We start from the raw sequence: 72089 nt of genomic DNA on the forward strand, positions 1-72089 counted from the left end.
GTAGCGGTTAGGAACATGGCTAGTACTTGTTGTTGCAAATCTGGGAGTGCACCTTTTGACTACATGGGAATAAGAATTGGGAGCAACATGAATCGAATATCGAATCGGAACTTTCTATTTGAAATCTTTAAAGCAGGGTTATCAAGATGGAAAGCTTCTTACCTCTCGTTGGGAGGCCGTGTGACACTTATAAAGGCTGTTATGGAGAGCATCCCTACCTATTATCTTTCGTTGTTCAAGGCTCCCGTTAAGGTAATTGACGGTTTAGAAGGAATCATAAGGAAGTTTCTATGGTGCGGGGCGTCTGAATCCAAGAAAATACATTGGGTGGCTTGGGATACGGTTACTTTACCGGTCTCGAAGGGTGGTCTAGGGCTGTGCAAAGTGGCAGATTGTAATATTGCGCTCCTATCGAAGTGGTTATGGAGATATCGAACAGAAAGAACGGGTTTATGGAGGAGAGTGATTGTGGCTTTACATGAGACTAAAAAGTGTTGGTCAACTCTCCCAATCAATAAGGCACTGAGCGGGGTGTGGAGCTCCATTGTCAAGACACTTAGTAAGACTAAGGCATCGGGAATTGTTTTAGAGAATCTGTTGAAAGGGGAAGTAGGTGATGGTAAAGTTCTTCGTTTTTGGCTGGACCCATGGATCGACAAGGAACCCCTTAAACAGGTTTATCCAATTCTCTTTAGTAAGGATGATAACAAAAAATATTTGGTTGCAGATAAATATAATCAAAATACAAGATGTTTTGAGGTTTTTCGGGATGATGGGTGTGTTTTGGAAAGGAACGAGGCTAATAAAGAGTTACAAAAGCTCAGGAAAGCCCTTGGAGATGTCTTTCTTAAGGATCAAAAAGATAGATGGGTCTGGAACGGGGAAAAGGATTCTGAGTTCAAGTGTGAAGGCGATTAAAGGTGTCATCAGAAGTGAACAGAATAACAACATCATTTTTGTGTTTAAATGGTCCAAATGGGTAGGGAAAAAATGCAATATATTCATGTGGAGAGTTGGTTTGGATCGACTCCCCACACGGTTGGCTCTTAAGATAAGGAACTGCAACATGGGCTCGCTGATGTGCGGGCTATGTAATGATGAAGAAGAGACTGCGGAACACTTATTCTGCTCCTGTTGGGTGGCATTGGAAGTGTGGCATCAGGTTGGGGTATGGTGCAAATCTACACCTTTGTTCATGTTTGAGGTTAAAGACCTTTTTAAGCTACATAATGTGGCTGGATTCTGCAAGGAGAAAAGGATGGTTTTCAAAGGAAATGTGTTCGTGACCTGTTGGATTTTATGGAAGACTAGAAACGACAACGTGTTCAACAATGGCAAGACAAGCACCGAGAAGATCGTACAGGACATCAAAGCTATTAGTTTTTTATGGTATAGAATTAGAAAGAAAAAGGATGTGATTACATGGGATAAATGGTGTAGTTTCGATACGATGTAAATAAATATATGTTTCTGTGACCTACTCACCGATTTGGTGGGTGGTCTTTGTTGAATAAAAGTCAATTTTTCAAAAAAAAAAAGATATATCTATATATATTTTTTATGCATGCATCAAAAACTATATTATATTAATATTTTAGCCACATCATAAGCCACATATGCAGAAATATATATGTAAGCATGTCATACAATTAATTTATCTAATGAAAAATCAAGTGGTAACCGGCTACCTATTCAGTCGGTCATCTATTACATCACATAGCCTAAAATGCAAAAGTACATACATCACATAGCCTAAAATGCAAAAGTACATACATTACATAGCCAGTCTAATATGTCACTACATCACATAACCATTTGGTTATAGTTGGTTACACTTTGGTGCGACTATCCCTTTCTAGTATTCAATCAAAAGAAATACTTAGAGCAATCACAATGGACTAGTTCTCACTAGTCCTTATTGGAGGACGAGTGCACACCACTAGGTGTGACTCGTCCTTGGTTAGTTCCTGAGCCACTAGTCCCCCCCAAGGACGAATGAAACCTTCATTTTTTTTATTTTTTTTTATTTTTCTTTGGTTAGATAGAAGTGTAAAGTGAAATAAATGGTAGGTCCTAGACTAGTCTTGACATTGTGAGTGTTTTGAGGGATTAGTCCTTGGTTAGTCCTTGGGCTGATGTGGAGCTCATGTGGTACTGACAGGGACTAGTTCTTGGAGAATAAGTGTATACGACTGTGAATGCTCTTATCATCCTCTCATGATACCTACTACATCAAGTACATGCTCAACAACCCTTGTCATTCCTTTACACCGCTTCATGGCTTTGACCTAGGATTGTTGTGAAAATCCTGGTAACCCTGTCAAAACACACCAAGTACCACAAGACAATTATTAAATCAATATCCAACTACAAAAAAACATTCATAATCTAGTGAACTTTAGAAGAAAAATTAACACAAAAATTAATTTTTAAATAGGATGTTAAGACTGCCTTCTTAAATGGTTACTTGGATGAAGAAGTCTATATGGATCAACCTGAAGGTTTTATTGATCCAAAACATCCCAACAAAGTATGAAAGCTTCAAAAGGTCCATTTATGGACTAAAGCAAATATCAAGAAGTTGGAATAAGCGGTTTGATGAAGAAATCAAAAAGTTTGGTTTTGTTCAAAATCCCGATGAGCCATGTTTATATCGCAAAGCTAGTGGGAGTAATGTTACTTTCCTTGTCTTATATGTCGATGACATATTAATCATAGGAAAACACATTCTAATGTTGCAAGATGTTAAATCTCATCTTGGAAAGTGTTTTGCCATGAAAGATTTAGGAGAAGCAGCATTTATTCTTGGAATCAAGATCTACCGAGATAGATCAAAGCGGTTGTATAGTTTAAGTCAAAGTGCTTATATTGATAAGAATCTTGAAGCGTTTCAAGATAGAGAATTCTAAGTGTGGGTTTACACTCATGCAAGGACTTAACTTATCTAGCAAGAACAGTGCTTCTACACCTAATGAGGTGGAGCATATGCGGAAAAAACCCTTATGCTTTGGCTGTGGGATCTATTATGTATGCAATAAGATGCACTAGACCTGATATTGTGTTCGCGCAAAATATAGTTAGCCACTATCAGCAAAATCCTGTAAAGGATCATTGAATTGCTGTAAAGAATATTCTTAAGTACATGTGTGCTACTAAAGAATTATTCTTGGTGTATGTTAGAAATCCCGATCAAAAATTCAAATGGTAATAGAATTTGTGATGTTGGATTTCAGACTGATAAATATGATTCAAAATATCAGTCGAGATACGTCTTCATTATTTAAATGAAGGCACGGTGGAATGCTATGAGCTAAAAACCACAGTTACCATGTCTGCAACAGAATCTGAGTACATTGCCGCCTCAGAAGCCGCAATGGAAGCAGTCTGGATAAGGAAGTTCATTAGCGGGCTAAACGTGATCCCCTCAAATGACTTACCCACTGATTTGTACTGTGATAATACTGGTGCATTAATCATTGCCAACGAACCCGGAGTTCAGAAAGGTGCCAGACATTATGCTAGACGATATCACTATGTTCGTGAGCAGATCGAACTAGGGGAGATCAATTTACTCAAAGTTCACACAGATTTTAACTTAGCTGATCCTTTCACAAAAGCTTTGTCTAGGCCCAAGCTTGAAAGGCATGCCGGGGGCATAGGACTTAAATTAGCTAGTTATTTCATGTAAATCTGTTGTTCGGTATTTGGATAAGGGATGTTAAACAATTTATATTTTCTATAATGAAATAAAGTACTTGATATGTTTGATTTCATTCAATATTAAATTGTATCCTATATTTGCATGTTTAATCCTTGAATATTTTATTTAATATTTTTATATATTATTAAATATTCTGAATTGTCCATTGTCGATTAATTATATGGGAATATAATTAAACTAAGACAAATGTGAGTGCTTGGTTATATTCTTGGAATATGTAATGGATGGTTCCCACCAAACTCACATGATATCCATAGTTGATGCATATCGGACTACCCCACTAACGAATTATCACTTTATGGATCGTCGTCATTAAGTGAAATTCGTAAATGGTTACTTTTATTGATCCTTTGACTTGAGATACAAGTAGGTCAGCATGTATGAATCGCACTTACTAGATGTAGTTCTAACTCACCTGAATAAGGGGGTACATAAAGGGCTATTTTCAGAAAGCGTCGTGAAGTATGATGACTGACACGTGTAGTCAATATAGGATTTGTTCCTTCAATTTAAAAGTTGAAGCATGATACCATTGGCGCCCTCATTTGACTAATTAAGATGTTTGCATGGCCGTGCCCAAATAAATCCAGATGGTTCTCGATTATATTTGGTAATCATTAATTAGTTATTGAATGAGAAACATAATCGTTAAATTATGAAATGTCCTTGATCCATATTCATATTTAACAAAGGTATCTGAACAAAGGGATAATAAATATCTTAACCGTTTAAACTATACTTAAATGTTTTCGAGAGCATTGACGTGTTGCTAGACGCTAACCAATGTTATTACCTTCATTCATTACGAGCTCAAGTGGGAGTTGTTAAAATATGATCACGTAAAATGAACGTATGTCCGGAAACTATTTAAGCCTACGGGGTCACACCTCAACGTGAATGTAACTATGAATTAATTAATATATTAAATGTAATTTATTAATTAATTTGATCACGAAAAACTAACGGAGGTCTGTTAAAAGAGTTAAAAGTTAACGGTACTTAACTAACGGACTTAACGAAGAAGAGTTGGAATTAGGAAACAATTAGGAGGCCCTCTAGAATGTTCCTAGAGGGGCCGGTCGAACTAGGAGAAGGAAGGGGTTTCACAAACCCTAAACTTGGTCATCAAGTAAACCTAATCCCATAAATATTAGAGGCCTAAGTTAATTGTTTTCTACACACAATTTATTAGGTTTTCTAAAACCCTAAAAATCTTTTCTCTCTTCTCTCCTCTTTGGTTCGATCGACTACATCAAGAAAAAAAGGGTTTTGGGTTTTTGATTGGGTCGATATTTAGAGCTAGGAACAAAGGGTTGTTCGGTTCGTGATCAAGTACTAGCATACATACATTTCAACATTGTGTGTGCAATCGTAGAGAGGTTTAATTCAAACTTTATCATAAAGGTTTCTTGCTTTATTCTCTCCAATTTAAGGTACACGTTTTCTCTCTTAGTTAATTAATTAACTACATAGATTTTATATTCCGCTGCGTGCTTTGTGATTTGATTTGATAATAGTTATATAACCTAACAAATACGCCCATCATATATTTACTTAGATATATGGATTTCAGTTATCGTCAATTATCATATCAAGAATAATACATGATCAGTGACGGTCACACTAACGTGGTTCCAACAGTAAGCACTTAAATATGAAATCCCGGGCCTCTGCAGACGATGTTTCAGGAATAGAAGGACGTTCACCGCTGCCAATTCTGAATAATGCTTGCATCTATGAAAGCTAAAGGAGAGTCCATATTAGAGCAATTTGGACACGACTTCCGTTTCGATCAATTAGGACACGACTTTATCAAAAATTGTTTTTAGTTAATTAAATGTATATATATATTTTATAAAAATCACTATGGACATGACTTCCGGTTTTTATCAATTTGGAGAACTTAAGACCAAAAAAGTATATCGAAAATTAGTTGGTGTCAAATTAAACAAATTAGACCTTAGACCTTAAACCACCGACCTTCATTCTTTCCCTATATAAGGCAAAAATAAATACCCACGCAATTTTGAGTTTATTCCATCTCGTAATAGACTATCAATAACACAATTCTGGGTTTTTACTACATCATATTCGACTATTAACAATTTAACATCCGTACGTCACCATATAATATAATAATAATATATACATATATATGGATGTCTATATTGATCATTATTTAGTTCTAGGATTACCATCTGGTGAAAAAGGAACCAAGATTTCAGATAAAGACATAACAAAAGCATATAAAATAAAGGCTTTGGAATTACATCCAGACAAGAAACCTAATGACCCTAATGCCGTCATTAATTTTCAAAATCTACAAGCGTCTTACGAAATCCTAAAAGACGAAAGCTCTAGAAAGAAGTTCGATGCTGATCTTATTCGACGTGTTAAGTTACAACAATACACGTCGAATAAGTTTGATAAGAAAGAAGAGAGAAAGCCACAACAAGAACGTAAAAAGTCGGATAGTTATGATGTGCGTACGAGGTGGAATGACTTTAATGAGAAAGAGGGAGATGTATCTGAAAAACCAACGAGAAAACGAGCTTATGATGCTGAATATGAAGAATGGGCAAGGAAACGGGCTGCATATGAAGAAAGAAGAAGGAAAGAGAAGGCTGCTCTGAAAGCTTTTCATAGTATTATTAAATTCAAAGCCAAAAAAGAAGTTTATAGAAGTGTGGATAAGGAAAATGTGCTCGAGGTATTTTGGGCGAAAGGGGGTTTGGATTATTACAGTGAAAAAAGATTGAGGGGGACATTTACAAAGTTTGGTGAGGTAAAAGATGTTTTTATGAGTTCTGTTTTCCAAGGATCGGCTATTATCGTGATGGCTACGAAATATGGTGTTGCTGCTGCTGTCAAGGCAGGAAAGGCATGCGGAGATCCCTCAAATCCTTTGATAGTCAGGCCTCTTGGACAACCAGTTTAAGTATGTGAGGTTTGATATATGGTCTAAAGTGACTGAGCCCGTTGCTAGATTAGGCATGTATGCACTTTAATTTCTTTATTTTTGTGGTTAAGGATTAGTATGCTTAATTTCATTGTTGCTTTTGTAATCTCAATGGCATTATATCTTGATAATTGTACATAACTAGAATTAACTGAATATGTTCGAAGTATTTTTACTTTCTTTGCTTCTGTCTTGTTTTTGTGTGGATGATTTTTGTTATGTGAATGTTTTCTTTTGCTACTACGATATGGCCCGGCTTTTCTAATGCCAATGAAAACAGGGACACTGAAGAAGAGATGTAATTGTGTTCACTGAACCAACTGTAATCGAGATCACTACCAGAAAACAACAGGATCAGAACCTGAAAGCACACCATGACAGGCCCTGGGGGAATTTTATTTCACAACAATTGCAATTTTTGGTGCATCTCAAGTGTGTAGCAGGAGTTGCTACTGACCCATAGAAGGGAACACTTTCTGTGAACCATATGAACAACAGGATTAAAACTCTTTACATATCAAATAATGTAGCTCATGTACAACGACACAATACCAAAAAAACAACAACATGCTATCAAGGGTATGTTTCTTGTTTACCTTTGGCCAACTTACATCACTCTAAAAAATGAAGCTATTTACAGTTAGTTGCCGTCACAAGTCTTATTTCTGAGCACTACTGACTACAGCACTTACAAGAATACAATGAGAAAGAGTTGAACCAAAAATGATAAGCCAAAAATGTTAGAACAAAATGAGTTACCTTAATACCATTGTTTAGGGCTTAATGGAAATCACTAAGGGCGTCTGCCACTACACAGTGGAGAAACAGGGCTTAGGTTCATGCAGACCGGTGTCTTCACAAACGGGTGCTTCAATAATTTGGCAGCAGTAGGCCGATCATTTGGGTTAACTTGTAAGCACTTAAATATGAAATCCCGGGCCTCTGCAGACAATGTTTCAGGAATCATTGGACGTTCACCCCTGCCAATTCTGAATAATGCTTGCATCTATGAACGCGAAAAGAGAGTCAATATTAATCAACTTGTTTATCAAAATTAGTATATAATTTCAGTAAATTAAATACTGTATATATATTATAGAAATAGCACAAAACTTCAGTTTTTATTCATTTGGAGAATTTGACAGAAATAAACAGTAAATAATGAGTTGCACTTGACGCATACCCCTTCCAAGTGGGAGTATGGAACTCGACGTGTTAGCATCTCTAACACAGTGCAACCAAGGCTCCATATATCAGCTGCAGGTCCATAGCCCTTGTTCTTCCAGTTATTAACAACCTAGAGATGCATGACCATATCGTCTAAAGATATTCAACAACAATAACTAGAGCTACCTGTTTGATCCATTTTAGTTGTGAATTGGTTGTGGTTTATTTATAATAAAAGTTCAAATAAAAAGGTAAAGTAAACGGCAAAAGGGTTGTCCTACCGACAATTTGTTTTGGGCATACAACATCTACTATTTTTACATATATGTGTATTATGATTGTAATAATATTGTTTCTCTTAGAATAATTTACACATTAACTATTTACAAAAATGAAATTTATAAAAGAGGGAGAAAAATGTGTTGTGGACTTGTGGGTCAACCCAGTCAGACAGATCCTGTTTTGACCCGCACTAAAAACTGACTTATTTAAGTGAGAACCTTGTTGACCCGTTATTCGACCCACCCCATCTTCCCATTTCTACAATATGCATTAAGAAAATTGAAATAACCTCTGGTGCCATCCAATATGGAGTCCCCTTGCACGAGTTGATGTCATTCAATTTACTTGCCTGTAAGATGCACATGGGTTATTTTTTGGTAAGTCATAAAGGAAAGTCGCAAGATAGGTGAAAAGAAATCTATGCAAGTACCTTTGCCAGTCCAAAATCTGCAAGCTTCACAGACCCACTCACGTCGACTAATATGTTAGCGCATTTGATATCCCTGAGAGATGAATGAACGATTCTTAAGACAGTCAACAATACTACGATGAAATTAATAAAGTACCAAACTGGAAAATAAAAGAGAAAAAGAATAAGAGTTAGTTTAAGAAAAAAGAACAAGAGTAGAATAAAAAAAAATAACACATAAAACACTAAGTATGAAACATTACCTATGTACCACATTTCGCTCATGTAAGTAAGTCAAACCGCTCAAAATCTGCCTGGTGTATGTAGAAACCTGGGAATCCCTTAAGTGATACATATGATAGAGATTTGCAAGTGAACCTTTTGGTACAAGCTCAAGGAAGATGTATAGTTTGCCATCATCCTGAAACGTCATGTCATTTGTTACTATCAGCTTGCAGCGACATTAATTATGTATAAAAAGAAGGAAGCGCCTTGGTGGAGCAAAGATTTATACCTTATCTGTCCCAAGATACCGAACTATGTTATCATGTTGAAACTGACTTAATAGAAATATCTCCTGAAAAAATGTATATATGAATAGTACTAAGTTTATCACATAAGAGTACTAAATGAGTATGCATCGATGTATAAAACTGGAAGAAACTAAAACTTATGAAATCACCTGTTGAAGTTGAGAAATGCTCTGCTTTCCTTGGGTTCCTTGATCAAGCAAAGAAACCTCTTTCACGGCAAAGAAGAACCCATGTCTGCAAATGAACATATAAGTCCTTAACCGAAAGAAATGAAACAAATTAGGACTATGGTTAGCATGTCGCATCGTAGTTCCCACTTTAAAATTACATAATTTGGGTATTAGAGCAATGCTTAGGCTAGACAACTCTCCTCTAATTACGTAGTCAACTGTCATCATTAATATACTAACAGTCAAATTCTGTCTCTCCTATATATACAACTAAATATGGAAATTCTGCTAGAGCTATATGCTATGATAATACTGTAGTAAATTCAAAACAACACTTACTCATTAAAGCCTTCATAAACAGTACCAAACGAACCACTTCCAAGAAAATCACCCTTCTGCCAGTTTCTAAGACTACACCTAACTGTCCCATTAGGCGAAACAAAACACTCAATTCCCTTGTTTTCAATACATCCAACATTCTCCTCCTCCTCTTCATCATCATCATCATGTTTCACGACAATCTCAACTGCATTTTTACTAATCACCGGATCAAAACCCCGTCTCAAATCCCAACTCAAACCCCTCAATTCATCCACATTCATTTGTGGCATAACCCGACTAGGCCTAGCAAGTAAAGGCGGTCGATCCCCCTTAATTCTACTCTTACCCTCTAAACAACCATCTTTTAACAAACTATCGATCTCACTATTACTTTTTACTATGCTGACATTATCATTAATACTTTCAAAATCATTAACAAGAGATTCTTTACTAAACAATGAACTAGGTGAACATGTTTTATGTGCTTCCCAGTCAGCAGCTGATATAGCTAAATCTTCGGGTCCACAAAACCCGAGTGATCGGCAAATGAACTCAACTTCGCCATCATTTCCATCATTAATCCTGTAACTCATTGTATCTGATAATGATAAAATATCAACAGACTGATGGGCTGATTGAATATCAAACAATGATGAAGATGATAATGATGATGAAGATGATGATGATACAGAAGCATCATAATCAACATTTTTGAATGCATTTCTTCTTTCAAGTTTATGTTTTTGTTTTGTGTACATGTTTGCTATTCTTGTTTCTCTGAGTTGTTATGTTTGTAGTTCAATGTTGACTTTTTTTGTTTTGTTTATATTTATATTATATGAACATAAGTTATGGAACTATCCCTCAAGCTTAATTTAAAGGGTTATTAATACCCTTAGAGACAAGAAAAATGACACAAGACCCCTCTCAATGTACTGGGGAAATTCGTGAATAACGAACAGATAACCGGATATAAACAAACTCTGAAAGGCGTGTAATCACTTTCAGATTGAATCAATTTGGCGGTTCACCCAAACAATTCAATCGGATACAATTCAGAGAATTAAGAATTTTCTGTGTGTTGATATTTGAGAGAAGAACCGGGAAAAAGAAGAAGAGAATGATCAGAATTGATTACGGGATGTATTTATCCACATATTAACTGTCTAAACGATAGTTATTGGGGTTTCACGAATTGCTAATTTTGGTCCCTTAAGTTCCGAAAATTAAAATTTCGGAGGGATTTTTACCATAGCAATTTAATGGAAATAAAAAATTTCCAAGTTGACCTGGACCCCGCCAGGGGCTGCCACCCCTTGGACCCCGCTCCCAGGGGCGCTGCCCCCGGACCCCCGTACCTTAGCCCCTAAGGTCATAATAAATTCAAATAGGCATACACTCCGCACCACCAATCCTATATGATGTATTATTATGACGTTATTGATCAAACAAGTTAACCCAATTACACTAAAATATCCAACACAATGTGCGCATCAGTTAGAGTCATCTATCTGGGTATGGACAGGTAGTAAAGACACCACCTTCTCGGTTAGTAATGTCAAAGATTTTCTGAGAAAAAGGAACGATCAAGAAGAGAATCTCGTGTTTAAATGGTCAAGATGGGTGACGAGGAGGTGCAACATTTTTATGTGGAGGGTGTCATTGAATAGAGTACTGACTTTGGTTGCCTTGAGAACTAGGAACTGCAACTTTGGCAGTGTGGTTTGTAGTATGTGCCAAGAAGGTGAGGAAACACCATTGACCATATTTTATGCTCATGTGAAATCACCTTGAATATAGGGTACAAAGTTGGTATATGGTGCAAGGTTAACCCAATTTTTCTTTTTTCGGTTAAAGATTTATTCTCAATTGAAACACATATGGGGTTAGGAAAAAAAAGGGAAAAAGGTGTTTAAAGGTGTGGTCTTTGTAGCATGTTGGTGTATTTGGAAGGCTGAGGAATGAATTGATATTGGAAACAAGAATGTTGATGTGGAGAAGGTCATTCAAGAGATTAAGACTATGAGTTATTCATGGTACAAAAATCGATCGAGGCATTGCTTGATTAGTTGGCAAGATTGGATTCTCTTTAATATATAATTGTAATTATTAGTGTTTGTATACATGTCACTCCACGATTTGTGATAATTGGCGACTTGTGAATAAAAGTTACTTTAAAAAAAAAAAAAAAAAGTTAGGGTCATCTATCGCCCCAACGGTTGCCGCTCAAAACCAACGCCACAATTGGTTGTGTATCAGCTTGATCCTTCGGTTTAATGCCGACCTTGTGATAAGGCTAAGTGGTCTCGCATTTTAGTTTTTTTTTTTTTTTTACAATTATTCCTCTTATCTTTAAAAACCATAAGAGATATGTTTAGTTCTTTCTTGATAAGCCCGCACAATGCTCCTGCGATTGGAGGCGGTGGATATGGTGGTGACGGCGACAAGTGGTGTAGGTTATTGAGGTAAAGGTCATTGATGTAAAAAGGGTAGTATAGATTGATAGATATTGTAAATTATTTTACTAAAAGTATTTTTGTAAAACCATGTTTGTTAGGTGTTAGGTTTGTTGATACGGAGGCAATTTAGGTAGAAGACGTCGAGGATGGTAATTAGGGATATTTTCTTCTTAAATGTCGATACTACATACTTAATCGAGTTCTTTATTACTGTAGGATACAATTGAATCACTCCTTAGGGATATTTTCTTCTTAAATGTCGATACTACATAGTTAATCGAGTTCTTTATTAATGTAGGATACAATTGAATCACTCCTATAAATGGGGTTTTATAAATTTTGTCCTCATTTTATTTGTTACATTATTTCAATTATTAAAATGCAGTAATACATAAATAAATTTATTTTTATTAACTTAATAGTAAGATCAACTTGTATTCTATCGCATATTTGAACATATAGTTACTTAATTAATTGACATGTTGACGTGTATCGTCATCATCATGAGTTAACTTACATAAATACCGACTAATTAAAGGGGAAGAATGATATTGCTACAACAATATTTAGTCATCTACAACAACAACTATATACAGTTGTACATTATATAATATAATTTGTACTAATGTTGTAATTGTATAATATAATTTGTACTAATGTTGTAAACGACTAATAATTTTATTGTAAAAATATCACTACCCCTAATCAGAAAAATGAAATTTATAGTGAATTTTTTTAATATAATCTCATTATTTGAACCCTTAAACTTTTTTAGTTATCTGAACCTTAAACTTTTACCATTTCAACTAACTACAAAATGTCAAAAGTACAACTCTAAATGTTATTGGATGCACGCAATGATGACTTAAGGTTTTTAGAAATCTCAAACGAGATCAATTTTAGGGGTCTAATTCATTATCATATAAATTAAAACAAAAATAAAAATTTTAACAAAGTAGCTCGATATTTGTTATTAAACTATTAGTAATAAAAAAGCTGAAGATGTTGATCCAAAATCAAAGGATTGTTACTGCAATGCAAATTATATAATGGTATTTAGTCTAAAATCCAAACATTAGGTCTAATATATAAAATATTAAGATCTTAAAATTTTGGAAGCCTAAAACAATCGCTTAGTCTCTTAATACTGTTGAGCCACCTTTAAATGCACGAAAACCATTTTAAAGATTAGAAAGCATTACAAAAGTAAGCGTTTGGTTTTAATTTTTTCAATTTGATTTTTTTTCCCTTTCTCAAAGTTACAAAGTAAAGTCAACTTTTTGTTTTAAAGAAAAAATCTCAATTATCAATGGCATTGGTTTAATTGCAACAAAAATCAATAATAGAATATTATTTTTGAGGGTTTTCATATTGGGATAATGACCTGTGGATGTAGCGAACTATGACAAAATGTCTATGTTATGTATTGATCTAATCGAGGGTCTATGTTATGTAACGAACTTACCAAAACTGTCTAAGTGATGCATGTTACCGGGTAATCTACAGGTAGCCGGTTACCATTCATTTTTTTAAGGGATAATGACCTGTGGACGTAGTGAACTATGACAAAATATCTATGTTATGTATTGATTTAATCGGGGGTCTATGTTATGTAACGAACTTACCAAAACTGTCTAAGGGATGCATGTTACAGGCTAAAGCCGGTCATCAATTTTTTTCCCTTTATTTTTTAATCTTAATAATTAATTAATTTATTTAACATATATAATTAAGTATAAGTTATGGAAACATATATGTATATAAATTCTGTAATTATATAAAAACTATAAACACCATCATATCTTCTGGCCGCCACCTAACTCCCCTTTTTTCCGATCAACCCTAACACAATCATATACCAAAAAATCAAAGATCTCAAAAATTAAAATCACATTTGAAGATTACGATCCCTTATAAGGTCAAGAACCTGAAACCAATCATTACATATATTCTCAAACATATACACATTGACACACACAAATCTAAGGGTACATATATACAACCCACACAAACAAACAATGAGAGACTAGGGGACGTATTCTTACATGGCTTCTTGAAGCATAACTTAGACTTGAAATGAGAAATAATAACTAACTGCTAGATTTTAGTTAAAGCAACAAAACAACAAACTTAGAAGAACGCGTTACAAGCCTAAAGCTGAAAAGATCAAATCCCCCTTGACCTCGGAATTCATCATTTTTCTTTTCGGAATATTAATAAATAACTAAATGGAAACAAGAAAATATCAGTTCTCACATACTCGGGAGGAGTTGGAAACAATAAATTACATGCATCACTTACACAGTTTTGGTAAGTTCATTACATAACATAGACCCCCGATTAGATCAACACATAACATAGATATTTTGTCATAGTTCACTACATTCACAGGTCATTATCTCTTTGGATGGTAACTGGCTACCTGTAGATTACCTGGTAATATACATCACTTAGACAGTTTTGGTAAGTTCGTTACATAACATAGACCCCCGATTAGATCAATACATAACATAGACATTTTGTCATAGTTCACTACATCCACATGTCATTATCCCTTTCAAATTTGTATTTAAGGACTTTGTATGATACGAGATATACAAAAACCCAAGATGACCATACATGTAAATGGACATTGAAAATAGCACGTGGAAATAGCAGGGTCCCTGAGATAAAAGAAAAACTCGTGATGTCTAAGTAACCCAGTATGAAGAATACTTTTTCAGAAAAACAATTTTTTTTTTTTTTTTTTAAAAGTAAACTTTATTCATGACATCACCAACCCACAAAATTATGGAGTAGCCAACATATACAAGTAACTAATTACAATTGTACATTGAAGGATAACAAATCGTTCCAACTAATACAACACAAAGTCGATCTATTCTTAAACCACAAATAGCTTATCGTCTTTATTTCAGAAAAATAACTCATCTTCTTAAAACTTTCAAATCTTGACATGTAAATTCTACTAATTTTTTTACTTAATATAATTTCTTAATTTTACCACATATCATGTTCTTGTGATTAAAATTTTTTATAAGATAATTCGTTAGGAGAATATATCCACTTACCTATTTACTTATTTAACACTTTCCTTTTTCTAGTTAATTAACAAAACATAGAACATGGTTTTTGAAACATGCTAATCTTTGAGGACTCGAAGTACGTATCTTTACAACTATTATTTTTTAATACAAAAACACCACGATGGATGTTACGCTAAAGAAATGGAATGAAAACGACTAAAGATTATGAATCCAAAAAGATCGAGTAAATCAGTGACCTGCTGCCACGTGGAGCACATCTGAGATAATCATAACAGGACACCGCCAAATGGGAAAAGCCAAACAAACAAACAACTGTTATTTATATTACTGGGCTTGTTTGGGCCAAATTATATTGGGCTTCTTTTTTCGGATAAAGCCCGAATTAAAAGGAAAAAGTGAAATTACAATTTACACCCTGATGACCACCGACTCTATCCCTATATATATAGGGTTCCAATACCTCAAAAATTCTTAGTAAAAATAACCGAATTGAAAAAATAACAATGGCGGGAAACAAATATGATGACGATGAGGATCGCAGCAGGCGTAAGAGAAGTAGAGCGTTGGCTTTTATCGACTACGCTGCCGAAGAAGGCAGCGACGATGAAGAAGAATACGAGGATGAGAATGTTCGCAGAGTTAAGAAACCGTCAAAAAAGAAGAAGAAGAAGCCAAAGAATGAATCTGAGGATGATGAATCTGACGATGAAGAGAATTCTCAGGATGAAAACGATGACGGTAATATTTAGGTTTTTTTATTTTATTTCTGCTGCTGTATTGTTAATATTTGTTATATATATATCGGTAGATATGTGTATATATATATATATTAACGAATGCTAGGATTTTGATATTTCTCGTTAGGCAGTAAAATAACTATATTATTCGCCTCGATGCCACCATTAACTGCCTACTCCGATTTCCCAGTATATAATATGATTCTGGATAGACTTTATTATTTATAGTTACTGCAAATATATTGATGGTTACATTGAACATAGAATATACTAAAATAAATACATATTGAAGTTAAACTTATGATTTTAGAAGTTGAAACGTGGGTTGTTTCTATTGGTATTGAATTAGGATTTCACATCAAATGCTGGTGCATTGTTAATATTAGTTATAAATAATTATGAACATTATCTTTCTGGTGCGTTCTTTTTTTTATATATATTTAGGATGCTCTTATGTGTTCGTAATGTGTTTGTTCATGATCAATACGAATGAATAAGCATGAAAACAAACTAATTTTCCAAATTAATGACGAATATGAACACAATATATGTTTGGCTATATATATATAAATATTCGTGAACTGCTTGGTAGAAGAGTGTTCAATCTTGTGTCAAAAGCCCTAATTATAATTAATTTTTACCTAATACGTTGTATATCTATTCATGTTGGTGATGAGGTTTACGGCATATTTTTAGGTTTCATTGTCCATGATAGTGTTGATCCAAATGATGAAGAGGACGCAAGAGAGATGTATCATCGTCCTCTGCTACCAAATGAAGATGACCAGGAAGATCCTGCAGATATTCAGAGAAGACTTAAGGAGAAGTACGGTGATGCAGTATATTATGATGACGATGATGATTATGATGATGATGATGATGCGACAGAGGTTGAACAGCAAGCTCTCTTGCCATCTGTTCGTGATCCAAAGTTGTGGATGGTCAAATGTGCGGTATGCTGTATAAAAACTCATCTCTGTTATTGATCATAATGCTGTCTTTATACGGACTAATTCATTCGTTTGCTATTCGTGTGCTAGATTGGTCACGAGAGAGAGGTGGCCACTTGCTTAATGAAGAAATGCATTGATTCAGGTTCCGAGATGCAAATTAAATCTGCTATTGCACTTGACTATTTGAAGAACTATATCTATATTGAAGCTGATAAAGTAGCCCATGTCAAAGAGGTATGTTTCTACATCTAATTGATATGGGTATCCAAAATAATACGAAACTGGAAACTATATAACTTATTTAGGTTTGGTTATTGACTCATTGTTCCTGTTATAAATGACGGCTTTTAAATTTGTTTACTCTATGTTTATAAATGGGGCTATCGTAGTTGATGCGAAATTGGTTGTTGGAATTTCTAGATTCCAAGTGCTTTAATACACAACTTATCAAAAAATTTAAATTTATTGGATAACTGAACCAAAATACTGCAGTTCAGCATTTTACCCGGTTTAGCTTCAAGAAAACAGCAACATTGATATATCCAGTTAGTGTCAGTTAACCAGTACATCCATGGAAATTGTGGATACCTATTGTTTAGGTTTACTAATAAGAAGTATAAGCGAATCCAAATATGATACTTCTGCGTTTCTGTGATTTGTCAGGCTTGCAAGGGTATGCGTAGTATATATCCCGGTGGTAAGATTTTGCTCGTCCCTATAAAGGAAATGACTGATGTTCTATCAGCCGAGAGCAAAACTGTTGATCTTCCCAGGGACACGTGGGTCAGAATGACGGCCGGGACTTACAAAGGGGACCTTGCACGGGTAAAATTTCTCCTTTCTTCACCATGGATTAGTAATGCCACCATATAAAATCCACACTTCTTTTCTTGTAGGTTGTCGAGGCAGATAACATGAGACGGAAAGTTACAGTGAAATTAATACCAAGGATTGACTTACAAGCCTTGGTAAACAGATTGGTATGTCTTATAGGCCCTTAATTGTTGTATCTACATTGTAGTTCTGTATCTATTTAATACTTGGCGTTGTTAGTATGTGAGTCTTCGTCTATTTTATAACAAGTTATCAGCACTTCACAAATATAACTTGTTGCAAATTCTCGACAATGATACACCCAAGTTACTCTGTGTAAAGTTTGTACTGTTGATGCGAATATATAGTAAATTTGAGGTTAAGTTGTTATGAGCTGTTGATTGTGATTTTGCCTCCATTACAGGATGGTAGGGAAGCTCCAAAAATGAAGATATTTACACCTCCACCGCGCTTTATTAATTTCGATGAAGCAAGGTCTGTTTATATTGTATCTGCTAGTTGGATTTTTTTGTTCTTTTTCAACATCTCTGATCTCTGTATATATTTTTTCCACTTACTCTATGCACAGAGCAATGCATATTCCCGTTGAGCATAGGTGGGTTCAAAGGACTGGTGATTATTTTGAAATTATAAATGGCATGAAGTTCAAAGATGGATTATTGTATAAAACTGTGTCCATTAAATCGATAAGCACTCAGAGTATACAACCAAGTTTGGATGAACTTGAAAAGTTTCGGCAGCCTGACGAGGATGGGGATGGTGATGTTAGCTGGTCAACACTCTTAACTAAAAGACAGAAAGGACATTTTATGAAGGGTGATCGAGTTATTGTTATAAAGGGGGAACTGAAAAAATTGAAAGGATGGGTGGAGAAAGTCGAAGAAGGGACTGTTCATATAAAATCGGATGAGGATGGTCTTCCAGTAAGAAAATTGTATTCAGTTGTGTTCTTGATTTTGAACAGAGCATTTGTTGTTAATTATTGCTACTGAGTTTATTCACATTTCCTCCATCTTTCAGAAAACTCTCTCTGTAAGTGAAAGAGAGCTCTGCAAGTACTTTGAGGTAGGGAATCATGTAAAAGTTGTTTCTGGTGCCCAAAAAGGTGTGACTGGAATGGTAGTAACAGTTGAAGGTCATTTGGTTAATATAGTGTCCAATACCACCAAGGAAGTTGTAAGTAACACGGATTTCATCTACAATACGGATATTTTCTTTTTAATGGTAGAAGCACTATATGTTACTGACTATTTCGCTACTCCAGCTACGAGTGTTCTCTGACTATGTTGTCGAGAGTTCTGAAATAACATCTGGTGTCACTAAAGTTGGGGAATTTGAGCTCCATGATCTTGTCCAACTGGAGTAAGCCTTTTTATCCAAAGCCTGCAGATTCGTTTACTAAGTTCTGTATCTTATGTTTTTTGTTTATTCTGTGCAGTAACGTCAACTTTGGAGTAATCATAAGAGTAGACAGTGAAGCTTTTCAGGTAATCAGGATGATTTTAGATCATTGGGTTCGTCATAGTAAAGATTTGTAATTTCTAATGTGTTTTTTCCTTGCAGGTTCTGAAGGGTGCTGTGGATAGAGCATATGTACAAATTGTTAGGTTAAGAGACATTAAATACAAAATTGATAGGAAAATGTCCGCTCATGACCATTATAAGAACACGGTATCAGTGAAAGATGTAGTTAAGGTTCTGGAAGGTCCATGTAAGGTGGGTTTTTCTTTCTTTCTGTTCAAATAATCTGTTTCATCTACTTGGATGATATCTGTTTTCTTATATATATATATATATAGGGGAAACAAGGTCTTGTCGAACACATATATAAAGGAATGCTATTTATATATGATCGTCACCATCTGGAGCATGCTGGATTTATTTGTGCTAAGGCCCAATCATGCGTTTTAGTTGGTGGTTCCCGAGCCAATGGTGATAGAAATGTATGGATGATCTGATTATAAGTGCTGTATTTTCTACTTATTGCGTTATATATCCATTGCTTGGTTGGTTACTTATTCAACGTCCCTGTGCAAATGAATTTCATCTTTTGACTTGTGTAGGGCAATCTGTTGACTTCAAGGCCTGCTCATCTTAGCACTCCGACTCATTTTCCTAATTATCCAGGAAGAGGAGGTCCACCACTACGTATGTTCTGCATCACTGTACACACACACAAGTTCCACACTTGTATTGACCAATGATATGCTCTCACAGAAAGTAGTATTCCCATTAATCAGTTTGTTGATTATTGTAGCTGGTGGGAGGCACAGAGGTGGTGGAAGAGGGAAAGATTCACTAGTTGGCACAACCATCAAAATTCGGATGGGTGCCTACAAAGGATACAAGGGGCGGGTTCTCGATGTCAGTGGAACATCTGTTCAGGTTGAATTGGAGTCACAAATGAAAGTTGTTAGAGGTGAGTTTTTTCTCCATCCCATAAATTTCCGAGTTGCTTACTGTTTGTCACTTCGCGCTTTATATGTCCTTGTCTTTTTGCAGTTGAACGCAATCAAATTTATGATGTGAAAGCTACTACCCCGTACGGGTATATATCAACATGCCCTTTCTATTTTTCCTTCTAATTCTGAAAATAATCTAATTTCTCACTGTTTTATAATTTTAACCAGTGAAACACATAGGTATGGGTATGATGGAAGTGAGACACCTATGCATCCTTCACGAACCCCACTTCATCCGTACATGACCCCTATGAGAGATCCCGGAGGTTGGGGTTTTTACAACTTATATAATAATTTATGTCGACGGATGGCATTTTTTCTGTTCGAGTTTTGATGTATTGTAATGTTTTTGCAGCGACACCTATTCACAATGGCATGAGGACACCTATGCGTGACAGGGCATGGAATCCATATGCACCAATGAGTCCTTCAAGGTCTGTTTACAGTTGGATTTTGTAAAAATATCTCAAATAGCCAATCATTATATACAGTTTGGCTTGAGGAGGTAATTTTAGCCATCAGTGGATTAATTCGGATTATGTTTTGTATTGAAAGGTCCAAATAGATAAAGTATAACCACCTAAAATCTCCTAAATCATTAAATTCTGAAAGCGGATTATTATTTGAAATAGTTTTGTAATCATACACTTCTAATATATATATATATATATTCGTTGTATATAACAAGAATGATAAATCATCGTCAAAAACAGTTGTATCTTACCCTAAGCTCATCTGTTTGACACATATGAAAATACTCTTGTCGATCACTTTAGCCAAGCTACACGTTACACTCATTTTGTCAACTTTAGTGACATGCCTTTTTACTTTTCTTGAGTGTCCTGGGCTAATAATTATATGACCTTGTTTAACTTGATTGAAACGAATGTTGACATTTTGTTTATACTTCGTGTCTGGTTTATATATAAGTCACTGGTAGTAGTTATACCTGGTTAATATGTTTTATGGTTATGTTTATAGGGACTCTTGGGAAGAAGGAAACCCTGGTTCTTGGGGAACTAGTCCTCATTCAAGAGCATATGAAGCACCGACTCCTGGCACACCGAGGGATACTACCTCTGCCTATGGTAACCAAGGCATTCCCTCTTAATAATGTATCTCGTTGATTTGATATGGAAATTTTTTAGTTTAACCAATATACGTTTCTACAGCTAATGCTCCAAGCCCTTACTTACCATCAACGCCTGGTCGACAGCTGCCCATGACACCTGGTACTCCCCGTGACCAACCAATGACTCCTGGAGGTGGCAGTTTGGACATGATGTCGCCTGCAGTAGGTGGGTTTCAGCCTTCTAACGTATTGAGAATTCCTGAAAATTGCTATCAATACACAACTTAGAACATGTCAATACAAAAGAGTTATGACAGTTCGGACTTTTACATGACGGCCCCATATTACTTGTCGAAAACAGTATTGGTGATTATGGTAGTTTTTGTAGGTCGACATATAGATGGATCTTTGTTCCTGCCAGACATATTGGTAAACGTTCGCAGACCAGCTAAAGATGCTGTCATTGGTGTCATCCGAGAAGTGCTTCTGGTATATATAGTTTCTTAACCTATCTGTTTACTAGAGAAGAACTGCAGGGTTTAGTTACCTTTTCAGCTTGGACATTTAGGTATAACATTTATTTTTGTTTTTTAGGACGGTGTGTGTCGAGTAGCTCTTGGTTCAACTGGATATGGTAATGTTATCACTGCTATGCCCAACGAGATTGAGGTGCTAGTGCCAAGGAGATTAGACAAAGTTAAGATAATAAATGGAGCTGGTCGCGGGTCCACTGGGAAACTGATTGGTATTGATGGCACCGAAGGAATCGTTAAAATGGATGACAGTCATGACCCTATAAATCCTAAAATATTAGATATGGATATTTTAGCCAAGTTAGCAACATAAGTTGTGATATCGTTTTAACCTGGGTACATACAATTATTTTAACTTTGTCTTGAGCTTCAGTGAATGGTTCATAAGTTTGATAATCTTGTTATCTGCAAGATAGACATGTTCTTCAATTCACGGTATGCTAGATAAGATGAATAGACTAATTAATTGATAAATATGATTTTTAGTTATAATTTTGTAATTATTTTTTCTTCAAAATTAATGAAGTCTTGGTGATCAGTATTAATCCACAGTTTGACTAACGAATTCAAGTCAAACAATAAATTCTAGTTGTATGGTAACTGGTAAGTATGTTGGTGACAAGGATTATTTGCTTGCTTACCGAAATTTGGATTTTCGGATCATGGATGTCTTTGGGTTTGGAATAAGTTATAACATCTTACATGATTACAATAATCGAGCTAGATCGTAGTACAATCGTGGGACAAGGTTTAAGATCGCAAGGTCAATTTTAGAATTCTAAGATCGATTAATTATGATTTGATCTTACAATTAAAAATGATATATCTTTCTAAAGATCTTTCTAATAATCCTTCCAATATCAGAACCATGTGTCAAGTGTATTTCACTAGTTTTACTTCTTAATCTTATCTTTTTCATTTTATCAAATGTTACAATCTTATTTTAGTTGGATTTATAAAAAAAAAAAAATTTATCAGGATTAATCATTTTCCTTACCTTATATGTCCAAGTAAAAACATAAATGAAGCATATCATTCCTAAGTTATTCAATAGTGACAAGATAAACATTGTAAACCCTGAATGACACAATATTTTCATAAAAGCAAGTGTTAGCTAATAAAATTAGCTAAGTAAGATACACACATTATAAAACGTTCTTCATTTTACTTTCATAATACTTCGTCATATTTTACTTATCAAAACATGATCACATTACACTTCATTCACAATTATCATAGATTAACCCATACTTCCCTTTTTCCACATTGCATTACATTTCATTTCATATCAACATATACATCATATTATCATATACCCACATCTTAATGAGTATCTTATATCATATCAACATAGACTTACCACTTAAACGTAACTTCATATCATATCTTGGCATATCACGCATAAACTTGTCACACGTATTCATATTAGCACATATTATCACGTCACATGGTGGTCTCACAACGTAAAGCACATATACTTCTTCCACACATATCTTATTATCATCTTATGGAGAATACTTACAACCCATTAAACACTTCAAGCACGTCAAAAGACATATAAAACATATCTTAAACAAATTAACACATCAATCATTAAGGCACTAAAGCTTTACACGTATAACACATTAAACACATATAGTCATTAAATTATTTAAAGGCTTAATAGACACGTATTGTTGACTTAACGACTCAAGTCAACCGTTTAATAAAAAGTTCGGGATGTTACAACAAACATCTTAGTATCTTACAAAATTCAAACTCCAAAATTCAAACTCCCAGCTGATGGACATGCCCATCATATATAAACTACTCAATACACAACACATATTACATACCTAACTTCTACCCATCACTATCCTAGTATAGTATCGCCTCATCAGATAAGACCACAACTCAAAAGTCACAAATACCTACAATTCATACATGTTAAGGTACATAACATATAGACACAAGTTGAGCATCTACATCTGCCTCGCACTATTTGATCACTGATCACGACATCAATTCCTAAAACCGGTAATGATAACACCTGCATATAACTTCAATATAACACAATGTACATCATGTACCATTTCGGAAAGATATTGAAGCTAAATAATGAAATAGCTAATACAAAAAAACAGTAGTCTACAAGAAGATAAAATAAGAACACCATGTATATCATGTACCATTTCATGAAGATCAATCAGGGCCCAACCATTTTGGAAAATCCCTGTTTTTCATAAGAAAGTTGAAAATTAGTGATCATCAAAATCCCTCCTAGTCCTAGACACCTAATTTAAGACCAATGATTGCAGAAATGAAATTAAGTTTAAAAAAATCAATCGTATTTTTTTACCTTCAAATATAGTTAATAGGTTGAAAACTAATAAAATATTGCTAATCATTAAGGAATTAAATCAGAACGTAGTAATGAAAAAAACTTACAGCATGAATACATTTTGAGGCAAAGCAAAAGCTTCTGCTACAGTTTGGGGTTATTTCTCCATATTTTTATTTGGACCACACCTATTAAACTTATACCAGAAACCGCATTGCGATTAGCATTTGAGATTATGACTGGTTCCTATTCCCAGTTCCAATACCTTTGCAGCCTTCCTAATCAATCAGGTTCAAAATAAATAAACAAATTAAAAACATGGGCCAGAATTATATCAAAGCTCAATAAAATATATTGTTGTGGCTAACCTTGCAACCATCATCAAAGATGCCAAAAATGCATCCGAAGAAGCGAGCACACAAATGCTTTAAGCATAAAATTGTTGGCCAGATATGAGAATAATACATAATGTCAAGTCATCAACGACATCTTTCAATAAATAACCGAAGATAATAGTAATTGCAAAATGGATATTGCAATTTTCACAATAAGAAACTACCCATAATAACCATCTACGTTATGCAAAAACAAATTTCAATTAGACTAACTACAAGGTTCGTTTTATTTAATCATATATACCTAGAGCCAATATATAACCTACTTTAGTTCACGTATATACCTAGGCCCTTATACTCTCCATGCCTAGTATTTCTATAATAACATATTTGATTTTCAAAATTTAACTAGAGTATGGGACGATAAACAAAAATGCCCCATCTAAGGCCCTATTGGTCGATACAAACAAAGGCCTGCAATAACAATAATTACCTGGACAAGTGGAGCGCAACGGAATGATTATTACTTGGTGTTTTGGGTGTCTCTAAATGCAATAACAAAGGGATTGAGATCATCTACAACCGCAACAAAGGCCGACAACAACAATAGCATTTGATCAGTACATACAGCTCACGGACGCACAAAATAGCAGGGTTTAAAATATAAACATTTTCAAATCAAACGCTCAACGACACCAACAAACTACAAATCATATGTACCTGCAGCAGTTCTAAACATCACTATAAGCAACATCACAATAAGCTGTATAACTTTAAAACACTACAAACAATACACATGTTAAATTTTCACGTCTCCTTTTAAGCAAATTATTAATAATGATTTTAACTTGAAACACTTTGAGTACATAAATTCTAACTACACTATCATTTTCCATTCTTTAAACACATTATGCACAAAATACAAACCCCACAACAAACACATCTAATAAAATATATTACCATATAAAACTGTGAAAGGAACTTAGTCATGACATTACATCTATCAGAACTCCATGTAAAAAGCTATGTTAATTTGACACGCAAACATGCATGGACAAAGATAAACTTTTAATCTGGTAATCCTCATTACTCAAACCGACCAATGCTACCATGCCTTTTCAGTATAAGCAAACAATAAACCTTTGAATGCATTATAGGAATACTATTAAATATCATCAAATAGGTGGTTGGCAAAGTAAAGGTTTCATATTATAAATAACTAGAAAATTTTGGACCCCGCGTTGCGGGGTCTCAATTCCTTTGTTGAAACGGTACGTTATTTTAGTATATATGCCGTGAATTTTTAACATCTTAATTAGAAATAATTTTGTCATTAATATGTTTGTTTAAAAGTATGCAAGAAACCAAAACGTAACCCGTAGTAGAAACCTGAACGGGATGTGATATGACAAAAATATCAATATATTAATTCAGATATCAAGTGGATGCGATATTGCAAAATGCAAGTAGTGGTACGGGGTGTATCACAATAAGGTTGAATGACAAATAAAAAGTGTGAAAAAAACAACAGAAGTAACCCGTAATAAAAAATTCGAAAAGGAAAAACAAAACTAAAAAAGAAAAAGACGTGACAAAAATCCGAACAGGATGCAATGTCACTTTATAACCGATGCCACGTGTCAAGTTTTAATAAGCATGGTTACTATTGATAACCATGCCAAAAAAAAACGAAAGAAAAAACTCCAAATGGGATTCGTAATGTCAGAATCTAAATAGTGATGCAGGATATATGATGAACCAATAATAGAGATCATATAAGAAAAAAAAGGTATAAAAAAACCAAGATAAACCGAAAGATAAATAACCTTAAAGAAAATAGAAATAACAAAGGAAAAATCAAATGTTGAGTAAAACTTTCCAATATATTATTTGGGAACACAAAAGCCAAAAAACTATGATGAACACCAAGAAAAAACCCCAAACGGATCCAAAATGGCAAAATCTAAATAGTGATGTGGGGTATACGATGAACCAATAGAAAGAAAACACAAAAGCAAAAAAACTATGTAATAAACCAACAACAACCGAAAGAAATATAACCTTAACGGGATCCGATATGGCAAAATCCAAAAAAACGCGGGGTATAGGTGGACCAATAGAAAGAAAACACAAAAGCAAAAAAAACTATGTAGGAAACCAAGAAAAACCAAAAAAAAAAATAACCTTTACGGAATCCGATATGGCAAAATCTGGGAAAAAACGCAGGGTACAGGTGGACCAATAAAACAGCGCCATGTGGCACTGTTCATAAAGTTGAGCAAATAACCTTAACAGGATCCGATATGGCAAAATCCGAAAATAACGCGGGGTATAGGTGGACCAATAGAAAGAAAACACAAAAGCAAAAAAAACTATATAGGAAACCAAGAAAAACAGAAAAAAAAATAACCTTAACGGAATCTGATATGGCAAAATCTGGGGAAAAACGCAGGGTACAGGTGGACCAATGAAACAACGCCACGTGGCACGTGACAATGTTCATAAAGTTGAGCCTTAATGATATTGTAATGTAATGTAATACATAAAAAAAAATCTTTGATTTTTTGGCAAGATAAACTTTGAAAGCAATTTTTGAACAATGATATCTTGGCCATTTTCAATATCGGAATACTCTTAAATTTGTAGGCACTAAAAATTTAAAAAAAATTCACGATGTCCTAAAAAAAACCAGTTTCTTTAGATCACTTGTTAATTGACTTGTCGATTGATAATAGTTAAAATTTGCAGGCAAAAGAAAGTTATAAAAAGAATTGAATTATTTTTTCTTAATAAAAAACCCTAAACACAAACAATCATTGGAAAAAAAACCATATAGATTCATAGATTAAAGCAGTAGTTTATATTTTCTAAAAAAACCCTAAATATAATGCATTAAAGAACTTATAAACAAACCTATATTGAAATTAGATGGATATTTTTTGTCAATTGTTTTATTATTTTTGATTGAAGGCATATGCATGCTATGGATTGGAGGTGCAGAAGGCAAGATGTCGGGTTTTTTTTGTTTTTTGTTTTTTTTTTTAAAGTTGAAGGGGTTTTGGGAAATAGATGGACCAGCTGCCACGTGGCATATCTTTAAAAGGAAGTTAATTTTGGAATCCTGTTTTATCAGAGATAAAGATACGCTATTAAAGAAAAAAAAAACATGCTTCAATCAAGTAAACAACTCGGTGTCCCTAATGACCTTGGTCATCCATTTAGCTTGATTTCATGATCTATCATAATATCTGACCAAGGCATATTTTAACCATAAAAATATAAATAATAAATCTTTGTTCCATCCACTAGTACACCTCACCTTGATAACTGAACCTTCGTTATATCTACCAATACAACTTGATTAAATATCACTGGATAGACTTATAAACATGCTTAAAAAATATAATATAATTTTGATATATAAGAAATTGATGATGAAGTTTAGGAACATGAGTAAAGTTTACATGTAACATTTGACATGTTAGTTACATATGTCATTACTTAATAACAAATTTCGCTTTAATCTAACCATCATAAAAGCACTCAATATAATGTTTGATGGTCGCTCAAAGTTAGTTTAAAGCTCATTGATTAGTCATATGAGGTAATTTTATTTTATCTTCATATATAATTAAACCTCAAACTTTGAAGTTGACTTCGAGTACAACAACTTTGTTAATGCTTTTCAACCAATGGTACTGTCTTTTTGTTATAAAAACCTACGTACGTGAGCTTTCTAAGCGAGGATTTTTTTAAACTGATTTCAGTTAGAGTCAAGTTGAAAAATCCCGACTCTTAAATGAAAGTCAAGAGCCAAGAATCTTGACCCTTGATTTTCATCCAAGAGCCAAGATTTATATTAGGGTAACTTTATGGAATCCCCTCCCGATCTTTTTTCCTTTTATTATGATTCTTTTAAATTTACCAAAAAGTCTTTCATTAAACGACACTAGAAAATATTTGACAAAAGTTTCATAGTTATGTACCTTAGTTATTACTCCCACATCAACTCAACACAAGTTTGTCTTTTTCAATCTACTCTTAAATATCTTTTACCTATATATAAAAAACAATCTACAAATGAACCAACTTAAATTTAGCAAAGTTAATTTGAATTTTAGTTTGACATTAACATGACAACTACAACGGACGAGTAAAATCTTCAAAACCTGATCCTAATACGTTAAAGTGGTGTCGAATTTCAATTGAGACTGGACCTATATATCCACGTTTAGTAGTAGCTAAGATGGATACCAGAAAAATAGCAAAAATATCTAAAAATCTAGATACTATACTGGTCCATTACTTATACCGGTTCATATGGGACCTAGATTGATGCTATTTTTTGGTGATTTTGAGTATCGGTTCATATGGTACCTAGATTAATGCTATGCTGTGGTGATTTTCAAAATGGATACCTGCGGTCGTAGTTTATCAGTTCCACGTTTATCCCTAATTGGACTGTTTAGTTTATTTAAAGATGGAAATGAAAGGAGAAAAGGAATAAAAAGTTATAAAATGCATTCTGAAGATTTTTTTAAGTGTGAAAAGAAAGGAGCGGAGAGGATTAAAGGGATAAGTATAATTGTTTTTTGTTTCAAAAATTTTCTCCTCATTCTTTAAGTAATTAGAATTTTTTTTTTTTTTTATTTTTCCCTATTTCTTTTCTCTCTTAAGTTAACTAAAGTAAAAGAATACTAAAGTAAAAGAATAACATATTGATTATCGAATGACCAAAAAGTAAGTTAAAACATCATACAAGGCCACAAGGGTCAAAACCGTCATCCGCAAACTTATTTCCAATCTGCTAACAAAATCAGGGTTTTGATAAACAAGGAGGGGTTCTTTCTCGAAAAAACAAGATCAGGAAAAGAAGACAGTGATGGGAACCACCGAAATCGAAAAAACCGAACAAGAACTTCGAAAAGAGATCGAAGAGCTTCACCGTCAACAATGGCAGGTATACCCACTTCCCCTTTTTCATCAAATTCTTTTACTTCTTTTTTTGCACACCAACTGTTTGATAAAATGTCTCAACCACAGATTACAGAAAGACTCCGTGACCCTAGAGGTATCCGAAGAGGAGGTGTTGCTGGTTCAGGTGCTCGTAATCAATCGGCTTTGGGTCCACGTCAACGTGGCTTTGTTAGACCTGTAATTTTCTTAATAAAATCTTGAATCTTTTGTAATTTTTGTTATAAAGTTTGAGTCTTTATGAATGTTAAAGTGTTAATTTGTGATGGGGGGTTTTTGTATTGTGTAGGCGGATAGGAACGAAGACGACCAACCAGCGCGGAAAAGGCGGCTTTCGTCTACTGTTGTTAGGGTAAGGAAATTTGGGAAATCACCAAGTAATGGAATAAGTTTTTAAAGATTTTAGATTTGTGAATTTTGGCTGAATTTGTTTTGTGGGCTGTGAAGATTGAAGAAGGGGAGATTATTGAGGATAGCGTGGATGCTTCTAAAGGTGAAGATGGCAATAAAGAAACGAGTTTGGAAGTGGCTGGATTGGGAGGCGACGGTGATATTCAGGATAGTAGAAAGGGGCCGAGTTGGGCTAGAAGGAAGATGGTACATTTTTGAAGTATTTATTTGTTTGTTATGTTGCAATTGTTTGATGTATGCAATGCGAATGATTTGTTGTGATTTGATTAGGATTCTGAAGTTCCTCCGTCGGACAATGTTCCTAGAATATTACCGAAAAATGAAGATCCTAGTCTGGTTAATAGGAATAGAAGAATGCTTGGACAGCTTCTTGGAACTCTGGAGGTATGACTGATCTCACCTTCTTTACTGTTTCATAGAGTTGTTTTTTTTTGGTTTTGAGATTTTTGTATTATGTGACATCTCAATATTGCTTTTAGGTATAAGAATGGTTTACGAGTTAATGCAAGCCTCGAGAAAATGCTCTCAATAAGTCAATAAAAACCATCGTTAGATTACATATTACTAAAGTTATATCAAGGAACCTTCAAACGCGAATTCGGAGTAAATTAGATACAAATAATACATGGTGTAATTAGGACTCGAGATAGGTGGCAGTTGTTCATGTTTGAGTATCACGCTGAAACAGTACAAAAGTTAAAATATAAGAAATTAGTGTATGGTGTCTGCAAAACGGTATCAAACATATTTATGATAACACGATCAGTGGATCACCATATTGAATATAAGTGCTTATGAGAATTTGCATTTCATTGTCAGTTCAATTTCCCCCATTTTTATCTCTATCTCAACATTGTACGGTAACTTGTATATGTTTTTTTACTTTAAACTAAAACCTAGGAGGATTTCACTCTTTGGATTATTCATAGGGACTAGTAGAGAGCCAGATCTTGTTATAAATTGATAAATACCACTACACTTATTGAAGGTATATTCATGCCTGCAAGGTGCTCTTATCCCGCCCTAATTATGATTTCCTGTGAGCGCCTCCTTTAAGATGGATGCTAATTATGTTTTCCTTTATGTTTTGTTAGCCGATTTAAATACTTGTTTGCATGGCTGTTTTCAATTTCAGTGGGCAGGCTGTGTACATTAGAAGAATAGAAGTATCTTGTTTTTATCAATTGCTAATTATCATATATAGTCTTCCTTATCCATTATCGAGGTTTTTTCCCTGTATAAGGAATTCTTGTTCCTAGTATCGTCTTCCTTATTGTTATCAAGGGTGCTCAAATTCGAATGCAAGTGTAACAAATTAATATTTTAGTTTTAAAAGGTACGAGGTGCACGGAGGCGATAGGGACGGGTAGCCTAGGTGAGAGGCAAATGTGTCTGCCTCACATATAGGAGCCACCCTCTATTCAAATCTACTTCTTAGCTATTCAAAGCACATTAAGACTGTATTAAACAATTAAATACCAAATTATAACTTTCCGTACCACACGGACGGAGAGTAGTTTGCATTTGCTGTAGACCATGGAAGAAAATCAGAAAAGATACAGAAGCAAAACAAAAGGTCTGTTTTTGATAGAAAGAAAGTGCCCCCGAGGGTTTAAAACAGAAATGGGCATTAGATTTCTGATGTGGGCTTAAAAAGCAAAACAAAAAAGAACTGGTTTGGCCTCAAAATGTTAAACCTGTACATACAGCGAGAGAAGCCATCGCTCGCGCCTCCACGAATAGCACCCAAAGGCAATGTCCCATCCTCGCATCTTGTAACGACCTCACCTCCATGTATTAGAGGCGTTCCACTGCTCTCGCTTCTCCTTGTCTCCTTTCACCCGGGGGGTGCTTTTTAACACCAAGAATTCAAATCTAAGAAATATTTCTTTTATTTTTCTCAATGAGAATATTTCAAGAGTGACATTATATTAGTGCATGATTATTTTTATGATTTTTCCATTTTATTTTCAGAAATTCAGGAAAGAAGACGTGAAACTCTCTGGCTCAGAGGCTTTTATGAGGAGATCTGATTCTTTGAAAAAAGTAAGTTTCTTTTACGTTTGGTATGTAGCATTCTTTTTCAAGATAGCTATCTAATTATGATATCTTGTGATAGGCTGAGCAAAGAGCGCGTGAAGAAAGTGAGAGACTGAGGCTACAAGAGCGTGAACAAATTGCAGAAAAGAGGAGAAGAGACTTGGTTTGTTTTTCCTTTTACAATTTTCTCTATTTTGCATCTTGAGTGGTGAATTTGTTCTTTTCTCAAGGTTTACCTAACTGTCTGCAATTGGCATAGTGGGTAGGTTAGGTAGGTTGGCAAAGTCAAAATGTATAACTCAAATGCCCAAAACTTTTCCGATTGGGTTGTGGCTTATAAAATTTTCTTCATTGTCTATAAACTTTATTCAAATAATCAGTCTGATAAATGTTATCACCGAAATAGTATTAGTTTTAGCATATCTAATTTTTGAATAATTATAGGGGGTTTATGCAAATCAAATTATCTGTAGGTGACTTCAACATGGTTTCCATCTTAACTGAATTTTAGAATTCTACGTGTTCTATCTGTAGAGGTAGAACAGAACCCAAGTTGACCCATTCCTAAATAAATGGGATGAAATTGGCATGTCTCTAAACACATTGATTTGGCTGCTAAGGATCTTCAGTAACTGGTTACTTTAACAGACGCTTAGAGCACGTGTTGCTGCCAAGGCAGAAGAGAAGAAATTGGAACTGCTGTTTCTTCAGTGGAGTGAGCATCACAAAAAACTTGGCAATTTTTTAAGGTTTATTTTTTTTTGGTTTTATTATTATTACAATACTTGAGTGCCTTTGTGTTTTTAGTTTTTTAGGGTTAAAGATTCTTGATTTGATTTATTATATTGCAGGTTAATTTTAATTTTGGTCCAAAAAGTATCCATATTCACAATTTTATTGAGACAACGATAAGCTTCTTGTCATGTGTTGAAGCTGCTGGATGGCTCGAGGATTCCCGATGTGCTGAGTTTCTAGGTTAAATATATTATTAGTGTGTTATCGTAACAGCTCATTTCATGTTGTTGGATTGTAATTTTTTCAGGACCAAGGCAGAGCCCCCTATATATTACTCATTTGCCAAAGAGCTTGATGAAGATTCAGCCCTACGTGAGGAACGGAAAGAGCAGGTGAGTTTCTGGTTCATTTTATGTGTTTGTTTTTGTGGATAAAATGTCCGGAATGGGATTGAATAATATGCCTGAAAAGTCAGCACATCATTACTGTATCCTTTTAAGAATTAAGATAAAACCCTATATAATTGCACATGCATACAGATATGTATGCCTGCATGTCCAAAATAAGCCGATAAGGAGATATATTTATAACTTGTGAGACGATAAGTAAATAATTTTTATCTCATTCCTCTTCTCTTTCTTTAGCCCCGATGAAAGAAAACATAGGTTTTCATTTAAGTGTTACCTTCTTTTGGAATTCAAATGCTATGAAATTTTCTATATGTCCCTGGAAATAAGATTCAAATTGTGCTTCACCCCTGAAACTCTTACAACTTGATCTGGCTTCTTGCATCACTGATTGGAATTTTATATAGTCTATTGTAGAGCAGGTTGGGTTGGTAATGAGTCAAAATGCATGTTTTCTTGGCATGGGTTGTAATGGTCCCTTTGGCATGACCCAAAACGCTTTTTTAAATACATATCTTTTTGTAAATAGTTAATTTCACATAAGTGTCAAGTATGATTGCAGATCCCTTCGACCCGTTTGACCGGCTCTCCTTTTAGCTATCTTCTGTTATATGTTAGAGATAAAATCTAACTTGAATCAACCATTAAGTAAAAGTGGGCAAAATGCTTACCTATAGTATTTACTATTATAGGTAGATCTATAACCATCATTAATCTGACTTATTCAGTTGGATGCACAACTTGTCTAAAAAGAAAAGAAGGCGAAAAATTCCTGCTTAACTGCAGACGCCCCGTCTTTGAAATAGTAAAAGTCGAGTTTTATTTTAAGTTTGACAGTACTAATATCTTTTATACCGATGCCTTGATCTAGACATTCCAAGAGTGGAAGGCTGCTAGGAGAGAAGAATTGTCTCAATACCAACAACAAATTGGTGAGCAATTTGTTGCCAATGTTGAAAAGGAGCTTGAAAAGTGGCAAAATGGGAGACAAAAAAGAAACGGAAACAACGATATGTTGAACTTACAAGAAACAATGGACAAAGAACTCGAGACTCATAGACTTGAACATGGCCCCAAAACACGCAAGATCCCTGGCGCCGTTAACAACGATGACGAGGATGACGTAGAAGATATCAATGTTGGTGAGGATGACATGATGGATGATGTGCTGGATGTCGATGACAGCAGAAGAGTTGAAGAAACTACAAAGCTTGAAGCAGGTACTCTAAGCCCACCTCCAGTAATGAAAGAATAATTAGTTATTGAATCTGGTTTTGTCTGCCTACTTTAATTCACTTGTTTTTGTTACATTAATGTTACAATTTTGTGCCTGTGAACTTTTTTTTTACTGCAGTTTTGTTGTAAACTTGTAACTGACTTATTTAGTAAAAACATTGGGTAAGTTTAAACATATAAACTAATGAAAATACGGCCTGCAGATCATTTATGTGCATGGTGGTTTGTATGTCTGTCACCTTTACTTTATGTGCTTGAGAAAAGTAGGTCTATCTTTGAATTGGTTGTTTGGTTATGATCTTCGTCAATTATAATTAGAGGAGACCGACAATTCTACTGTCGTATGAATATGGACCAAGCCAGGTTTAGGTAGAATATACAGAACTTGAAATTGCTGGTGGGTCAGTGTAGCCTGATTTGACGTTAACCTACGTTACCCAAATCATCTGAATGTTGTTGGTATCGTGTTTTCGTTGTTAGTCACGCTTGGTATGTTATGGATCAGAATATGGAAATAATGTGAACAGACTTTATTGACTCCCATTAACGAGTGTTTAGGATTAGGAAGAGCAAGGATGAGAAAGAAGCACTAAAAGGTATCATCATCATGGGGTGTTGGAACATTTGGAAAGCAAGGAATGACATTAAGTTCAACAATGGCGTTCTTATTGTAAATGATGTTATACAAGGCATGAAGTCACGTTCTTATTGTAAATGATGTTATACAAGGCATGAAGTCAGTAGGGTATCTTTGGTTCAAGAATAGGTTGAAACATAAGAATATTAGTTGGCAGGATTGGTGTAAATTTAAGTTAGTATAGCATGTTGTAAATATTATAACTTAACACTGCCGGCGCTTTTTATCGGGGTGAGTGTGAATGAAATCTTACTTTTCAAAAAAAAAAAGAAAAGGAAGACTAGTTGGGTTTCTTTTTCTACATCAAAAATGCATTCAACAAACACTAGCTATAGCAAAATCATTAAATATGGAAGTAACGTGTGCTAAATGCACTACGGCTTTAATTAATACAATTAAATAGTCCTAGTAACAAGACGAGGGCTCAAAAACCCATGCTACGCACGTCGAGTTTGAAATATATTGTTTGCATATATTATGTTGTCAGTTTTTTAAATCGTTAATGAAATTTGTTTCATAAAGCTTTATATTTCGACAGCTTAATTATATAATGTAGCTTAAATTAAGAACGAAAACAACTTAATTATATAATGCACATACCGAACAAACAAAGCATTTTTTTTTATCGGTACAAATTGTCATCTAACCATATGTAGCAAGATGTAATACTCGTACAAAGATGTCAAGAACCCAGAAAAAGCATCACGACAAAAGTAAGGCATTTATGCAAAACATAGGAATACCACATAAACCGACAATTTCTCTGTTCCAAAATTTGTTGTTGAAACTTCAAAACTAACTCACATGGAAATTATGGATCATAAAGATACAACCCGCTCCTCACACTCAAGAAATTTCAATTCAGAATCTTAGCCATGTTTTCTTGTTCTCTGTTAACACCCTAGTAGCTATCTCTTTCTCGATCCAGCTACCTCCCTTCTCATCTTTTTAGCTTCAACCTCAATAGCTTTGAGCGTATCTATTTTCTTTGCTAGCATCTAAGACAAATATAATTAGCCAAGTAATAAATAATAGCCTTATTATGAAACAATAGTAATAAAGAACAAAGAACGGAACCTCAATATTCATCCTTGTCTTTTAGGCTTTGATCCTTCTCATGCTTTACTTTCCTAAAAGCAATCAACTGTTTTTGCATTATATCGTACAACCCCGATACCGCATCCTCAGTTTCGGTTCTCAAAAATTCAATGGATTGCCTGAGATTGTAGATAGAATTGTTAGAACCATTAAAATTAAGCTTAGTGCTGTCGAGTGATCTGCTCAAATAAGTTTGATGTACCTTTTGGATGCCTCAACACAGAACTGGAACCTGAAGAAGACATAGATATCATCTAAAATAACAGTGATTTCCTGTGCACAAAATCAATTGGAAGGCAATTTAATAAAGTTGTTGAATCCACATAAGGACTGAATGCATGAAGGGCCATTGCTCATGATTTTTCCATCTGATGAGCTGCTACGATTAATGAGGTTCTTAAATAGTCTTTCAACACTCTAAGTCACAATGGATAATTATCCTATTGATAGAAGAATAGTTATATATTTATTGGACACAAAAGAAAATAGGCAATACATTAAGATTTATATAGAACGTTGCAAACCAGTAATGGCCCGAAGTCAAACATCTCCATAGTATATAGAACGTTCCACCATAATCTTCAGTGAGTCTTATAAATATCTTAAAATATGAAAGATTTAGATTGCTAAGTGCCGGTAAATTTTGACAGTGTGGTACACAATAAACAAGAGGATAAGGGGTCTAGGCAATCTTTTAGCAGTCACTCCAAATGCTTAATGATGCTTAATATCACCTCTACTAATAATTTTGAGCCTCAAGGTTGCATTGCTCGCTTACTAATCAGATGGTGATGAGAAATGACCTACTATAAAATTAAATTTTAATAACAGTAAGATATGAATATGACTAAATGATGTAATACCCAGTAATCATGGATTTCAGATCAAAGTATAAAGCCAATCGTTGTGAGCTATTATAAGGCTTCAACTAACTGTTAGTGATTTCTATTTATATGGATTGGCTACTTGAGTAGTTGATGGCTTAATCTCATTTATGAAATGAAAAATTGTTTTTTTTTTACTTATATGACATTCATATGCAAAAGGAAAAAGAGTATTAGGCTAGAGAATCTATCTACCTGTATAATCAATCATAACGAAGTCGAAGCTAGCAGGAAATAGATTCGTATAACTTCTTTCGCTAAATTTAATTAGATAAGGAAATATGAACTTGGTCAGAACCTATTTGACCCATCACACAACCACCAGCGCGTACCCATTTGACCACCTCTATAAAACCCGGGAAGTGAAATGGAGAATGAAATAACTGACCTTGAATACTCTAAGCTCAAGTTTTGTGATTAAACGACCATTCGTGTAAACTTCTGTGTTTCCATTGTTAGCAACCGGACTAACTTTAGCCATGAAACTCAAAACTGAACTCACAATTCTATCTGGTTTCTTTACCTCATGAAAAATCAAATCAAATTACAACAATTTCTACATGCAAATAAATATGGCAACTTCAACCCCTTGTTAACTTTTATAAATCAAAATAAAACAGGCAAAGTGGCTGAATACCACTTCGGCTTTACAAAGAACGCACAATGTGCAGAAACCAAACACCAAGTACAACCAGCTACCTACATGTATCTAACTCGAGACAATAATATATACTACAATTATCATATTACGAATTAAAGACATAGGTAGCTTCAATTAGTCTATTCATAAAACTAACTTGTTATTATCATCATATAATCTTTGTTTGGCAACTGGCACAGAAACTATTAATAGAAATTTTGAATTTTAAACAGAGACAACTGGACCGGTTTTTAAACCTTACCATATAGAACCCGTTTTGACATAATAACCACCCCCGCTGACCAGCCCTTGCCACCTATACAGGCAAACATAAAGCTAACACGCTAAAGAAACACATATTAATCTTTCCCCAAATCCCCGATTCTTTGTCACTCCAATGCTTTTCTGGTTTCAACTTTCGTGGGGCCAATGGGCAGCCTAAAAGTTCAGTCATTTCCTCAAGTTTAACCAAATATTCATTTACAATTAAGTGTCCAGGTCAAAGCTAATTAGCAGAACATTCTTTTTCAGCTTTCATAATCTGTTTGACTTCCAAAGGACTAAGTAAGCATATAATAATCTAGAACTTTGAATCAAACTCATGCCTGCAAATTTACAATGCACTCCAACAGTAAGCATTCCATAACTCCTCGTATTCACAAAACCAAAGTCATCTCTTTTACATGTGAACAGGGAGGAGCAGCACTCGGGAGTCTTTCGAGTCCCATTTCAGTGATTAGCATTCCAATTAGCAATCAACCTTTATGATACCCAGTTCCTAAACAAAACTTAAAAGCTATATCCAATTCATATAGTATAAAAAACAAACCTTATGCATTAAGCATCAAGTCAATGACTTTCATTGATGGGTTTCAAGTTATCCATTACATTGCATGAGTTTGTAATAATCCATATCTAATCACACACACTCAACAACAATTAGAAATGTGGCTTAAAAATACTTTTTAAGCAGCTAATAAGTTATTTTTACAAAAATACAGTCTTTCACTCGAAGGTGTTCTAGCCCATACCTGAACCAATCAATTTGTAACTTCTAGTCTCGTGCTTTCACTTTTTTTTTTATATTACACATATTGTTTAAAACTATCACATATAAAATCACAATAATATGAGATAAAAAAGTTGGTTAAAGCCAAAAAAAAGGTTCAATTAAGTACACATCCAAATATTACATAATATCCAGAAATAATATTTTCATTTATTTTTTCAATTAACCACTTTTTGTATTCATACCAGAAACAATCAAGTTTCTTTATAGCATTTCATCGAACATCTTGTGTACATGTTAATAGTTTCAATCATATGTGAACAAAATATATGCAAATGATGCAATAAAGAACATTCAACATCTAATTTTGATGGGATTAATAAAGCAAAAGAGAATAAAATACCTTGAGAGATGCAATGGATGGCAAAATTTGGGTCATCGTTGAGATAATGAGTGATCACCAAATCTTTTCTTCTTAAACCTTGCACAAACCATAACCTTCAATCAAAAGTATATAAACAGTGATTAGAAAATATATTCATGATTGACATCTAAAATAAAAGCCTAAAAAAACGAACTTCAAAAGAGTCTACTTTCTAATAGCAATTGAATTTTGGTGATAATAATGTCTAACAATTGAGAAAGAAATCAGGTTAAAAAGTACCTCTTATTAATAAATGTCAGAAGTTAATAACTTAAACCAAAATCTATATAAGTTTCACTTCTAATATGAAAAATATATAAATCCAAATCATTTGCATCACTATTTACCTTAATAAATAGAGTTACATTTTTTTTAATGAAAAATAGGTATAGATATACACCTACCGATATCTCAGTTAATGACCCAAAACACAGCAAATTCACTAAAACCATATAAAACCATATACATATTCAACTCTTATATATGATCATGATCAAACAAAGCAATATAATGAAAAGAAAGCTAAAGACTTTTCACGTATGGAAATTGGTTATTTTTATGAATAGAATGAGAGTCTTTATTGAAATATGAAGCCAAAAGCCTACAATCTAAACAAAGAAATATAATGATAGAAAGGAAGCTCAATGGTTTCGACATCATCAATTATATAACACATTCATTAGATATCAATTGATTAACCTGAAACATTAATACATTAAATATTTCATTCATTCCCACCTGATACATAGCATTAATAGTAATAAACCTTCAAGCAATAATTACAAAACCTCATCAAGTGCATCATTATTACCAAAATTTACTGAACACTTCGAATTACCCAAGCAGCAACACTTCAAATTACCCAAGTAATAAAATCATAATTATCATATTCAATGTGAAGATTAAGAATTGATTGCAAGCTTACAACTTTTATATATATATAAGATATATATGAAATTATTAAAATATGAAAACCAAAAAAAAGGAATTCTTTAACAATTATCCTATCTTACTTTTTTGGATTGTGACAAATCGCAACTTTACATTTTACTTGCTTGTCTCGTGAACATTTAATTTATTTGACATGTTATATTGTTATGTATGTATACCTAGATTATGTTGTGTACATATCAACTCCATAAAACACTGTATATGTATGTGTAATGACGTATTCTTTATTTCTGGATTATTATTTAGTGATTCTAGTCACTCGAACTCTCCTTGTTCAAATATTGTTCTTTTAATTGTCCTAAAACACTCATTTTTTTCATATTCCTAAAAATAGATATATATCATTGCATAGATGATAATGATATGCATCATTTAAGGACGAACAAACCATCTAAACACATTTATTGAATTAGTTACCGCCTCAACTTTGGTTTCATCAAAAAATTCTGGGATAATCTCAAGATGGACTTCCTGAACATTCTGATTGATTTTTACCATACTGGAACCATTAGCAGAGGCTGCAGTTCTTCGCATATAGTCCTCAGTCCCAAAACAGACTCGGTCAGAGGGCTTGGGGACTTTCACCCAATTACCCTTATTGGCTGCATCAAGAAGACCATCTCAAAAACACTTGCAAACCGGCTCAAAAAAATTCTTCCACAGGTAATATCCCCAACTCAATCGGCCTTCCTTGCCGACCGTAATATTCTTGATGGTCCTTTGATATTAAATGAAATCATCTCATGGCTTAAGAAGAACAAACGCGAAGCATTCTGTTTTCAAATCGACTTTGAAAAGGCTTTTGACTTTGTGAATTGGGAATTCTTGTTGGGAATGATGGATCAAATGGGTTTTCCCCAAAGATGGTTAAGCTGGATTAATGGCCTTCTACACTCGACTAGATCAGCCGTACTAGTGAATGGATGTCCTACTGAGGAATTCAACTGTGAAAGAGGCATGCCCCAAGGAGACCCTCTTTCTCCCTTCTTGTTTATTATCGCCATGGAAGCTTTCACCAATATTCTCCATAAAGCTTCAAATTTGGGTCTGATTACGGGTATCCAATTGCCCAATTTCGGCCCAACCCTGACTCATCTTCTCTATGCAGATGACGCTCTTGTCTTTGGTTCATGGTCTGCTAACTGTCTCCGCAACATAAACCGAATTATGTGTATTTTCCATCTGATATCTGGCCTCAAAATAAATATGCATAAGTCCGTTTTCTACGAAATCAATATCTCCCATGACACCATAGTTGCATCGGCCAACATCCTTAACTGCAAGATTGGGAACTTTCCAATTGATTACCTTGGTCTACCAGTGGGTGCTAATATGAACCACATAAAACATTGGCTCCTGTTATTCAAACCTTCGAATCCCGCCTATCACAATGGAAAGCATCAACACTCTCCATTGGTGGTAGACTCACCCTTATCCGTTCTGTGCTTGACAGTCTCCCAACTCATTACTTCTCGTTGTACAAGGCCCCGGTAAGTGTCCTCACAAAACTTAAATCGATTCATAGAACCTTTTTTTGGGGGGGCGGCTCAAACGGGAATAAAAAGATACCGTGGGTAGCTTGGGATAGGGTTATTGCTTCTGTTTCTGAGGGCGGACTTGGGTTGGGTTGTTTACAGTCTAAAAATCTTGCATTACTTGCGAAATGGTGGTGGCGTCTCCATGTGAACCCACATGCTCTTTGGTGCCGAGTCATTAAGTCATTACATCACTCCACCAGAAACTGTTCTCCTCTTCCTTCCAACTCTAACCTTGTGGGTGCGTGAAAAAATATATCAAATCTTAACTCGCACCTACAACCTTTCGATATTGCTCTTGAGAGTTTTTTTGCAGGTAACATCGGGAATGGTGAATCGATCCGCTTCTGGATTGATATATGGCATGGTGATCGTCCATTTTGTATGAAATTTCCAGATTTGTACAAACTCGAGAAATACAAAGGATGTTCCATCAAAGAAAGGTGTACAGGTGAAGGCAGATTCTCACAGTGGACCTGAGAATCGATCAGACCGCCGTCACTCCATTCTGAACTCCAACAACTCCAAGATATGCTTTCCCAAATTTCTCGGATCACTCTCAACAACAATGAAGATACTTGGACATGGAGGAAAGATACTTCTGGTGTTTTTTCGGTTAAATCAATGAAATCACTCTTGCTATCTACCAAGCACGGCCCAAATCTCTGGTCTTTCCCATGGAATAAGTTGGCTCCATTGAAAGCAAACATTCTTGGATGGAGGCTGGAGATGAACCGGATTCCTACGATCGATCAACTACGAAAGAGAAACATCACCACTGCCTCTACTATATGTCCCATGTGCAACCAGGCCGATGAGTCAGCTGACCACCTCTTCCTACATTGCCCTTTTGCAAGCTCGTTGTGGCACTTTATACTCTCATGGTGTAGACTTCCCAGCATCAGACCCACGAACTTCAAGGAATTGTTCGAGACTTCTATGCACCCCATGCTCAATCCAACAAACAAAAAAATCATTAGCATGGTGGTACTTGCATATGTATGGATAATCTGGAAGTGCCGCAACGATTGTGTGTTCTCAGGAAAACAACCTTCAATCCGGTTTGCAACGAAAGAAATAAAATCTACAAGCTTCCTTTGGCTTTCAAATAGGTCTTCAAGCCTCTGTGTTGAATGGAACAAATGGTCTACCTTTTGTATTTAGCTATTACTTAGTGTTTATGCCCGGCGATGTATTTGTAACTCTCTCCTAGCACCTCGCTAGTTTTTCCTAATAAAATTCTTTTGATTGTTCAAAAAAAATATTTAAAGATGGATATTCATATAGTGCAACTATAATTCTCTCGAAATAATTTTTGTAGTTAGAAAACTTGCCAAAAATAAATCTCACTTACAAATTATATGTACATACACCTGCATTTATTTATTAAGAACAATTTTTAGGTTGCAAGGGTTAAATTCAATGTCATCCCCTTGACCATTAAAGTTAATTATGTAAAGGGTTAAAAGCCGTTCAACCTGTTCAGGGGCCTAAACCGAACTATTGTAATGAGGCATCCGAACTGTTAAAACCGCTAATTTTAACACTAGTCTATTATAAGTATATAACTCATTTTTAATTGACTAGCACGTTACCCGCGCAATGCGGCGGTAATCGTGCGGCGACGATGTGGTGGCAGGTGCGACGGTTGGTGACAAATGAGGCGTCGGTTGGTATAAATTATTGATATAAAGGGATAATGGAAATATTTTAAAAGATAAAGGATTGATAGTGTAACGTAATCATTAATGTTAAGAGGTAGTGTAACTGAAAATATTATATATTTTAAGGGTAGTATATTAAAATATTATATGGAAGGACATTTTAGACATTTCCCCCCATGTAACTTTCTACATGGGGGTATTTTCTTTAATAAGTTGTATAGATAATGTTAAGGGGTAGTGTAACTGAAAAATATTATATATTTTAAGAGTTGTAAATTAAAAAATTACATGGAAGGACATTTTGGACATTTTTTCCATGTAACTTTCAATATGGGGATATTTTCTTTAATAAGTAGTATAGATTTAAGGGTAGTAGATTAAAATATTACATGGAAGAACATTTTAGACATTTCCCCATGTAACTTTCAACATGGGGTATCTTTTTTAATAAGTAGTATAGATAAAGTTGTCAATCCATTTAATCTTTTCAATTAGTATGATATTGTTTATCATACATAATTTTAATATTTTTAGCTATGACTTTTTTCTGCAAATAAAACATATGATAAACTTCAGATTATAAACCATTGCAGACAAGATCCCACTCTACATGACATGAGCAATTAATTGAAAGTGGATCACATCTAACTATTACAACCATAATATGTATATTAAAATCAAACAACCATAACATTAAACATTATCAGTATATGGTTATTTAAGATTTCTAAGAATAAACATAAAATTTAGGGTTAAGTATCTGGAAGTGTAAATAACTTTTACATTTTTCCTATTGTGTGAATGTAACTTTTATTTGGTTCATTGTATGTAACTAACCTGCTAAATTTGAACGCTTAATGTAAAATTTTTACGTTGACCAATAAAAAAACTTCTATGTGGCAGCTCATATGGTGTGCCACGTATACACTTTTACATTAATCGTTCAATTTAGCGAGTTAGTTACATACAATGAACCAAATGAAAGTTACATTCACACAATAGAAAAAATGTAAAAGTTACTTACACCACCAGATACTAAACCCTAAAATTTAACATGTTTAAACAAAAAATTTAACACAAACTTTCTCACAACACCCAAAAATTTAACATCCTAAATTTAAGTGTCATAGGTCCACAAGACATTTTCCCAACTAATAAGAAAAATGTAGAATTCGTTCCTTTTTGTGTTGATGTTTCTGAGTTTAGTTTGATGGCAGAGACTTTTATTTTTGAGAAAAAGTCAAGATTTAACTAAAATTAAACTTCAAATAATATAAGTTTATAACATCCGTTCGTTTTAAAAATAAATAAAATAAAGTCAAGATAGCCTTCACTCTCACTCCACTGATCCCCTTTTATAATCTCTAAATAAAAGTCAATTACGAAAATAAAAGATGTACGTTATGGCCTTATGGGCACTTCTTAACTTACACTAACTCAAAAATAACACAACCACGTTTATCTCTATATATATCTCGCCACCATCTTCCACCACAAACCACCATGACATCCAACACTAACACCTACCGTTCATCCTCCGCGGCGTCTCTTAAAGGTTGTTGTTGTTGTATCGTCCTCTTATTTTCGTTCCTCGCCCTCCTCTCACTCGCAATCATTTTAATAATAGTCCTAGCAATAAAACCAAAAAAACCACAATTTGACCTCCAACAAGTAACAGTTCAATATATAAATTTTGTGAGTACACCAACTAACACATTTGATCCTTTGTCAAACACTGAATCAATATCTTTAGTACTACAAATGTTGTTTACCGTGAAAAATGATAATATAGCTGGAATCAAGTATAGAGATTCCAGCTTTACTATCATGTATCGTGGTGTACCATTAGGTAGAGGGGTTGTACCAGGTTTTTATCAAGATGCACATAGTGTAAAACATGTTAAAACGACGATTAATGTGGATCGTGTTAACTTGTTGCAATCCGATGCTGATGATTTGGTTAAAGATGTTTCAGTTAATGATCGAGTTGAGCTTCGAGTTTTGGGTGATGTGAATGCTAAGATCCGGATTATTGGGATTACTTCGCCTAGTGTGCAGGTTAGCTTTGGTTTAGAAAATAACAAATTTTTATTATTATGGTTTAATTTGCTTGCTTGGTTTATGAGTATGTGTTTTAGTCAAACTTTCACATGCATTTTTGTTAATCGATCTACGCGGGTTTTTTGGGGTTTGCATGTGGTTTTGGGTAAATTTGTTCGATCCCTTTTAACGAGATTGGGTGGTGTTGTGAGAGTGATTAACCGTTTAAGTGGCAGTAAAAAGTCTTAGTATTTCTAATTGTGTTACAAAATATTTTTTTATCAATACACAACAAAATATATATTTTGTTACTCTATATATTATCATACGATATACAAATGCATAAAACATGTATTGATATAAATCCTTTTGCATTTGAATATAACTATTTGCTCTTTTGTTCTTCCATTTTTCTGTTTTCAGAAAATAAGAACAGAAAAATCTTCAAGTGATTTTAAGCATTATGATTATTGTATTTTTTGTAATTTTTATTATGTCACTTTATACAAATGAGCAAAAATATTATATCGTACGTTTTGTTAGATACCGGGTCATAAAATAATTTTATGATACAAGTTTTAGAAAACTAAATTTATAAAGTCTAATGGTCAAATGAACACAAAAATTGATTTGTCTGAGAAAAAGTTACATAAAATGTGAGATTATTTATCTTGTTAGGTGTTTTCTTTAGAAATAAACTTGAAGAATTAAATTTTTTTGATATATATGTCGAATGATCTCATACAATTGATCCTTATCAAGTATGAAATGTGAATTCCATTAGTGTATGTAAAATATCAAAAGAGTTTCAAAAACCAAAATTGTCTGGTTGGACTCAATAATTTAAGAGAAACAGTTAGATAATTACTAGTTGTTTGCTATAGTTGAACCGTGTTGACCCGTATGAACCAGTATGGTCAGATCGAAACCGGACTACATTAAACCCGATAGTCAAATACTCAAATGTGTTTTTTAAATATATTTTTTAAATCGCAGTTCTTTAAATCTTTTATAAATATAAATATATATTATATATAAGGTTGTCCGGCATCTAAGCTTAGGTGTGGAACCCCTCACATACAATTTTTTAATATTTCTTGATTAATGAATAAATGTTTGAGCCCCCATTAAATTTTATGAATTAAAAAAACAATATGTGAGTGTTCCACACCTAAGTTTGGGTACCTAACATCCTTATATTCTCATTCCCCTATATATATTTATTTTTTTTAAACGACAAGTGTTATATGTAAATGATTTGAACCCTAACATTGTTTATATATATATATATATATCTAGTAAATATAAATTGTTGTTTAGTTTATAGATTATTGATTTATTAAACTAAAATTTGGTGCTATTTTTAAATGAATGATGCTAAAACTTAATAAATATAATTGTACATTTGTTGTGTTTTTGTTAGAATTGTTTCCGTACTTTTATGATCAATGAATGTCTTTTGGTATCTAGTTACGTACACCTGGTCCAACCAGTAGAAAATTGAAAGGATGGGTGATCAGTGTACGTCCGGTTCAAAACGTTGTTAAAAACTACCGACTTGTGACTTGTGAGTTACACAATTTGTTCCTTCTTGATTTTAATGGTTTCATATATCATTTCTAGTCATTAACTTCACTTCCTTTAACCTTGTATTTGGTTTTTCATTTTGAGGTTTACTATTATTCGTAATTGCATTGATTAACTAACTAAGACTTCTAACCATATATCTACAACTCGACATCTACAGGTATCATTAGATTGTTCGATAGTCATAAGTCCAAGTAAGCAATCTCTCGTTTCGAAGCAATGTGGATTCGATGGGTTGCAAGTTTGAACCCGTGGCTTGAAAGTGTGATCGACATTACACACAAACTCAAACTGATAGTTTTGATGTTTTGAGCCAGCAATGATCTTCTTTTAATCTCTTAAATTACTAGAGAAAAAGGAAAAAAGAGCAACATATTCTAGGAGCTATTCTCTTTTTGTTTCAATCTTTTTGGTTTTCTGTTTGTTCTAAAAGTTGTAAAAAGGCTGGGTTTTTTCTTCCCTCGATTGCTTATTGAAATGCAAAAATATCAAGAGAATATTGATATAAATTATGTTCTCCATGGTCTTTTTATCTACTATTTAGTATTTAATTTGAGTTAGAAGAATCAAAGAAGAAAGAGGACTTGAATAGGTTTACAAGGGATAGTGCAATTCGTGACCATAATAAAAGACTTGCAAAGATCGTTTACTTGATAAGAAACATAACTTTAAAGAGTCCATGGTGTCCAAAGAAATTCGGTCCAAGTGGTTGACCGGTTCCGGTTGTACTAAAATAAGGAGGTCCTGAGTTTGGTACAAATTATATTGGGTTTCTCATGTTGGACCGAAAGGTTTTCTCTAATCTATGGTGGGTTTCATTCTATTGGTGTGAGAATGATCGGTGAGTCAATGGGTGATCAGTATTCCGAATCTCTTTAAAAAACAAAGAAAAGAAGAAAAAAGCTCATTGGTCAAAAAATGTCTAATACACCAAGTTCACATTTCCAATAGTCACCATTTCAGTACACTTGTCTTTACCGGTATAAAAAAAAAGTAAGATAATGCTTAGCAACTATATATACATACATATACATCTACCAATATACAAAAACACTAAAACAAGATTGAAGGATTCTTTCTATGACATGTGACGTAATACTTGCTCGACATATGTCATTTAGTTTATAAATTAAAATTTAATTAATTTTTAAATATGTGATAATAATCCTTATCTAATACGAATATAACTATAATATAACATTTAAAATAATATTCTATCTAAATTAAGAATCCTATTCAAACTATGTTTCTAATTTATATCATAAAACTCATTATTACTAATAGATTTATACACAAAAACAGTCCCTAATATCACGTATATTCACCATTTCAATTTTAATGTGTTTTTATGTATGAGTTAAATTATTAGGCATATATTAGCTTTTCGAACAAAATACAATTAAAGGTTTTCAATTATATATTCAAAATTCACAAACCAAAATCATCATAAATATTAAGTGACAGATTTGTATAATTATAATCAATCCGTACATCGTACGGGCATTAAAACTAGTATACGTAATATATGTACAAATAATTTCAAGTTGTCCCAAGACCCCAACCAGCAAAGATTATAAGGGTGGGGGGAGTGCTTCACCACCCCTCCCCGCCCCTCCCCGGTTTTTCACTTCCTCCCCGTCCACTCCCTAAATGCACGGAGTACTTCACCGCCTCTCCCCGCCCCTTCCCACCCTTTTTTTTTATATTTTTTTAATTACTTAATTAAAAATTAGTACAAAATACTTAAATATCTCAGTAAAATAGTTTTTAAAACTATCAAATTAAACATTTTACAACACTTAAAATCAATTTTAAAATGCTATTAATAATAATTATGTATAGAAAAAAAAATAAAGAAAAACACTTTGAACCAATATGATCATTAGCTTAAAATCTAGAGTATAAAATGTAAAATTGAATTTAATAATATATGACATATATGAGCTGTCTTCTTTATCTTTCCCACAAGAGCTGTACACACATATATATAAATATGTATGTATATATATCGGTTCATGGCTGCAGCTTACATAAAAAAAACAAAAGAAAAAAAAACAGAGGCAACATTCGAAAAACGGTAAGTGGAGATAGACCCAGGGACGACCCTCTCCATTTCGCTCACCATCCAACCGGTACCGGTACCACGGGGCGGTGTTCCCTCCAGTTCCGAACTGGTACTTGATGGGTGCCGCATCCACTCCGTCCACCCTAAGGGTGGGGGGGGGGGGTGCTTCCCCGGCCTCCCCGGTTTTTCACTTCTTTCTCGCCCACTCCCTAAATGCGGAGTACTTCCCCGCCCCTCCCCTCCCCGCCTCTCCTCAAGCTTTTCTATTTTATTTATTTTCTATTTATTTTTATTCAAATAATAACTAAAACTTTTATTTAATAAATTAAAACTAATACAATATTAAACTAAAACAACAAAATAAAACACCAAACTACAATCTTAAACGAAACGATAACACAATACAAAAATAAACTACCGATCGATGCCCGGAATGAATGTGCGATGAATATGGTTAATGAGATCCATCCGAAGATCTTCGTGCACGCTTGAGTCTTGTATCTCTGCTAGTCGAGCATTTGATGACTGTGGCGTGACCGGAGGATCTGGAATATAATCAGGACATAATGTGTGGTCCTCGTCTTTTAAAATCATGTTGTGAAGAATACAACACGCATACATGATCTTACGAATGGGGAGTTCATCCATTTGTCGTGCTTGTTCTCAAAGTGTTTTGAAGAATAAAGGGTTCATGATTTATGAGTAAGTACACTGTGTTGAATAATTAGTTTTTGTGAATTTTGAGTCTTGGCTTGTTGTTGCTGTTACTAAAGAAAAAAAAAACAGAATGAAGAACTTAAAAGGAAGAAGAAAAGATTGAAATTAGTCTTTAGCTTGGTCCCACATGCACCTTTTTTTTAATTCATGTAACGTTCGAATTTGATCGAAAGGAAACCAGGGACAACGGTCTCCATGCCGGTCACCACTCAACCGGTACCGGTACCACGGGGTGGTGACCCCCCGGTACCGGTATGGTGCCGGTACCACTCTGTCCACCCTAATGGAACTCATATGACTAACATTGTCATATTATCTCTTTTATACTTACCCCTGCACATTTACCTACCTTAACTTATGGGTCCATAATTAATGGGAATTTCCACACAACCATCAAGTCATACATACATATCACAACTTATTAGTTATTACTCATTCTGTCCTAATTTAAGTGTCCTATTTTGATTTTTAAAATTTTTTTCCTTCTAGTTTGACGGTAAATATTTCCGTTTGTAACATAAGGTAATTGATAAAAGTTATATGAATGAAAAGTAATCTAAAACTCAATCTATTCACATATTTTATATCAATTGTTATAATACAAATAAAAATATTTACCGTTAAAATTGAAAGAAAAAGAATTTGAAGTCAAACTAAGACACTTAAAATAAGAGATAATGAGTATAATTGAGAGTTTAAGCACCCATAATTTATAAACCAACGTGAAGGGGTTGTGACCTAACTAGACGCCGGCTCAGGAACCGAACCGGGACCGGTTCTTGTTGACCAAATAGGAATCGGTTTTGACCAGAACCGGAACCGGTTCAGAACCAGTTCTAGGTCCTGAAAACCCGAACCGATGGAACCGATATATAGGTTCCGAACCGATTCGGTTCCAAACCAGTTCCTTGAACCGGTTCCAAATTAACTACCTTTTTTTTTCTTCAAAATTTAACGGCCATTAGAGATCTTTTTTTCATCGTAAATCGATTTTGGGCTACTCGATTGTTAATAAACCGAGCCTTAAGACCTTAAATACCTTTATAATGATAATATCTAATGAATTAACACAAAAAACTCCAAGTTATTTCACAAAAAACACTTGACAAAAATTAAAAACTCACTAATAATTCACTATAATTCATTTAACGGCCGTTAGAGGTCTTTTTTTCATCGTAAATCAATTTTGGGCCACTTGATTGTTAATAAACCGAGCCTTAAGACCTAAAATACCTTCATAATGATAATATCTAGTGAATTAACACAGAAACTCCAAGTTATTTCACAAAAAACACTTGAAAAAAATTAAAAACTCACAAATAATTCAATGTAATTCATTTAACGGCATTTTTTTCATCGTAATTCGATTTTGGGGCACTTGATTGTTAATACACCGAGCCTTAAGACCTAAAATACCTTCATAATAATAATATCTAGTGAATTAACACAAAAAAATCCAAGTTATTTCACAAAAAACACTTAAAAAAAATTAAAAACCACTAATAATTCACTATAATTCATTTAACGGCACTTTTTTTCATCGTAATTCGATTTTAGGCCACTTGATTGTTGATAAACAGCGCCTTAAGACCTAAAATACCTTCATAATGATAATATCTAGTAAATTAACACAAAAAACTCCAAGTTAGTTCACAAAAAACACTTGAAAAAAATTAAAAACCACTAATAATTCACTATAATTCATTTAACGGCACTTTTTTTCATCGTAATTCGATTTTGGGCCACTTGATTGTTAATACACCAAACCTTAAGACCTAAAATACCTTCATAATGATAATATTTAGTGAATTAACACAAAAAACTCCAAGTTACTTCACAAAAAACACTTGAAATAATTAAAAACTCACTAATAATTCACTATAATTCATTTTTTTCGTCGAAAATGCATACTTTTATTATAGACCATCTTAAGTTCAAAGTCTTCAATCAAATACAATGTCTTCAACCAAGTACAATGTCTTCAACCAAATAACAAGTCCTCAAACAAATACAAATTCTTAAACAAATTCAAAGTCTTCATTCATCATTGTCTTCATCATTGTATTCAAATTTGTCTTCAAATTGTCTTTGTTTGTCTTCATTTGTCTTGATTGGTCTTCTTGAAACAAATACATAGTAGTGAAACAGATACATAGTCTTCAAATGGTCTTCATCTTCAATCTTCATCAAGTTGGATTGGTTGAGCTTGAGCTTCATCAAGTGCAATCTCTTCATTGGAAAGTGATAAGGATGTGTCTTCTTCAACTTCTTCATGGTGAATATGTTCTTCAAGGTCCAAAGTATCTTCAAGGCTTGATATGTGTTGTTTACGAGCCATGGCGTCCAAGTGGTCTTTACAGCAAATACGCATCTCCAATGATGCCGGTGTAAGTTTTGTTCTTCTTATGGACAAAACTCTTCCACTTTGTGAAAATGCGGATTCACTAGCAACCGTTGAAGCTTGAGCGCTTAGTAAATCACGTGCCATGATAGATAGAATGAGAAATTGATCTTCCTTTTCCTTCCACCAATTCAATACATCCACATTCATGAAAGCATCATCTCCTAGGTTAACCAAAAAGTTTGTTCCGATATACCTATCACACTCGGTGTTCTTGTTGGAAGTCGAAGCTTCATTTCTTTGAGCGTTTGGTGGTTGTTTCGATAACATAATTGTATAGGTTTATCTTTGAATCTCTTGCTTTTTATGGTAGAAACAAAGAGAGTAGTAGAAGAACTTGAGTCATATCTAGCTTCATAAACCTTATACAATCTTTCAAAATTCACATTAAACTCACCTTTTGCCTTTATGGAAAAGTTTATATCTTTTCATAACACTCCAAACTATCATTTATTTTTTCAATAAGTGCCTCAACGCCGCTAACATTTAAAGTGGGGTTCATTGCGGCGACACAAGCAAAAATTGGTGGCATTTTCATAAAATATTTTTTCAACTTTTCTCTCATGGATTTCACCATGCCTTCATATTTACCATCATCCATACACTCAAATTCTACCAATTTTTCACCAATTTCATAAATTTGGTGAAGCACCAAATGACTAGTAGAATAATAAACCCCCGAAACCAAAACCGTGGCATTTTTAAACACTTGAAGTAAATCTACTAAAGTTTTGATAATTTCCCAATACTTAAACTTAGAAGATGCCAAACGGTTGTCAACTAGATCATCATGAAAATGTTTCAAAGTAGTTTTTTGACGTAAAACACTTTCAAACATTGTAAGAGTGAAATTCCATCTAGTAGGACAATCTCAATGAAGTGACAAATATATCGAATCGGTATCTGTACACAATTTGATATACTTCTTATGTCTAGTCTTACCCCCAAAAAATACATCCTTCAACATCTTAACAAAGTCTTTCTTAACGGTTTCAATTGTAGCGTCACCCAACCCGCTTTGCACAACCAAGTTAAGAATATGTGCAACACATCGACCATGATAAAAAATACCATCACAAATAGGAGCATATTTTATTTTTTTTTAATTATTACTTGCATTATCAAATGATATTGAAAAAATCTTTTGCTCAATTTTATAGTATGCAAACACATCCCTTAACTTATAGTATAGATTTTCACCGGTATGAGGTTTCTCAAAATTTTCAAAAGCAATTGTGTGTTTCATCATTTACCAAGTACTAGGATCTATCCAATGCGCCGTAACACATATGTAAGAACCGGGCAAACCATGATGAGCACTCCAAACATTGGTTGTCAAATTTAAACTACCCTTTAAATTTTCAAAATCTGTTATAGGTAGTTTTTTAACCAATTTTCAATTTTTCATACATGTACGTTTTAATGTAGAGCGAGTTAGAGTAGTGTACCATGGTTGCATTAACGTTTGAAATGTGGAAGTGACCTCCGGATCGTCCCAATGGTTGAATGGCCAAGCTTTTTTGATCGTCAAGTTGGAAAGTCCTTCACGAACCGCCTCCATCGAATAATAAAAAATAGTGTCATCATTTCCTAATGTTTGTTGACCTTGTGATGTGGTACTCACTTCTTGTGCTATTTTCACCGGACAATGACGTTTAACATGTTTATCCAAAGTCGAGTTTGCACCTTTAAAGAGAGTGTGACAATAATTACACCGAGCCTTAATAACACCATTCGACAACTTAACCAATTGAAAGTGTTCAAATACGGGAGCCGTTCTTTTATGATCCGTTATTATTTCCACCACAGTTTCTGCCTCACTTGTTGAACCAATACCGGTAGATTGCGTTTGTGAAGCGGAATTAGACTCCATTTTGTGAAAGATTTGATATATATTATGTATATTAATATATATGGTGTATATATATATATATATATTTGTGATATATAATTATAGAATATGTAGAGATATAGTGATTTTGGAAAGAGATTTATGAATTTATTGTGTTTTTGTAAGAGATATAGAGTGTTTGTAAGTGATGGAATGTGTAAATATAAGCCTAAATGATGCTACATATATATACTAGTTGTATAATGGCAAAATGGTAAATATTGGCTAAAAAAAACGGCTCCTAACAGTCAAAAAGGACCAAAGGTGGCAGAAACTAACGGCTCCTAACGACTAGTTTGACTTTTTGACTCGGTCGGTTCCGGATCGGTTCTTGGGAGCGGTTCTTGGAACTGGTTCCTGAGGAACCGGTCTGGGACCGATTTTTTCAAAATTATGTGGGATCGGTTCCTAACTGGCGATTCTTGAGAAACCGGAACCGGTTCCAATCAGTTCCGGTTCCCGGTTAATCTAGAATCGGTTCTTTGGAATCGGTTTTTTTTCCCCTCGTCTAGACCTAACGAAAGAATATTTTGGAAATTACGGGCTATTATAAGTTGGGCCTGTTCAATTGTAAATATCGGCCCGTTTTATTTATCTTTATAAACTCAGAATAAAAAGACAAAACAAAGCTCAGAAAAGCAAAAGAAAAAGCGGAAAATTTGGGGAAAATATGGATTTTTCTCAGCTAACAGAGGCAATGGCCTCCAGATCCTATGACAAAATCGCTGATATCTCCGATCAACTCATGCTTCAGGTATACCTATCTATAACATTATTCTTTTTTCTTTTTTACTTTTTTTTTTACGACTGTTAAATTGTGAATTTTAGGTTGGATTTGAAACCCTAACTTCAGTTTTACTGTGTATATTTTCATTTATTTATATATTTATTTATAAATATAGGTCGCTTCGGAAGGTGTTGCGTTTGAAGACGAATGGCCGTACGCTGTTCATCTCCTCGGCCACATTTACCTCAATGATCTGTATGGCCTACCTTCTTTTAATAAGTTATTGTTTTTTTTTTTTTAACTGGTAGTTTGTGTGTATCTATACTTATACTTTTGTGTGTGTGTGTATATTCATATATATTATATATATATATATGTTATGGATGAATGTGAAATTGGTAAACTATAAATAAAAAACCCGAAGATAAGAGGGGATAGTGGTATTTATGTAAGTTAGATAAGCTTTTTAAGCTATCGTATATTCGTATTTATATATTTTTTTGAGAGATTTATTTTTCCTTTACTAAGTTCTAAATGCAATTACCGCCTAAAAGCGGACCAGTGGAAAGGGAATAAGTTATATCGCAAGTTATAAATCGGTAAATGTAGAGGGATTTCTATTCAGGCTACTCTTGGGGAGTCGAATATTTGGTTACATGTATGCGGCTTTAGTGGTGTTCGTATTCCTGTGGATGTTTTTGGACTCTTCCTTGAGCCATCCAAAGATGTTTACCCGAAGAGATTTTGAACTTCGGTTAGGCTCTGCATACAACTTGTAAATACAATATGTAAACTTAACACTTGGTTAAATGTAAGGTTATCCTGCTGTTATTGCTTAGTGCAGTGCTTATATATTAAGTCTAAATGTGTGGAGGAGTATGAGTCCATTGCTTGACTTTGCCCATGTTTTTTTTTTTATTTTTGTATATATTCCTTTTATTTGTGGTCATCAACGTCGGGAGATATTTTGTGTTGTAAAATGGAAGAATTGCAGAGTTCACGCACTTATACTCCTCTGAAGTATAAAGAATTCTGCCAGGCTCAACTCTTAAAACACATTCCTTGACTTGCTTTAATATGCAACAAGTTATAAATAAGGTTGACCTTGTAGTAAGTCTAATTGATGTCCAAAAAATAGCTAAAAGTTACTGATTTAACGATAAGGGGTTTTCACACTTACTATCTATTTAATTTAGAAATGGAACAGCTGACTGCAAATTAGTTACTGTATTTCTAGAGTCTATAGACACAAAGGAGTCGATAGTAGTTGTCTGGGGAGGAATAATAATAACGATATGAAGAAGACAGAGACCATTATCATGTACAGATATGCTGCAGTCTTGGTGGAGTCTTAATATAGTCATCTTTATGGTTCTTAAATCTTATAACATTGGTTCCCAGCATGTAGTTCATTGCAAAATTTTGTCACTGTAACAAGGGAAAAAGGTTTGTTGAAGTTAACAAATATAAGCGGGTGTTTTTTCTGAGATAGGCATATAATCTTTGCATCTCCAGCATATGCAATTGTTCTTTTAAGCTTCGTATATTACGTTACTTGTTGTCATGCATTGTAATAGGATCATTAAGACGCAGCTGAAGAATTGGTGGTGTCCTCTGACATTATGTCATATAGAGAGGGCAATATGCATTTTTTTTCTTCTTTTACTTCCTGGTGCTTTGTGCAACAATGAGTGTGGTTTAAGAAGGAATTGCAATTGTATGGAGAAGTTTAGATGGCAGAAACCCTCGGTTTGGGTACAGTGTTTGCCTTTGCTTATGGAGAAATTGCCCCTTTTATTCTATCTCTTAATGGTCGATTCTTGAAATAGAAAAAAGACTAAATATAGGTTAATGAAACTTAACAGTAGATAATGGAATGATATCAATACAAGTAGCATGATAATTGCATGATTCAGACATTTCTATACTCAATGTAGTTATAGGGTACGCTAAATGTTTGAAACTTGACCCATGTCTTACGGTACTACCAACTTTTAAGATACCGTAGCTTGTTTTATCCTGCAAATTGTAATAAATATCTGTGTTTTTCCATTGGATATAGTGGTCACACACTTTTTATTGTTTAAAATTAAAATCTACAGAAACAGTGCTCGGTTTTTGTGGAAAATTATACCACAGTCAATCAAGGAGAGCCGCCCAGAAGTGGTTGCCGTCTGGAAAATAGGGCAGCAGTTGTGGACTCGAAATTATGCTGGTGTGCATGATGCGATCCGTGGATTCAATTGGAGTGCAGAGATTCAAGATTTTGTGGCGTCATTTGCAGGCAAGTGGTGGTTTCTCTTATTTCCTAGTCGAATCGTTACTTTAATGGTTATGTTGGAAAATCTATGAAACGCAACTTTATGAATGCTGGGAATTTTTATGTCAGTTGTTTATGAACACTGTTGGTCAGTCGTCTTTGTATGTACTATTGGTCATATTAATCAACAAAATAAATACATGACAGAACAGTTGGCTTGCCACCCACTTTGACATTAAAAAAGGTGATATCAAGTACATATAACTATATTCTGAAGGAGATGTCACTTACACCACTACTTTTATTTATATACCAAATTGTGTTATATGGTATTCACATATTACATATGGTGGTTTAAACCTTGAATTGATGGTGTACAGATGAGAGTGGTTTTGTATATATCACCACCCAATCACCCATATTCTAATATCCAAGGAATTTTTTTGATCAAGTGTGCCAATATATTACAAATCAGACATTTTGATTATATTTGTGCAGAGAGATACACCAAAAGGATGCTAGAGCTACTGATGTCTGCTTATTCAACTATAAGTATTCAAGATACGGCACTCTTTTTGGGGATGAATGAGAATGATGCCACCAACTGTAAGTTCTTTGGTTGTATACTTCATTTTCTAACCATGTTATCACATTGAGTAAAATCATTTTTGAGCTAGTTACTAATTCAATCCATGTACTGACTAAATATGTGTATTCGTTATATTTGGAAAATGCAGATGTATTGCAACATGGGTGGAATGTGGATGCTGCTTCTCAAATGCTTACGGTTAAGAAGCAAGTTGTTGTTACCGAGCAGAAAATAGACCCTTCCAAATTGCAGCGTTTGACTGAATATGTATTCCACCTTGAGCACTAGCTTTTACGTGTCATGTAAATTTTGAATCTGTTATGTCTGCACCAAACTAGCATGAATGTAGGGGTATTTTGTACTTGTTATGGCACCAGATTTTGTGCTGCATTTTTAGGCATATGCTTCTCACCAATTCGATTACTGGCATGTTGATGTTATCATATTTATTTTTCTTAGTATTATTATGCTGGTCCAATCAGAAGGGCATGTGTTTGAACTTTGAAAACCCTATTGACTGCATAGTTACGGTGGTTATATATGGGCATGTTGGGGAACTGGTCAAACTGGGTCAACTTTTTCCAATCCATAAGTTTATAGTTTACAGTAAAATGGGTGAATTGGGTAATAGGTTAGTTTGTATTACAAAATACAAGGGATATACCATATTAAATATACAAAAAGAATAAGCAAAAGCAAATTGTTAACCAGAAACAAAGATTATCGAACACAATTAAAATGTCAGCTTGATTATCATGACTTTGTAATTTTCGCTTAAATGTTCACATATTTGATATTATACGGCTGTGTGGTATCAGCTACTTTCTGGCTGCGTTTCTGAATGAGAACAAAACGGTCGCTTGCCCATTATTAAATCTTTTAAGTTACCACTATGCCTTTTTGTGAAGAGATTTATCACGGTTTGACCCAACCCGACCCGTTTTGAAACCGGTTTGGGGTCAAACTTTGACCATCGGTTTTTTTTTTGCCAAAAACTGACCCCGACCCGATCTCAACCTGGTCTTTAACCGATAATCAAAACCGAAAACCCAAATCGGTTAATAACCGCCGGGTTGGGTCAAACCCGAACCGGTTTGGGTCAAACCCGGTTGTTGTCCAGTTTCGGGTTCGGGTCCTTTTTCGGGTTCGGGTTCCAACCCACTTTTCTTGTACACCTCTAGTTGAAATGTGTGTTGTATCGCTATAAAGCATTTCTACATCCAGAGTATATATTACACACACACACTAAATATTATTGCTCTGATGTTTAATAAGCTGACTACAATGGCCATCCAGCAACCTTTATAAAATTATTCAATGTAAGCAATTAATGTTATCCAATGTTCTAAAATAGTTTTAGAATTGCAATTTTTAAAGATTTTAATAATACCTGACGTCCTTAACTCCTTAATTCCTTCTCAATAAATTGGTACCAAAACTCTTCAAATTTTCAAATAGTTTTAGGCAATCACATATGTTATTTTTCACTAAACTTTCGAATAGTTTTAGGCTATCACAGTATCACATATGATCCCTTTTTTTTTTTTTTTTTTTTTCAATTTTAGTTTCTTTTTTGGTCATAACTTTAAATGAAATAATTATGTTTTCATTTCTTTTTCCTCTCTAATATGATTGAAAATTTTGTTTTTATAACAAATAGAGAACTCAGAAAAAGAAAGAAACTGTTCAGTGTCACCTTTTGTGGGTTTTGAGTCCCAATACCTCGACGGTGTATGAGAGAGGTTAAGATGTAGGCAGATCTTACCCCTACCTAAGTAGAGAGACTGCTTTCATTTTCTACCAGGTAAAAAAGGCTCTCTAACCTTTGCTTGGGATGAGAATCGAACCCATGACCTCTGTCTCCAGAGACCAGAGTGTTTACCACTGATCCAAACCATGATGCTTAAATAGAGAACTTAGAAGTGATAAATTAATCACAAAACTTGATTCATATATCAAAATATACAACTTATGTGGAACTTGTATAAGTACTTCGTTATATATTTATAAGCTCTCATAAAACTAGAAAATTTGGGATACATTTTCAATTTTGGTACCACCTTGCCTGATGAATTTTTTTTGCTACTACTTTGTCAAAATGGTAAAAGTAATAAATAATAGGACAAGGTTAACAAAATTTGAAAATAGCTTATCACATGATCAAAGTTTTAAACAGTGTTAGTTGTTTGTTTTCTTTATTCTTTTTGGTAAAGCAACTTTAGTAGTTATTTGATGATACCTCTTTAGTCATTAGGTATTATTATCATGAAAAAGACATAAAAAGTGTTAAAAAGGTAAAACACAATATAAATGTTACCCATTTTAACTTATTAACCAACTAAGTACTAACCCACTTACCATGCTAATGACGAATATAAATAATAACACGTGAAACAAAAGTCATGAATATATGACGTAATTGTTAACATTCATCTGAGAGAGCCAAACGTATGTTTTAAGTTCAATTATTTTGCACGTTAACAATACAATGACAGAATTTGAATAAGCTTGATGTTTGTGTGTTAGCTTAGCTTGATGAGCTCATGCCTATAAACAAAAAACTTATTAAGACTAATTTACTCATATAAAAAAGCTCCACATCCTTGGTTAAATATATATTAAAAAAGTTGATAAAAGCTAATAAGGTGATTACCTAATAAGTTGTTTATATAAAAAGATACTCATAACAAAGAAGATAACAAACTAACACACAATTCTAAAAATTAAAAAAAATATAAAAAATACACACCATCTTTTTCACCCGCATACCCCACTTAATGCATGGTGTTAAACAATTCTAAACACCTTATAAAAGAAGAACCCCTCCCTAAAATCTTAAAAAGATAATTGATATACCTAAAATACTATTTATTTATACATCTTAATCTAATATACCGATGCACTATGGTTATAATACACTTAATGAAATAATTTACAACATAAATCCCTTAATTTTTAAAATAACTACAATATATTCTTTAACATCAATTAGTTTTACATTACCATCATTGCCGCCCCCACCACATGTCACTGCCACCGTTGCCGACACCACCGCCGCCGCTAAAGGCGATATCAGGAAAAAATTTCAAAGGAGGCAAAATTAAAAAATTTCAGAAATATAAACTAAAAGGAGGCAAAATGTTAAAAACTTATAGGAAAAATTTTTAAACTCCATAAAAAATGTAAAAATACATAATAAAATTTAAATTTTAAAGGGAACATTACCCCCCTTCCCCCCCTTTAGGCACGCCTCTGGCCGCCGCCACCAACACCCCGCGCCGTTACTACCATCGTCGCCGCATTAAACGGATATATTACTCATATTGTGAAATATGGTTGATAATGGATGGTAAAAAAAAAAAACCTGAAAAGCCCCAACAATTTATAAAAATACGTTACAGCCCTAGTAAAAAAACATGATCTTTCCAAAAAGTTACAGCATCATAACTAAACAAATTAACCAGTCAATTTATAATGGACATATAGAAGTTCATCCTCAAAGTCAGAGGTGGTTCCCATGTCTGCAGCTTCAAGTACACCCTCTAGTGCACAAATCACAATCCATTAATCGTATAAAATGATCAAAGAAAATTGAATTTAGAATGACAAACATTGTTGACCTCCAAAACTGTAATATACAGCCTGGTGCATGACCATTGTCCACCATACCTCCAGCTATTAACTTAGAAGCAGTCTATTTAGGGAGGAGGGGACCAACAAAATACATATATCATTGTCTATTCCTAATAACTTAAACATGCCATTAATGTCAAACCTATAGTCATGCCAACATGTTCTTATTCAAATAATTGACCTTTTATTTTTTTTTATTTTTTTCCGTCACAATGAAAATCCGGGGTACCAATACTGATTCTGTTTTCACATGTTAGTAATACATGTTTTCTGTAAGCAACATTTCCCCACATCTATGCAAGATTTTGTTGCAATGCAGAAATTAAAAGAATAAACTTACAAGGTAGACATTAGACAACTATATTAATCCACATATATATATATATATATAGGGACATAAGAGGTCTAAAGCGAACTTCTAAAATGAAGCCTGTTTCTATCAATATAACTTTTGAAATATTAAATTGATAAGTAGTTTCAAGTTTATCACTAATAACTAAAAAACGCATTCGATAAGTAGTGTAATGTATGAAAAGATATGGGCCTTAAAAAACGTGAGGGCTATAGCCCTAACATAGGGGCTTTGCATATGCAAATATATTGTGAAAGCAACAAACAAGGTATTAAACGTGATCAATGCATAACATCTAGTGATTGCCGAAAACTAGAAAGAGAACAACCATCAAGCAGAAATGCAGGGCCTTGTGTATAACTGTATTCTGATATATTTTGTGTTTGTGTATATTATATATATATAACAAAAAATGAACGCTTTGAACTAACACCGACTGTTTTAAACAAAAAAGGGGGAAAAAGGCAGAAATAACTAAACTAGAAGCAAAAAAAAAAGAAACACTGAAAATATATATGACATATAGAAAGATATGAGGTTGTTCACATAAAAAAGCCTACTAGTCTACTACCAAATTACCAAGATTACCTTGCCAAAACTAATCATCGTTGAGCAAGAATCAACAAAAACCTGTATATCACCCACTTGCTTTTCATGAACTTTTGATTTTCAAGATTGTGCCTTGCTCAAGGTTCCAAGACCATCATTCCGACAATGCATGATTTTGTGAAACACTTCTCTCAATTGGCGGTCCAATGTATCTAATCCATTCTTACAGACGTTACAAATGGAAGATAGATCTTGAACTCCATCTTTTACTTCTTTCTGCTGTTCTTCTGGCAACGGAAACTGTTGAGCAGCATCAATCAAGTCTGACATCAAGTTGATCGACTTTTCCATTTGGAGAATCTCTCTTAACAGCCCAGGACTGTTCTTATGTTCACGCTTCTTGGATTCATCCAAAATACGAGTATGAATCAAGAACAGAGGTGTACTCCATGAGAATTGCTTTGGTATGGAGAAATTAAACAGACCACGATCTTGACACGGGATAGCAGCCACTACAGTCCATAACACAAACGTCAAGACAAATCCCATTGTGAATATACAATTTGCAAGACCGTTTTGAGAAATTTCATTTGCTCGAGGCTGAACTAAGTTGCTGGCCATTGATTGAAGTTGCTTATTTGCAGACCAAGTATTAGATACACTCCAAGAAAGGGATTTAGAGTGTCCTTGCTTACGTTGATGACTTGAATCTTTTCCTTTGTTTGGGCGCCCAAAAGATCTGTTTCTATTGGAAAATGCAGATCCAGAGTCCTTATGATCATCAAGCATAGCAATAGCTAAATCAGTCAACGATTTCCTCGCCCTCCTAAACTGTCCTTCACCCATCACATTCCTCTGTTTTAACTCAAAGGCACTTGAAACAATCTCTAAATGCTTACGCCAAAGCCGAACTCTCTCAATCCCATCACGTACAGCATTACAGATATCAAGCGCCTTAATACTCCTATCAAAGAACTCTGTAACCAGCCTATCTAAAGGAGCTTTTGAAAGACTTTCCGCATTGTTCAAGAGAATAGTCTTAAAATCATCCTGACAAGCTACGTATGCATCTAGTACCTTCGACATCCATTCAATGGACAGAAACTCATCAGCAGATGCAGATGAAAGAGCATGAAACTGGCTCGATACTTGATCCTGAAACCCATCCAGTTCTCGGTCCAACTTTGACTTAGACACATTATTCACCTCCTCGGAATGAACTTGATTGTGATCACTTCCAAACCCTAAAATCGATCGACGAAATGTGCCAAAGGTCGTTGCGGAACTACTTGTAGACGGCATTTTAACTAAATAAGTATAAGACTAGTTTTCCCCAAAAACCTCTACACAAATATTTCACAAATCAACAAAAACCAATGAAGAAAAAACTAACAAATCATGAAAGTTCAGTTTACCCTGAAAAACATACAATTAAAACAAAGTTATTATACAAAACACGGATCAAGATCATATACTAAATATCAGTTATAAAAAATATTAAACAATATATGTTTTCCAAACTAATGCACATTTTTTTTATACCCAAACCAACGCACACCCACGTCAGGTCTTCAATTCTGACGCAGGTGTGCGTCGATTTTTTTTTTAAAAAAAATCAGTTGGATCAGTCTGAAACAAATAATCCAGTTGGGTCCTTCCTATAATGTTGTGTATCCCCCAGCCCAAACATATATCTTTTCAACTAACCCACACCCGCGTCATCAAGTCAGTACAGCTCTTTGATGAGAGTGTTTTTCATTAGTTGTAAAAACAAAAACAAACAAAAATATTCAGGTCCTTTTCTACAATGTTTTGATAATCATCACACCCTTAGCAAAAAAAATCATCAAAATTCAGATACTAATCACAAGATCATCAACAACTTACACACAATTTCAAGAATATGTTAACCCAACAAAACCCTAAAGAATCCATTTACATATAAACAAAAATTTCATAACTCACATATATACATATACATACACACATAAACATAAACAGATCTATATAGATACAAAAATGATGATGAAAATAAGTAGTACCTTCGAGAATAAGAAGATGGTGTGTGAGAAGTAAAGAATATATGTATATATATGTGTGTGTATATATATATATATTCTTTATATATATTTAATGTGTGAGAAGGAAGGAAACGTAGTGAAGGGGGTTCACGCCTTTTTCGAAGTTACTAAAGTGACATAAATCCCAAGACATACAAAGCGAAGTAGTATGAAACAAGGATGTTTTTTATATCGACAGAATCGAATAAAAAAATTATTATTTTATTATAATTAAACAAATCCTTAAGGGATGCATTAAATATTTATAAAATTACCATAAAATTTAAACGATATATTTTTAATATGAAAATATATAATTTTTTTAACAGTGAAACACTAAAGGCTTTATTTAGTACTTTCAATTTATAAATATACGTTTTTTTTTCCCACACACCTACCCTTTATTTTTGTGTATTATAATGGAGTTGTTATATATGGGTATAAAATTTTGTTTTTTTATAGGGTATTTTGGTTTATATTTATCTATTTTTGTGTTTTTTTATTTATAGTATTTATATTAATAATCCTTAGCTAGATTTGTAATTTATTACAAGTTGAAAATGTTATCTTAGCTGGGTTCGACTATCAGAAATAACTAGTCTATGAGTTTTTTTTTTAATCACTTGTAGTGGCTTATGATATATATCCCGTAGTCTAAAGTATGTGTAGGGTTTAACCATTATACGGTGAGGTGTTCCCTAATGTGTATACTGCCTTGTTAAAAAAAATAAGACGAGCACATGTATGTCATGTATCATACTGTCATGTATGTGAATTTAATATTTAAATAGCCCACGCTTAATAAGTTTTGAGTTTTGTTAGTGACAGCCCTTTAGGTTGTCAGTAAAAACTAATTGGGTGCATTAAAATTTGTAGCTTTCTGTTAGAAAAATCAGGAGACGGTTTTTAATATATAATGTACAAGTTTTTAAGCATGTAAAAGACTGTCATTATCATTTTCCATAAGTTTTTAATCCACAAGATACCATTGTTTTGGTTGGCCTAACAGTTTTTCATTTTTAATAATATGTTAAATTAAATTTGGCCTACCAAGCTTTTTTAATCATTTGTTACGTTATAACCACCATAAGAAGCCTAGTGGTAGGACTTATATCACATTCAAACTTGAGAAATTAAATAAAAAAACTGGTTGGTTAATAGTAGATAATTAAACCAAACTACATCAAAAACATCACATAGTAAAAATCAATGACAAAACTTTCATTGTGAAAATTTTTCTCATAGTCTTGTTTATTGTAATTGTCAAAAGTATTTCATTCATTTGTAGTCTTGTAATATTGTTGTAATTTTAGAATTTTTTGTACCTTGTATATAATAAAACTAGTATTCAGGTTCGTCCGATAGATTGAAAATCTCAAAATATCTATCTACATTATAAAACAGTAGTTAACCGAGCCTTCTAAAGCACTCCTTAATACTAAAGCTATGTTTAAAAATTGCCACGTAGGATTTATCCTATGTGGCATCTCCATAATTTTTTAACAATATTGTATAAATTTAATACAAAATATTAAATAAAAATAATATAATAACAAATCAAATCTCATACTCCTATATTTTAAAAGAAAATCCTGTACATGAAAAATACAAAATATTCATAATATCAAATCAAATCTTATACTTCTATATTAATTATAAAAATCATAAAGAATCATGTACATGAAAAAAAGAATATTTATATCTAAAACTACTTTTACTTCAAAGTTTTCCAAACGAAAAAAAATATTCTATTTTTAGAATAGTTTTGTGCTTGAAATTGCATGGACTTTCAACTATTTGAAATTATAGCTAGATTATATAAAACTTTTGTAAAAAATATATAAACTATATCAAAATTTAGAAATCATTTGAAAATATTATTATTATTAGATTATATATAACAAACAATTTTGTTGTTCGTGTCCTTCCTTCTCTTGGCCGAACATATAAAATAAAGTAATCGAAATTGGTTTGTATTCTAGCACAAAACAAAGTCTATTATATAATGATAATAATTGTTACTTGTAGGGGTGATCAAAATACGGGCCAACCCGTAAAACCTGTTTAACCGGCCCGGAAAAAACCGAGCCCGACCCAACCCGTTAATTATATGGTCCGGTCCACGGGCCTATATTTTATGAAATCTCGGGTTGCGGGCAGGGCTAACCCGGGGAAAAACCCGAGAACCCGCCAACCCGGCCAACATTAACATTACATTGTTATAGGATTTATGTAGATTCACGTAAATATATTTTATATATTATAATAATATTTTTACTAGTATTTTAATATATTTATATATGTATTTCAGTATTTGATTTGGTTTTCAATTCCATCCAACAAACTTCTTTTTTATGTAAAATCATGTTAATAATGTAATTAGGAATTTCTCACATAATTTCTTAATGTTGTTGATAGATAAAGTACAGCCAAAACGAGAACCATAAAGAGATATTGTATTGTAATTAAACCATTATTACGAAAACCATAAGAACACTTAAAAAACCATGAAATATATTGTTGTTATATGGGTTACGGGTTGGCCCGCAAAAAACCCGAGCCCGCATGCTAACCTGAACCGGACCGACACATTGAAACATGGGCCGGTCCTCGGTCCACATATTTTGTATTTTTTGGGTCACGGGCCGGGTCGCGTTGAGGTCGGGTCGGGCCGGGTTGAGCCCATGATCACCCTAGTTACTTGAGTTTTATAAACGAGTTTCTTGGTTGACAGAGATAAAATACTTTATTTCTTTATTGTGTTTGAGATTATATTTTTTCCATCACTACATAAGGTATTTTCTTCATCTCTTCAGCATAACTGAAAGCAAAAACTATAACGTTTTTCTCTTATTTATCTTATTGGTTTTTTACTTATACGTATGTAACATCCACGAATTTTGACACTTTGACTTTTATGTAAAATGGTTAGTAAATTCAAATAAAGAATGATTTAGCTCCTTTGAGATTAAATAATAGGCAAAACGCTTAATGGGTCACTTGACCACTCATTGGACGGTATGATTTTAGACAACAAAAGGGCAACGATTTATTTGAGCTAGTAATGTGTGAAGCGGGTCAACCCACGACCCCAGACCCGTGACCCAACCCCACCCCCCTCCAACCTCCACCACCCCTTTCAATTTCCCCATCTCTTTCTCTCTCTATCTTTCTCTCAAGAACACACACACACACACACACAATCTCACTCTCTCTCTAAATTCTCTTCATCAATTAGTGTATCTCAAGCTAGACTAATGCAAGATTAAGTTTCATCATCATCTCATCTTCATCATATCGAAAATTCGGGTTTTGAAGTTGAAAGATTCTCCCATTCGGGTCAAATTCAGGTTTGAACACGAGGTGAAGGTTTTGGTAAGTCAAATTCATCCCATAATTATCATTTCATGTTAATTTACATGTTTCAAGTTGATTGCAAACGAATTCGGGTCACAAATTGGGCAAAATCGAATTAGGGTTCAATTAGGGTTTGAAATGGGTCAAAATGGATTTGAGTAAGGATTTGATGTTATGAATCAAAACTAAGATGTGGGTTATGTTTATTTATGTTAAATGATGTTGGTTTGTGCTTCAAAACATGTCTTGAACCTTCCTAGATCGATCATTAGGTCAAAAATGGAGTTTTGGTGAAACGCCCGAGAATTTTTTTTTTTTTAATAAAACATTTATTATCTGTTATATTTATTTTATAAGCCGTAACTATTACCGATCGTTGTATACCCTCAAAAATAGAACCTGGCTGCATGACTTGTTACTTGACACGTATACCTTTCCAATATCCAAACACGTGATCTTTACATCATATAAGCTGAAGAAATAAAACACAAGACTGAAACAATAACGACTCGGGAGATATGACCAGGGCAGAGGATGGTTTATATGTAAACTCGATGGCCCGACTTTAAATCAAATAATGGAAGATGACTACTAACAGTTGGTCTATAAACTATCAGGTAGTGTTAACATCAATCCCCAATTGAAACTATATGAGACTAACTAACAAACCCGACTCTTGTTTATTGACCAGCAACTAAAATATAATTTGGACAAAAACATCATTTGAGTCTCATTGTGTGGAGCACCAAAAGGCCACCAATATTAGCTCAGATAAGTAGTTATACCGCTAGAGAGTTAGATCTTTAAAGTACCGGACTAGTAACAACCCAAGTCTTTTGACCAGAAGCAAAGTTCTATTATGATGTAGACTCCATAAAAAAAATTTCTATCCAATTTCTAAGAACTACCACCCGACACACTTTGACATAATAAAGATTATTACATAAAACCATCTGGTGGTTCGTAATGAAACGACCCCAAGCTGCCTAAATATCTACTTATTTTATGACAACAAACTGAAGTAGAACCTGGACAAAAGCATCAAGTAGTTTTTGACATGGACTACCAATGGGAACCATACTAACTACTATATACAGCTCGTATTTTATGATCTAAAGCTCAGGATATGAAGTGGACAAACAATCGGTTGAAATTTCTTTCGCTCACGAAGTGACCCGGTTGATTAACAATGACTAGTTTATCCTGTACAATGAACGTGCTGGAACATTTTATCTTATAACTAGTATACTCGACTTTTATCTTTTCCCCAACATCTATTAAGTACTACATAAGTGGGACTATTTACATACAATCTGACTGTCAAGGTTCAAGACACATATACATGACGGCTTTAAAACTGGTAAGCTGGGCAAGGGACTAATTACAACGGGTATACATACCAGCTCTCTACTAGTTTCATACTGACCAGAACTAGGAATAGGATTAGACTCAGACCAGAACCATTTCTACAAACAGGTACAAAACTACATTGCTACTTACTTACAACCGACCTTACATACTTCATGAAATCTGTTAAAAAAGCTTGTTATCAACTGGTTTAAACTGCAACTTTATAAGTTGCACAAAAAGGGCGTAACTAGTATCAAAGGAAGGCATAAGAGATACTCGTTACCCATCCAACGAGCAACACCGCTAGTGCTAAGCTATACCCTTCCCTGGATCTTTTCGGGCTCCACTTGTCTCACCTAAAAGAAAAAAAAACATAATATATAACGGTAAGTATAAATACTTAGTGAGTAAACGGATTCTAGCATGTAAAGAATGCATAATCTAAAATCTTTCTGTTGTGATCTGAAACAAATTCAGAGTCACATTCTAGTATGTAAGGAATTCCTTTTCTATTAATTCTATGCATTCAACATTCATAAAATAAACGGCATACTCATACGAGAGATATCTAGATCAATCCCGTATAAAGTAACCTTCTGATAATGTGATAGGTACATACCCTCATACATATCTAGATGCATTCCGGATATTACCTACCATTCTATTCTATCCGTTACTCACCTTATAATCACCGTTAGCTTTTAAGAAAAACTTGGTTGATCTCTTGTATCACCTATACACAAAGCATAATACAAGTATCACTTAAAGGTTACAATACAACTATCTATTCTTTTTGGGCTGTTTTCCATCAGTATATAGCTACAAAACAACCCTTAGCTAATATGACCATTTTCTAAAAATCGAGTTTTCTTTGAGGAATTACATCAAACACTTTGTCTACATGGTTTTATTCACTATAAAAATTACTTCTTCTGTTTAAGTAAAAATCCATGTATATGCTACATCAATTCCAATCAGCTTGTTACAAATCACTAGTAAATCAAATGAAGCAAAACTTGTATAATCAAATCTCATAAAACATATCTTTCTCTTTTTGACTAAAACATTGTGGTACAAGATTACCACGCCATCTTTAACTATAATATTTTAACTACTAAGTTGAGACTCGTATCTTATACAATAAAATCAGGTTGATTATATCTAGTAGAAAAATTCATACCTTGATTAACTTTTGATTAAAGACAGTAATCACTCTAAATTTACTTCTAGCTTGCTAAAATCAGTTTCTTCTATAACCTTGAGCTGATGAACTAACGAGAGGGTCACCTACTCAAGACACCATATTCTCACACACAATGTATATGTCGTGTATGTAGAAGGAGCTCCCAGAGAGTTCCATTAACTTTCCTTTTCTTTTTCTTTATTAACTTCTAGATATAATTTTATTCAAGTTTATCCACTAATAATCAAATGAACTTCACATATATGACATAATGAGTCCCTAAAATAACTTACTATGTACACTAAAAGTACTAACTTGTTAACTAGCACTATAGACATATACTATATACTATATATACACTTGATATAACTTTATATCATAATGTCCATATTTTAGTGTACATAAATTAAAAATACTTATTTAATTTACCTTAGATTATGGGGTGTTACAACTCTCCCCTACTTGTTCTATTTGTGTCCTCACAAACCATTCTTGATACACTCCCGGGTAGTATTTAATCATTTCATTTTCAGGCTCCCATGTGAACTCAGATCCCTTTCTATGTTTCCATTGTATTTTAAGCAATCTAACTTCTTTGTTTCTAAGTTTCTTCACTTTAAGATCAAGGATCTTAACGGGTTCTTCCACGTAGTTAAGTTTATTGTCAATGACAATTTCTTCTAATGGCACGTACGCAGCTTCATAAACCAAGCATTTTCTTAGATGCGACACATGGAAGGTATTGTGAATACTACTGAGTTCATTAGGTAGTTCTAATCTATAGGCCACCTTGCCGACTCTTGCCAATATCTTGAAGGGACCAATATATCGTGGACCAAGTTTTCCACGTTTTCTAAAACGAATAATTCCCCTCCACGGAGATACTTTCAACATCACGTTATCTTCTTCTCTAAATTCTATTGGACGTTCTTTTATCAGCAGAGGTTTTATGTCGATCTTGAGCCATTCTAAGTCTTTCACGTATCTGGTTGATCTTTTCAGTTGTTTTCTGGACAACTTCAGTACTGCCCAATTCTCTTTGTCCAACTCCCCCCCCCCCCAACAGATAGGAGTTCGACACTTTCTCCCATATAGCATCTCATACGGTGGCATTTTGATGCTGGCATGGTAACTATTATTGTATGAAAATTCTGCTAATGGTAAATGCGTATCCCAGCTACCTCCAAAATCTATGGCACAAGCTCTAAGTATATCTTCTAGTGTCTGGATTGTCCTTTCACTTTGTCCGTCGGTTTGAGGGTGATATGTTGTACTCAAATTAATACGAGTACCCATCTCTTCCTGGAATTTCTTCCAAAATCTTGAAGTAAATCGACTATCTCTATCCGAAACAATAGATACGGGGACTCCATGACGTGCTACCACTTCACGTAAATACAAATTTGCTAAACCCTCTGAAGATGAAACTTCTTTGATTGGTAAAAAGATAGCACTTTTTGTTAAACGATCTACGATTACCCAAATTGCATCATGTTGTTGAGGTGTTTTAGGCAATTTGGTAATCAAATCCATTGTTATGCATTCCCATTTTCATTCAGGAACTGGCAAAGGCTGCATTTTTCCGTACGGCTGCTGATGTTCGGCTTTCACTTGTAGACATGTAAGGCACTGTTCTACATATTTAACTATCTCTCTCTTCATACCTGGCCACCAGTAATCTATCTTAAGGTCGTGATACATCTTGGTGGTCCAGGGTGAATTGAGTATCTTGATTTATGTGCTTCATCTAATAAAAACTTCTTGAGTTCTTTGGAATTTGGAATCCAAATTCTGCCAAAATATGTTCTAAGTCCTCTAGAATCTTCAACTAAATTATGAACTTGACCTTTGAGACGTTCTAATTTCACGTCACCATGCTCCCATGTCTCTTGTTGCACTGTTCTGATACGATCAAAAAGATTAGGAGTGACTATCATTCTAAAGGATTTAATTTTTAGAACATTTTGTTTCGTTTTTCTACTTAATGCATCAGCAACAACGTTAGCTTTTCCTAGGTGGTAGAGGATCTCACAATCATAATCTTTTACTAAATCAAGCCAACGCCTCTGTCTCATGTTGAGATCACGGTTATCAATGAAGTATTTGAGACTTTTATGATCAGTGTAAATCTTGATCTTAGCACCATAAAGGTAGTGCCTCCAAATCTTGAGAGCAAAAACCACAGCTGCTAGTTCTAAATCATGTGTTGGGTAATTTCTCTCATTTTTCTTAACTTGTCTTGAGGCATAAGCAATAACACGTCCTCTTTGCATAAGCACACATCCTAATCCATAATACGATGCGTCACAATACACCACCATATCTTCATTACCTTCTGGTAAAACTAAGATGGGTGCTTTACTTAACTT

At 34.0% G+C, this 72089-nt stretch overlaps 8 protein-coding genes and 1 long non-coding RNA gene across 9 annotated transcripts; 6 read left to right on the forward strand and 3 right to left on the reverse strand.

The window, feature by feature from the left end:
- Positions 1-1003: 1003 nt before the first annotated feature.
- LOC122601357 lies at positions 1004-1456 on the forward strand. The gene has a single exon (XM_043774123.1). The coding sequence runs from the start codon at positions 1004-1006 to the stop codon at positions 1454-1456; it is 453 nt and encodes a 150-aa protein (XP_043630058.1).
- Positions 1457-5876: 4420 nt separating this feature from the next.
- On the forward strand, positions 5877-6811 carry LOC122602378 (dnaJ homolog subfamily C member 17-like). The gene has a single exon (XM_043775070.1). The coding sequence runs from the start codon at positions 5877-5879 to the stop codon at positions 6657-6659; it is 783 nt and encodes a 260-aa protein (XP_043631005.1). The 3' UTR covers positions 6660-6811.
- A 366-nt stretch (positions 6812-7177) lies between these two features.
- Positions 7178-10320, reverse strand: LOC122600897 (mitogen-activated protein kinase kinase kinase 1-like). The gene is made up of 8 exons (XM_043773676.1): positions 9581-10320; positions 9221-9305; positions 9053-9115; positions 8802-8959; positions 8560-8632; positions 8419-8478; positions 7864-7977; positions 7178-7686 (listed from the first exon to the last, which is right to left on the reverse strand). Exons 1-8 carry the CDS (start codon positions 10318-10320, stop codon positions 7474-7476), a joined length of 1506 nt encoding a protein of 501 aa, XP_043629611.1. The 3' UTR covers positions 7178-7473.
- Positions 10321-15571: 5251 nt separating this feature from the next.
- Positions 15572-22024, forward strand: LOC122601358 (putative transcription elongation factor SPT5 homolog 1). The gene is made up of 21 exons (XM_043774124.1): positions 15572-15806; positions 16502-16758; positions 16846-16992; positions 17422-17583; positions 17655-17738; positions 17996-18066; positions 18161-18515; positions 18613-18768; positions 18857-18954; positions 19031-19079; positions 19156-19308; positions 19392-19535; positions 19656-19740; positions 19850-20011; positions 20095-20140; positions 20223-20320; positions 20410-20488; positions 21036-21142; positions 21227-21352; positions 21515-21615; positions 21721-22024. Exons 1-21 carry the CDS (start codon positions 15572-15574, stop codon positions 21970-21972), a joined length of 2967 nt encoding a protein of 988 aa, XP_043630059.1. The 3' UTR covers positions 21973-22024.
- Positions 22025-29098: 7074 nt separating this feature from the next.
- LOC122601923 (pinin) lies at positions 29099-34334 on the forward strand. The gene is made up of 10 exons (XM_043774655.1): positions 29099-29274; positions 29358-29468; positions 29578-29640; positions 29736-29885; positions 29970-30083; positions 31674-31745; positions 31819-31902; positions 32388-32488; positions 32782-32866; positions 33753-34334. Exons 1-10 carry the CDS (start codon positions 29197-29199, stop codon positions 34134-34136), a joined length of 1242 nt encoding a protein of 413 aa, XP_043630590.1. The 5' UTR covers positions 29099-29196; the 3' UTR covers positions 34137-34334.
- A 1081-nt stretch (positions 34335-35415) lies between these two features.
- LOC122598965 lies at positions 35416-36121 on the reverse strand. The gene is made up of 3 exons (XR_006323807.1): positions 36055-36121; positions 35832-35971; positions 35416-35752 (listed from the first exon to the last, which is right to left on the reverse strand). It is a non-coding gene; the product is annotated as an uncharacterized LOC122598965 (long non-coding RNA).
- Positions 36122-44462: 8341 nt separating this feature from the next.
- On the forward strand, positions 44463-46833 carry LOC122601360. The gene is made up of 2 exons (XM_043774125.1): positions 44463-45017; positions 46747-46833. The coding sequence occupies exons 1-2, from the start codon at positions 44463-44465 to the stop codon at positions 46831-46833; spliced, it is 642 nt and encodes a 213-aa protein (XP_043630060.1).
- A 7439-nt stretch (positions 46834-54272) lies between these two features.
- Positions 54273-57659, forward strand: LOC122600349 (COP9 signalosome complex subunit 8). Its single transcript, XM_043773058.1, has 5 exons — positions 54273-54414; positions 54563-54642; positions 56490-56671; positions 57146-57253; positions 57385-57659. Exons 1-5 carry the CDS (start codon positions 54331-54333, stop codon positions 57522-57524), a joined length of 594 nt encoding a protein of 197 aa, XP_043628993.1. The 5' UTR covers positions 54273-54330; the 3' UTR covers positions 57525-57659.
- Positions 57660-61718: 4059 nt separating this feature from the next.
- Positions 61719-63917, reverse strand: LOC122600204 (protein ROH1-like). The gene is made up of 2 exons (XM_043772882.1): positions 63813-63917; positions 61719-63186 (listed from the first exon to the last, which is right to left on the reverse strand). Exon 2 carries the CDS (start codon positions 63070-63072, stop codon positions 61891-61893), a length of 1182 nt encoding a protein of 393 aa, XP_043628817.1. The 5' UTR covers positions 63073-63186; positions 63813-63917; the 3' UTR covers positions 61719-61890.
- Positions 63918-72089: the final 8172 nt, after the last annotated feature.

Source organism: Erigeron canadensis, chromosome 5 (assembly GCF_010389155.1).
Source record: "Erigeron canadensis isolate Cc75 chromosome 5, C_canadensis_v1, whole genome shotgun sequence".
NCBI lineage: Eukaryota > Viridiplantae > Streptophyta > Magnoliopsida > Asterales > Asteraceae > Erigeron > Erigeron canadensis.

What these genes read in the sequence shown, in the direction of transcription:
- LOC122601923 (XM_043774655.1), top strand. Translation starts at nt 29,197, where the DNA reads ATGGGAACCACCGAAATCGAAAAAACCGAACAAGAACTTCGAAAAGAG. An exon ending in TTTCGTCTACTGTTGTTAGG is followed by an intron (nt 29,641 to 29,735) that starts GTAAGGAAATTT and finishes TGGGCTGTGAAG; the next exon opens with ATTGAAGAAGGGGAGATTAT. An exon ending in AAACTTGGCAATTTTTTAAG is followed by an intron (nt 32,489 to 32,781) that starts GTTTATTTTTTT and finishes TAATTTTTTCAG; the next exon opens with GACCAAGGCAGAGCCCCCTA.
- LOC122601360 (XM_043774125.1), top strand. Translation starts at nt 44,463, where the DNA reads ATGACATCCAACACTAACACCTACCGTTCATCCTCCGCGGCGTCTCTT. An exon ending in TTACTTCGCCTAGTGTGCAG is followed by an intron (nt 45,018 to 46,746) that starts GTTAGCTTTGGT and finishes CGACATCTACAG; the next exon opens with GTATCATTAGATTGTTCGAT.
- LOC122600897 (XM_043773676.1), bottom strand. Translation starts at nt 10,320, where the DNA reads ATGTACACAAAACAAAAACATAAACTTGAAAGAAGAAATGCATTCAAA. An exon ending in GCATTTCTCAACTTCAACAG is followed by an intron (nt 9,116 to 9,220) that starts GTGATTTCATAA and finishes ACATTTTTTCAG; the next exon opens with GAGATATTTCTATTAAGTCA. An exon ending in GAGCGAAATGTGGTACATAG is followed by an intron (nt 8,633 to 8,801) that starts GTAATGTTTCAT and finishes TTCATCTCTCAG; the next exon opens with GGATATCAAATGCGCTAACA.
- LOC122601357 (XM_043774123.1), top strand. Translation starts at nt 1,004, where the DNA reads ATGTGGAGAGTTGGTTTGGATCGACTCCCCACACGGTTGGCTCTTAAG.
- LOC122601358 (XM_043774124.1), top strand. Translation starts at nt 15,572, where the DNA reads ATGGCGGGAAACAAATATGATGACGATGAGGATCGCAGCAGGCGTAAG. An exon ending in TAGACAGTGAAGCTTTTCAG is followed by an intron (nt 19,080 to 19,155) that starts GTAATCAGGATG and finishes TTTTCCTTGCAG; the next exon opens with GTTCTGAAGGGTGCTGTGGA. An exon ending in GCACCAATGAGTCCTTCAAG is followed by an intron (nt 20,489 to 21,035) that starts GTCTGTTTACAG and finishes TTATGTTTATAG; the next exon opens with GGACTCTTGGGAAGAAGGAA.
- LOC122600349 (XM_043773058.1), top strand. Translation starts at nt 54,331, where the DNA reads ATGGATTTTTCTCAGCTAACAGAGGCAATGGCCTCCAGATCCTATGAC. An exon ending in CACATTTACCTCAATGATCT is followed by an intron (nt 54,643 to 56,489) that starts GTATGGCCTACC and finishes TAAAATCTACAG; the next exon opens with AAACAGTGCTCGGTTTTTGT. An exon ending in TGAGAATGATGCCACCAACT is followed by an intron (nt 57,254 to 57,384) that starts GTAAGTTCTTTG and finishes TGGAAAATGCAG; the next exon opens with ATGTATTGCAACATGGGTGG.
- LOC122600204 (XM_043772882.1), bottom strand. Translation starts at nt 63,072, where the DNA reads ATGCCGTCTACAAGTAGTTCCGCAACGACCTTTGGCACATTTCGTCGA.
- LOC122602378 (XM_043775070.1), top strand. Translation starts at nt 5,877, where the DNA reads ATGGATGTCTATATTGATCATTATTTAGTTCTAGGATTACCATCTGGT.